Here is a 65,526-nt window from a genome sequence, read left to right on the forward strand (position 1 = left end):
TTTGGCTGTTTTGCAGGTCTAAGAAATTCTCAAACTTTTTCGAGTTGGCCAGGTTTGTGTTGGAACAAGACAAAAATCCTGAGATGTTTGTGTCAATCACATGGACAATTTGGTCTCGCCGGAACCAGCTTCGCACCAGCAACAAATCCTTTCCGTTAGCCCAGGTTGTCCCTTCAGCTAGGCAGATGCTCCATGAGTTTAAAGAGGCAAATGCAACAGCAACGTTGCAGTCTCTCCCTCCTCAACGGTCTCAGCCTAAATGGGAGCCTCCTCCTCCATCGCTCATCAAAATCAACTTTGACGGTGCGTTATTCAAAGATACAGAGGAAGCAGGATTGGGAGTTGTTGTACGTGATTCTCATGGAAAAGTACTCGCTTCCCTGGCAGAAAAGATCAAGCAGCCATCATCATCTGACGAAGTTGAAGCTCTTGCAGCTGTTCGAGCTATCGCCCTTGCTATGGACCTCAATCTACCCTCTTTTATTGTCGAGGGAGACTCTGAGGTGGTTATTTCAGCCTTAAGGAAAAAAGAGGACTCTTTCTCTTCTTTTGGCCATTTGATTTCTTCTGTTAAGCAATTTTTAGTTTATTGTAATTGCATTTCCTTTTCTCATACCCGTAGATCGGGGAACTCAGTTGCTCATTCTTTAGCCAAATTTGCAAAAACTATTGATGGTGTTTTAGTGTGGATGGAGGATGTTCCACCACTAGTTTTTGATGTACTTTTAGCTGACTTTGGCTAATTTCTTTATTAATACGATGAAGATGAATTCTCAAAAAAAAAAAAAAAACACAATTTTGAAATTATTTGGGAATGTTTTGTTTAAAATAAAATTTTAAGAGAACAATCAAGTTAGCCTAGTAAATCCTTTTTAAAAAATAAAAAATAAAAAAAAGATTGTAGATGTAAAACATGACTTAGAATAAGGCGAGGTTCTCAAAAAATTCAAATTGGTGCTAGTTTAAATAATTACTAATGTATAGCCTCGTGCATATGCATGGATACAATTAAAAACAATCACAATTATACAGTTCAAATTATATTCTTTTTTTAGAAGAGGTTTAAAGTATACATAATATTAATTTCCACTTTTTTTTAACTATACATTTCTAAAATATGTAATGGTTTCTCATTATATATATATATATATATATATATATAAAATTTAGAATTTAATTGGTTTTAGATTCTTTGATTTTTGCACTCAATAATTTACTTGCCATAAAAATTAAAATCTTAGATGGACATGTGACAGAAAATTAGACTCAAATTAAAATCCAATTTAGAATCTAATTGGATTTGGACTCTTCAATTTTTACCTTTAATAATTCACTTGGTACAAAATTTAAAATTAAATAGGATTAAATGAGACATATGGCGCAAAATTGAAAATTTAATTAAATTTTCTATGAGATTTGGCTATTAATAGATTGGTCAAATATTAGTAAGATCAGCATGTAATGAGCATAAAAGAGAAAGATATTAAAATGTAGTTGGAAATCTAAAAAGAAATTAAAAAAGAAGAAGAAGAAGAAGAAGAAAAATTTCATTCAAGATCCGATCCCGTAGTTTCAGGGTATGACAAATTAAATATTATTAATTCATGAGAGTCTAAAAAGTAACAAAACTATATGATTTGTTACTTATAAAACTACCTTCTTCTTTTTTTTTTTTTTTTTTGAATCTTTAAAAGTATACTATGATTATACCCAAAAAAAAAAAAAAAAAAAAAAAAACTGTACTATGATTTAGCCTGTTACCATTAAAATTTATAGGTTTAATTTATTGCTTTTGAAATTATATGATTTATTTTGTTACACTATTTCTACCTTTTATTAAAATAATTTTTTTTGTTAAACAATAATTATAAGTTTAGATTCTTTAGAACGAGAGTTAAGAGGGAAAAAGAAAAGGCTAAATAGAAGCGAAGGATACCTCAAGGTCCTCAACAGGTGAGAATAATGCCTGTTAGATCTTTACATAGATTCAACGCCATCATAGCCTCCTTTGGTCTTGAAAAATTGACATTCAGAGTGGTTACAATTACATTGGATTGTAGTAGCCGTAGGAGAGGGGGAGAGAGCCTTGGTGTGACTGGTGAATCCGATTTTGAAGAGACTAAGGCTGCATTTGGTTTGATGTAAATCAAATTTTGAGTGTAAAATGAATGCAAGGGAAAATGAATTCCCGTAAGGAAATTAAAATCTGGACGTTTGGGTGTGTAATGGAAAATAGTCCGAAAAACGATTTTCAGTGTTTGGTAACATTCTAAAAATGCTATTTTCCTACAAAATTTTCACATTTTCTCAGCCATTTTCACAACTTCCAAACAAATTTTATATCAGAAAATCCACCCCCACCCACACACTAGCATCCACGGAAAATCCACCACTATCCACACAAAACCCACTACCACACAACACAGAAACCACCAAAACGCCACCACCCACACCACCACCACAACAACAACAAAAAAATCAGAGATCAAAGAAAGAAAGCAGATTGGCGAAGAGATCGACCCAGAGGAGGAGATAGATTGGCGAGTGGCAAACTACGAGATCGGCCCAAGAAGAGGAGATGATCTGACCCAAAGGAGGATGAGGTGATCTAGAGGGCGATGATGATGGACTTTAGGTGGCGGCGACAATCAGACCTAGTTCAAAAATCAAAACAAAAATGAAAACTGAGAACTCGATGAAAGAGTGATTGCAAATTTAGGGAAAGGGAGAGGGACATCAAGAAAGAGAGAGATCGGTTATGGGTGGGTGTGTCATGGGCGACGAGACCGGTCAAGCGGCGGCAGGCTTCATGCAGCGCGATCTTGGCAGGACAATCTCGGCGGTGCGAACTCGACAGCGCGATCTCGCTGGCGAGTCTAGGGTTGGGGCGCGATCTAGCTCACTCTCTCTTCTCTCTCTCTCTCTCTCTCTCTCTCTCTCTCTCTCTCTCTCTCTCTCTTTGCGTGTCTGTGAGTCCAGAAATGATTTGAAGGTAAAACAGAAGAGTAATTCATTTTACGGGTCAAAGGGGCTTATTTTACAGTCAAATGAAATGCTTTTCCGGAAAATTCTATTTTCCATGCACAACCAAACACAAGGAAAGGTGTAAAAGGATTTCCTGAAATGGTTTGAAGCCAAAACAAATTCAGCCTAACTCATTTTTTTGATAACAAAGAGAGACTAACTCATAGTACATGGTGGCGTGTGGGTAATTTAAGGTTTATCAAAAAAAAAAAAAAAAAAAACTCAAAGCACATGGGCTAACTTATCTTCACATTTATTGAAGGTATACTTTGACTAAAAAAATATTTATTTTTGAGAGAGTTTCATCCTATGACATCGACTCTTAATAATAACTTTTTTATTATCAAACTAAAATACCAATCGGTTTTTAGTATAATGCTAGAGATTGAAACTTTTTTACAATTTTTTTTTTTAATAATCTATTGATATAGTGAGTAAAAAATTGATATTAATGATGGCAACAAATAATTTAAGCGTGCCATTAAATCTTCCATTTTTACCGGGTTAGGAAACAAATCAAAATCATCTATCTCACACTCTTTGTTCCACCCCATGCTCCATTAATCAAAATAAGCCACATGTTTCTTAATTCCTAATTTTAAGCTATTTTATTCAACTTACTTGAAATAAATTAGAAAGAAAAAACCCAGCGCATATTCTTCCCAAACCCTCTCACCACCAACCTTTGCCCAATGCTAATGTCATTGACATGAGTTCACTGGCGCCGTCAACTCTAGTCACAATCACTAGGTCCAAACAGATCTAAATTCAATTTGAATGCCCACAACCACCACCATCATTGTTGACTTTGCCTTGTCCCTTAATCACTCCCAGACCACCTCCTCTTACTTCTCATCTTTTTGTACGCCCCCAAGGAGCACAACCTAAACTCAAAGAAGATTTTGATTAGGTAAATAGAACATGATGTTGCTGCTGGTCCCAGGCCCTTATTCTTCTTAATTTTGATTTGAATGTTTGAAATTTCTAACTACGTTTATTCTTCTTAAGAAATATATTAGTTGGAAACCTTCTTCATGATGATTCAAAATTTTGAAATTTTGGAGTTGAACCATTGGGGAAGAATATAAGCGGGGAAGAATATAATCATCAGTATAAGAATAAGGGACCAAGACAAAGTCAACAATGACATGGTGGTGGGTATTCAAATTGATTGCAATTCTTCCTGAACTTGGTGGCAATACAGTGGCTATGATTGGAGTTGATAGTGTCGGCAAACTTATGTCAGTGGCGTTTGGCGGAGGTTGGTGGTGGGAGGTTTGGGGACGAATATGTGCTGGGTTTTTTCTTTCTTATTTATTTTAGGAAAAAAAAAAAAAACTTAAAATTAGAAATTAAGAGACATGTGGCTTATTTTGATTTGTGGAGCATGGGGTGGAATAGAAAATGTGAGACAGATGATTTGGACTCATAAGGAAACATACAGTAAAGAAGAAGGTAACATAAACAATTAATCTGACATGGAGTTGGCTGGTCATGTCACGTTAAACTAGTAGCAATATACGCGTATTTTAATGGCACGATCTATGTAGTAAACTAGTAATCCAAACAAGGCAGGTTTACAAGACTATTATTAAATGAGTAATGTAATTAAAGCATACGACGCATGCTCATCAATTGATACTGAGTTATTTATTTATTCATTTATGAGTAATGCTGTACTCACAAACTGTTTTATAATATTTTTACAAACTATTTTTTTTTTTTTAAAAAAAACAAACATACACATAAGGGAAAGAGAAATGAGTTCTAAAAAGAAATGCTTACTAGCTCTAATCTGGGTCACTACTAATATTACATTTTTACTTACCAATAATTATTTGAAAAATGCTTAAACCATATTAGCAATTTGTAAAAATGTTATAAAATAGTTTGTAGACATAACATTACTCTTTATTTATTTATTTTTTGGAGAGAATTGAAGCTGAGTTAAGTTAGCTAGTATGGTCTTCTCAAAACAAGATTTTTTTTTTTTTTTGAATAATGCTAGAAATACAAACTATTTTACAAAAAAATTTATAATTGTTTATGTGGTGAGTGATTATTGGTAAATGAAAAAGTGATATTAATAGTGGGTTTAGATGAAAACCAATAAGAGGTTTGACCACATCAATATTTTGTAAAAATGTTGTAAAATAGTTTCTAACTGTAACATTACTATTTTTTTTAGAGGAAAAAAAAAGTTAGCTAGTATGAGATTTGATTTTTGAGAGATGCTACGTCTACAACATTTTTACAACAAATCATAGGTGGTTAGTCGTTATTGGTTTAAATTTCAAACTAACGTTAAGATTAATTTTTTGCCCCAACAATAACAACTAGTAATAACTTGCGACTTAGGATTTGTTGTAAAAATGTTGTAGACATATCATTTCTCTTGATTTTTATTTGATTTGGAGGGTTTTATGGGATTTGCCAGCTATAGTATTTGAATTTTGAGTTGATTTTCCTTATTTATATTTCATATTAGTAATTTTATTCTATTCTATTCCTCCTTCATTAGCATTTCATTTAGACAAAATTAACAAACAAGGGCGTGGTCAATGACCACATTGTTCTTTCGTCTCCAAAAGCAAATCCATTTATTCTCTCTTCTTCACGAAGAACCTAATCTTTGCTATCTCTTATTAACAGGGGCGGAGCCACATAGTGGCTTGGGGGGGCCCCAGCCCCTGCAATTTTTTTTTTTTTTTTTCATTAGAGTAGGTAGAAAAAAAAAATTGGGCCCCCCCAATATTGGACAGCCGGCCCCCCCATGGCCCACTCTTAACTATTTTCCCAAGCCCAGCTCAAATATTCTCCCAAGCCCGGATTTAGTTTTAGGCCTTATCACCTTATGTACTCCAAATAAAACAAGTTGGCCCGCTCAAGTTCAAACACAAAAAACAAAACTTCACTTTCTCTTCATCTCATAAAATCCACCCACTGACCCACAGAATCCCTTTCTTTACTTTTGTTTTGTCTTCTTTGATACACTTTCATTTCCACTGATACCGTTGCCTACCTACCAGCCCCCAAAACTCTAGTCCTCTGTACTCACAGTTCGAAAAAAGAAAACAAAAAATCATGACCAATTTTTTCTTTCTTCATCAGCTTTAGTTTTGGAACTTGGTGACTAGTGAGTTTTCTTCTCTTTCTTAAGCATTAGACATTCATCTCTTTTTAGTGTCTTTTTTTTATTTTATTAACTATTTACACCTAAATATTCACATGCTCTTTATATTTTCATAGATTTTTAGAGAAATACATGATTGAAGGCATGGGGAGATTGTTTGTGATGAGTCTTGAAGGGAAGATCTAAAGTTGCAGGCAGTCAGGCAGAGGCAGTAGGCATTGCCACACGGGTGACCCATCTTTGCACTTTGTGAAGACAAAGTTTCTAAGGTAAAATTGTTTTGATTTATTACCTATTTTTGATTAGTTAGATATCATATGGCTGTGGATGTGGCTGTGGGTGTTGTTAAATTGTTTGGTTTATGTTGTGTACCAATACTTGTGTGTTTAATTTTTGTTTTTGTTTGAGGGCTTATTATTAATTAAAGTCGTATTAAAAATGGATTGTATGTTTAAATTATAGTGGAAATTTTGTTTTTTCTTGAGTATGAATAACATCCATATAACTAAGTAAAAATTTCTAATTAAAATTTTTATTTTTTAAACTTCTTTTCAGGTTAATTTTTGAGTCATATTCTTAAAGTTAAAAGAATTATGAGCAAACGAAAAACAATTGATGCATTTTTTAAGAAAAAAGATGTTAGCAATTCAAAAATTAGGACACCTGTGGCTGTAGAAACAAATGTTGATACTTTAATGCCTGATGAACACCCTAACCCCTCCAAATGTTCAAGAATTCAATCTGAAGAGATAGATCGTGATCCAGGATCACATAAACAAATATGTGAATTCTCTATCAACAAACAAGATGAAATTCAACGAGCTTATCTCAAAGAAGGTCCATATCAACCTAAAAATATAGACTATTCATACAACGATGATACTCATCGTCGTTGATTTCAACCTTCATGGTTCGAATCGGCCCCCCCATGTAAAAATTCCTGACTGCACCCCTGCTTATTAAGGTAATCAAGTAGATGGTCTCAATTCCAGGGATGTCAAGTGTTTGTACTAGGCATTTTGAGGAATTTTATATCTTTTTTTTTTTTTTTGTTGTATATTGTATTTGGGATTAGAAACAATTGAAAAGGGATGAGTTGATTGAAAAAACTTGCAGATATAGTTGTTTCAATCATAATTCTAAAGGCAAAATGATCAAGAGTTGAAAATCATAATAGTATGCTAATTAGTAATTATGAGTTCTTAGAACTTGCATTTGATTTCGATGTATCAATAATTAAAAATTATGCTGAGTTGGAGTTAAACGAAATAGTTAACATGCTGCTGTTGATTTTGAATATATATTTTTTTCTTTCCTCGGCTAGAAGGATAAAAAAGACATCAGCTGGATCAAAAAACATCCCCATTCACTCTTGAGATTTTGACCCATCAAGGGCTTGTACCATGGGTTGGACTTGGATCACATTTCTTGTGAGTCTTTTAGTCTCATCTGCTCATTTACGAGTAGCCGGCTATTTTTCGGCCTCTTGTCACCCATGAAAAAACTGGGTCAGTGGGCTCTTTTCTTGAGGATCGTTCACTATAGATTTGGGTCACAAGGCCCTTTAGGATCTTCCATGTTTCCGACCTATGATGTTAAATGCTTTCCTTATTATATTTGTATAAAAAATATTTTTATTTTCGACAATATTGTAATATTTTAATTGGCAATAATTGTTGTTTATTGCGCCAAAAGTTCTTATCATACGGATAATAAAATAACTGAAATAAAAATTTCTTTAGTCCCATAACATCAAAATTTTCAAATTTGTATTTAGAGAATATTACATTTTTAGCCCTTTAATTTAGGGAGTTTAACAAACTAAACTCTATAATTTCAAAAGTAACAAATTAAACCTTAAAAATTTTAAAAGTAATAAATTAAATATTGAGATTTTAAAAAGTAGTAAATTAAACTTGAAGGCATTATATTTGGAGTTTAATATAGGCTAAAAGTTTAATTTGTTACTCTTTGAAATCTTAAAATCTAATTGGTTACTTTCACAATTATAAGGATTTTTTTGGTTACTTTTTCAAAACTCATGGTTTAATTTTTTAATTAGTTTTAAAACTTATAGAGTTTATAATGAAAAAAACATATTTTTATTTATAATCCTGAAATGTTTTTCTTTTATTTGTATAATTAGATATAGATATTTTTTTGTAATTTTCTTTAGAAATAAAACCAAAATTTAAAAAAAATACTAAATATATAAAAATTAAATAATTGACTTTTGACAATATCTTATGAAATTATATTAAGTTCATAGAAAGATATCATTAAATTATATTGAGTTACTATAAGTATGAATTGTATCGAGTCCAAAGTGACACAACAAGACTTCCCCCAACAATATCCTTCCTTTAAAGGATGGAGGGGGTATATAGCGAAAGAAGCGTTGAAGGGTTCATCTTGAGTTACTGAAGAGTTGTCCAACATCATTGGTGATCGAATCAGAGAGGTTTTTACCGCTTTCTATTCTCCTTAGCACTCTCAAAGGAATCATCTTACTGCAACAAAGTGAGCTTAGGAATGAATTTGATGGAAATTTAGATATTTGTTTGCTTTGGAAGATTCTTCTTTCCTCTTAGGTGAAAGAGGGCAAAAATTTGTGGGAAAAAAAATTCCAAAGGGAGAAAGAATTCTAAAGGGAGAGAAGATTTTGTCCACCAAGCGGGACAAAGTGCAACTCCTACGCAATTGGAGGTTTTCACTTATCTCTTGGTATCTAGCCTACCAAGCCAATACGCAAAGGGTCGAAGTATGGAGCGTGCAAAGTTGATCTTGCACTTGTTGTGCGACCTGTTGGTCCAAAGCAATATATTGCTCAAAGTGACCTACCTAGAAACTGAGCTTGGGCTAGCCAATTTCGTATGACCTATGTTGATGCCCATTTTTGTGACACATTTTCTATAAGCCCAATTCAACCAAGCTCAACTGCCTTGTGGATCAAATTCATGTATTTTATTATATTTTATCCTTTTAAAGCATGGCTCAGGCCCATGCAACATATGGGAGAAATTGAGGAAATGTGGTTTGGAGGGTATGAGTTGGTTTCTTTTGAACCTTTTGTATAAGCCCAGCCCATGCATGCTACAAGTGGGTAAGGGATATTGGTAGCACCTTTGGCTTATGGAGGAGGTCTTGTACCTGAAATTTTCAACTCAAAGAGCTTTAAAACTCTGGCTGTCTGTGACCCAAAGTTTCTATCCTAAACCATTTTTGCCTTTAAAACGTAGTTTGCACTCATTAGCTAACTCCAATTACTAGGCCTCACTTAGGTGAGTATTCCAACAATCCAAAATAGTTGACAAAAGGCAGCCAATTAGAGCAAGCCCTTTTATTTCCCAAATCATGTTAAAAGCATGCCAAATTCTTCCTTAAACAAAAGCAACCCAAGCCAAGACACCAAATTAGTGTCATGGGTGATAAAAGCTTCTTCTACTACAAAAAAAACTAGTCATTAGCAATACCCTAAACTCAATATAAAACTCTTTCTTTAGCTCAAAAATCAGCCTACCACGTTTTATCCATAGAGCTGAAACTTTAGAGCAAAAACCTATTTACCTAGCTAATATTCACACAATTTTGAAGCTTGGTGGTGGAAATATAGGTACAGAGGAACCTTCCCTCTCTTCCTCACAACTTCTCTCAATTTCTAGATTGTGACTATGAATCAAAGTATTGAATATTGTTTTAGATTGTATCAAAGACCAAATCAATGTAATATTTGGTTTTTATCAAAGAGATGTACAATTTCAATTTCAAATCATGAAGAACATTGACGTATCTTTTCAATTCTCTTACTTTCTTATTTTTCATATTAAAATAAGTGGTGACTCCATTGTAAAACCCTTTGCCTAAGAGGGATAATAACATCAATGGAATCCCCATTGTCTCTTAAGAGGCAGTAAACACAACTCCAACCCATTCGCGTGGGCTAAGTGCCAAAACCCAGTAGAAAAAGTTTTGGGCAGGAGGCCTAGTCTTTCACACCAGTTAGCTTAACTGGGAAAGTCTCTTATCGTTGAATAAGAGATTTATAGTTCAATTCCTGCCTATATAGCAAAAATCAATTGATGTCTTGGCCTGAAGATGAAGAACAATTATTATGGAGTGAATGCCAAATTTTTGAAATACTATCTTATTTATAATTTTTTTTTAATCTCAAAAACTAAATTAGTAAACTCGTACAAGCATCAATATTCTTCACATTAGATACGGTAAGAAGATAGATAAAACAAATCAGGTAATAGGCATATGACATTTTAAAAAATTCTAGTAAATCGTTAAACACGTTGATACAGGCTTGTCTTGTGAATTAGGTAGGCATGTGTCTAATAATACATTCACACATAACTAGAATATTTTATCTCGCTTCCATCACTGAAATTGTGACATTATTTAAGGAGCAATTTTCTGACTCAATTATAGAATCCCTTAGCTCTCCTACAACTGTGTTGATAAAAAATGCAGGTTGTTTTGGAGGAGAGAGTTGAAGGGTTTCATTTGAAAGCATAGAAACAACATCTAGCATGGTAGGTCTATCTGTTGCTTGGTCTTGTACACATAAGAGACTGACATGGATACATCTCAATACTTCAGATATAGGACATGATTCATCTAGTATTGCAAGGTCTATTAGCTCTAGACCCTTACCTTCATTCCATAATTGCCATGCCTGATACAAGCAATTGTATACACAACATTAACTATAAAGTTCAAAATTCCATGTATAAGTTGTTAAGTGAGAAACTTACATATCCTATAAGGTTGAGTAGATCATGAGATTGATAGCGACTATTATTTTTCTTGCCACACACAATTTCTAATAATAGGACTCCAAAGCTGAATACATCAGTTTTGATTGAAATGACGCCATTCATTGCATACTCCGGGGACATATAACCGCTGATATAACATTGACCAATAAACTTAGTGTATGAAAAAGCGCGCGCACACACACACACACACAAATAAAATACTTACTACGTTCCGACAACTCTATTTGTGTTTTCCTCTGATCCTTTCAACCCAAATATTCTAGCCATACCAAAATCAGATATTTTTGGATTCAACTCCTCATCAAGCAAAATGTTGCTTGCTTTTAAGTCTCGATGAATTACTCTTAGTCTTGAATATTTGTGGAGATAAACAAGTCCTTGAGCAATGCCTTCAATGATGTTGAAGCGTTTTTTCCAATTTAATAAATACTTTTTAGTAGAATCTGACTCAAAATAGAAAATAATGTAATGGAAATGATAAGTATTGATTGACTCATAAGAAGAAAAAAATCATGTAAGCAAAATTTCGAAGCAATGAACATATGACCTATCAAAGAGAAAGAAGTCTAAGCTTTTGTTGGGCATATACTCATAGATTAATATTTTTTCTTCTTCTTGAACACAAAACCCAAAAAGCCTTACGAGATTAGTGTGTTGGAGTTTGGCAATGAGAACAGCTTCATTCTTGAACTCTACCAATCCCTGTCCAGAATTTCTTGAAAGTCTCTTTATTGCTATTTCTTGCCCATTAGATAATTTACCCTGAAAGTATATTGCGTTAGTAATATTTTACACAATATCTTTATTCAGTCTTTGCTAACATTATTTAATTTAATTTTCTGTCAAGATTCTATTGAGCCATTGAGCTCAGTTCAAGAGTTAATTTATTGATTGGATGAGTTGGATTAGCTAGGCTAGGTCTTATTTTCAACTTTCCTACAAAAATATAGAGAGAGAGATGTCAAGAACTAACCTTATAAACTAGTCCAAAACCACCCTCTCCTAACTTATTTTCACTTGAGAAATTACTTGTAGCAACAGGAATGCTTTCAAAGCTGAAGATTTGCAACTCATGATTTGCTTGCCCATCTTTATTTTGTTTATGTACCTTTTCAAATACAGTGGTAGGTCTTGCATTACCTCCAAGTTCTTGTATTAGCATATTTTGTTTCTTTTGTCTCTTTCCTGATTAACAAACATGCAAAATATAACTTGAAAATTTGTTGCTTTCATTAGTAGTATAGCTGAAACATTTATATTTGGAAAATCAATTACCTTTTGCTTTGGCTTTTTTGCATGCATAGCATATGAAGCACAAGGTGATAATAAATCCCCCAACTGGCACGATAATAGGCCATATCCACCACCTGTTTGCCTTGTAATCAACTGCTGCTTCAAGGAGAAACAATTTTTTAATGTTCTACTAGCAACAATATTTCTTTTCATTTTCTCTTTCTTATCATTACTATTCTTTGAGATACATGAACCACTTGTGCTTTAGAAATCAAACTAAGACCGATAAAATTTATCGCTTTGGCTTTGAGCTATAGGGGCTACAAATCTTTTGATGGGGTTAGGACCCTTTGTTCATAGTTTAAACTATTGATAACTTCAACCATTGAAACTCTTATTCAAATACATACTTAAAAACTCTAATTCCATAATAAGAAACTATATGGATCCTTCTATGACAGTTCTTTGTCAGAAGAATTTGTGTTATAAGAGTTTGAACAACATTAAATAAATTTTTTTGCATAATACTAATCGGATTTGTTCTTTTGTTCGTTTTATCACAACCCACTAGAGATAAAGCTTATGGCAATTATTCAACTAGTTAAGAAATCAATAATGCGTATTTATCTATTTTTACCATGTCGTCAACAAAATAATCCGTTAATTTAGTTGTATACATCAAGCAACCAAATTATCAATCCTATTAATACAAATTAAAGCCATGCATATATGAAATGTTCCTACTTTGTATAGAACATAGTAAAGTAGGTATTTATTTATAGATCTCTCGCTTATTGTATGAAATAAAAAATACTCTAAAAAATACATGTTTTCTATAATTAACAATTCTCACTTAGCTAAAGTCATAAGAGGGATGAAGGGGATATGTGACAGAGAATTAAGAACCGCAAATAGAAAAGCACTAAAACACATCAATCCAAAGTAGAGTTGTCACCACCACACACACTTAGTGCAACGGTTGCTCCACAAGTATAAGTACTTGTGGGGTGTGGGGGACGAGGGCCGTGATTTAAGCCTTTAGGAGGGAGCTTCGCATGCATATACACTAAGATTAGACTAGAGTAGAATTTCTATCTTGTTTTTTTTTTAAGAAAAAAATGTGGAGTTGTCAGAAATAAAAAAATTCATCAAGCCAAAGCAAGGCTAGCTACAAAAAATAAAAAACATGAATTGAATTAGGAATGTGCAAAAGGAGTAATAATAGAAAAGAAGGGGGAGAAGAAAAGTTAAAAATAGGGAAAGGAAGGGTTGGAGGAACTGTAATGGTAAGTAGGGTATTAATAATGGAAGAAGAAGAGCCTAAAAGTGAGAGAAAGGCTTGGAGAAAGGATAATGGTTAGATAAGAAATGATGTGGAGAAAAAGAGAGTGAAACAAGGAAGAGTAATGATTATGTAAAATTATATGAATGGATTGGTATAATTGCTTATGGTTTGATTTGTAAAGCTAGCAACTCAATAGTTTCCAATATTAAATAATTGGATTCGTAAAGATAATATTTTATTATTTCTTTGCATTTAATAATGTTTAAATGAAATTTTTTTTTTTTTTTTTGGGATAAAAAGGCGCAACAAGAGTTCGCAAAATTAAATGCAATACTTTTATTAGTATAGATTAATGTGATAAATTGAGCATGAGGTAGACTTACGAAGAAGCATGTATACTCTCCGTGCACCAGTAGGATGAACTGAAAAAGACGAGTCTGAGCCCCAAATTTCACAGCCAGCATCTTCATCCTCATTTGTAGATGCGTAAGCAAGACAAGAACAATTGTTCAAGCACTTGGCCTCACAATCCCTAACGGACAGGATGTCACTTTCATTAAACTTGAATCCATGTCTACTTTTGTACAAGAACCCATCGGAATAAGTATTATATTGAACAATAATCCTGCACTGAGGAAGCTTTTGCTCCGCACATCCTTCAGTTCCGTAATAAGGATCACAGCGGACTAGAGTTCCGCTGGAACCATTAAGGTTTCCCAAGTAATCTATAGTTAACCGTTGGGATGTTGTGATGTCTTTTCCCATAGAGTAAGTGAAGTATGTTTCATTCTCATTCGATACATAGTCAAAATTGGAGAGCCAATTTGGTAAGTTGAAATGGCTGTTGTTCAAAGCCTGACTAGTCCAATAGTTGTTCCCATGCCATAAGATGACTAATCGATCTGTATGTTTAGGATCCATGCCAAAGGTGAAGTCCCCTACCTTAGGTACCATAGAGCCGCTCCATGATCTTAGAGACCAAATATGTCCTGTTTTACGATTAACTCCAAGTTTCATTCCTGGCAGAAGTATGTCAGTAGGATAATCAAAGCTTTGCCACAATTGTCGCCCTGTACTCTGTTCACGCAGTACAAAATTACCATTTTCAAGTAGAGCAGCAGCAGTATCATTACTTGCTTGTCCAGAATATAACACAATAGAAAGCCCCCCATTGTATGAAATTTTCAAATTCCCGTAACCGTCAATAGTAAGACTTCCAGAATTGTTAAAGATTGGAGTGTCTCGATTGGCAATCCACACCACATTCTCATGTAGGGGTGCACGGTTGTCATTGTACCATATGCCTAAATAGTAATTGTTACGTACAAGGGGGAAGAATCCCAATCTAAAGTTTCCTTGACCTGAAACTAATTCAGTGATTTCATGTCCTTGCACTAATGTGTCTTGCTGGGAAGATGGCTCCAGGAAGAGTAGCAGACATAATAAACCGAGGATAAGTTTTTGAACTTTGCTTACCATGGTAGTCGTTGATTTTTTTTTTGTGAGCTATGGTAGAGGAAGGGATCAAATCATAAAGTGCAAATATGGTAGAACAAGCTCTTATGCAACCCCCTAAATTGAACAATAAATTCTATCAACACAAAATCCCGGGCTAAACTCCAATAACAATACAAATCTATTCGTCAAAACCCATTTAAAATATCTCAGAATTTGCAAAATTATATTATTTTAATAATAATTGTTTAAATCAACACAGTTTTGAAATTATTTATGAATATACAACATTTATTTTTTTAAATTGTGTTTTGAAAACGTGATTCTTATGAAGGGATCAGATCACATTTAAGTGCAAATATGGTACAACAATCTCTTATGCAACCACCTAAATTGAACAATAAAGTCTATCAACACAATGACAGTACAAATTTATTCATCAAAACCCATTTAAAATAACTCATAATATGTCTCATTAATTCACATTTACTTGGAGAAGCCAAAACTTTGAGTGAAGTAAAAATAAAAATGAAAGAAGTATGAAGTATCAATAATTCAACAATTTCACGGTTACAAAGTTTTAACAGATTTGCAAGTGATCATACAGAAACTAGCAAACTAGCTACTATGCATAACTCATATTCTTTTCTAGAATATAGAGGCACATGAACACTTGTTCTTTAAAAGCATATCCTAAGTAATCTACTAAGAGACGATCAGCACACTTAAAGTCTAAAAAATTAAAATAAACTTTAAAATTATGCATATATGTAATTTTGAATTGCAGCAATTAGAAACGTTTCAAAGAGGTTAAAATTGCGTTCTTCGTAAAATTTGCAAAATAGTATTATTTTAATAATATAATTGTTTAAATCAACAAAGTTTTGAAATTATTTGCAAATTTATATTATTATTATTATTTTTTATTTTTTTTTGTTTTTGTTTTGAAAACATGATTTTAAGTGCACAATCAAGTTAGCGTAAATTCTATTTTAAAAAACATATTTTGTTAATGTAATTATGTTTCCAAAATTTGATTTAGAAAAAAGGATAAATTCTTTAAAAAATTCAAATTTAAGCCAAGTTAAATTATTATAGGTCAAATATTAGTCAAATCAACATGAAATGAGCATAAAAGAGAAATATTTTAAAAAGTAGTTGGAAATCTAAAAAGAAAAAAAAGAAAGAAGAGAAATTTCATTTAAGACCCTATAATTTCAGTATATGACAAAATAAATCTTATAAGTTTAAAAGTAACAAATTAAATATTATAAGTTTTTTTGGTTAACTAAATGTTATAAGTTATAATTATAATTAACAAAAATGAATCCATGAGATTCTAAAAAGTAACAGAACTATATGATTTGTTATTTTTGAAACTATACTATGATTTAGCTTGTTACTATCTAAAATTGAAGGGTTTAATTTATTGCTTTTGAAATTATATGATTTTTTTTTACACACTATTTCTACCTTTTACTCAAAGAAAAGAATTGTTAGAAAACAAGGCAAAATATGAAGCAAAGGATAACCTCAACAGGTGAGATCAATAGTATCGTGCTTGTCAGATCTTTGCGCACATTCAACACCGTCAAAGCCAGTTAGCCACGTCAGTCAATCCGTTTAATTCCTCTGCAATTTTCAAGTTAAAGATCAACCATACTATTAGTTTATAATAAAAAAAAATAATAAACAGAGTGAAGAAAAGATTTTTTTTTTTTTTAGTTGAGATTCAGTTTGGTTACAATTACATTGGATTATATTGTAGCAGAAGTGAGACCCTTGAGGAAGTGTAGGAGAGGGAGAGAGAGCCTTGGTGTGACTTGGTGAATCTGATCTTGAAGAGAGACTAACTCATGCCTCATGGGCTAATTCTCATCTTCATATTTATAGAGAAGAGATGCTCTGACTAAGGATTCTCTCAACACGGAGAAGTCCTTATTTGTTTGCATATATGGGATAGCTCGCCAAACGCGTCATTAGATGTGCCCTTTTTACCGGGAAAAGGAAACATATATAATACCGAAGAAGAAGAAAGAAAGAAGAAAAGGTTCATAGCATGATAAACAATTATTCTGATATGGAGTTGGCTGGTCAAGTCATGTTAAACTAGTAGCAATATACGCGTATTTCAAGAAGAATCTATGAAGTAAATCTAGACAGGACAAAGTTTACAAGACTATTAAAGCATATGCGCATGCTCAGATATTGACAATGACATTTAACCAAAAAAAAAAAAAAAAAGATATTGACGATGACATTTAACCCAAAAAAAAAAAAAAAAAATATTAGGGGTGTGCAAAAAACCGACGAACCGAACAAACTGACCGAATCGTTGCCAAATTTTCGGTTTGGTTTCGGTTCGGTTCGGTTTCGGTTTCATTTTTTAAAAACCGAAATTTTCAGTTTTGGTTTCGGTGTTGGATTTTTTCATCCGAAACCGAACCGAACCGACCGAATATATATATATTTATGTAACTCTATTACGTATCTGATTAGTGGCTTAGTGGTATGCTATGTTGTAGTTTTGCTAGTGATCCCAGGTTCGAGCCTTCGCGTGGGGGCTTGTGTTTTTTTGCTATTTAATTTTTTAAAACCCTAGGGCATGAGATAAAGACGGAAATACCCCTCGCCTCTTTTATTCTTTTCTTTTCTTTTCTTAAGTTCAGCCGCCCCCTTCCTCAACTCTTTCTCTCAAATTTTTTTTCTGTCTTTCAAAGAGTTCAGCCCTCAGCCCCTCCTCTTCTCTCATCGCTCCATGCCTCCACATGCCGCCTCCACACATCGGCCTTCCTGCACCAACCTCCACGGCCTCCACACGCTGGTCTCCACACGCTGGGCTCCCAACGCCGGCTAATCTTTTCATATTCACGGTGACCCCCTCTCTCTCTTTAATTTCTCCATAGTTTCCTCTCTCTTTTTTATATTCTGCCATTTTGGGTTTGTTTAATATTGAATCAATGCTATTTTTTTCAATTTTTATGTGCAAAGAAAGTTAGGGTTTTGAAAAAACCCATGTGCTTGGTTGTTTATTTTTTCAATTTCTTCTCTCTTTTTTATATTCTGGGTTTGTATTTTTTCTTTGTTTGCTTTCTTAGAAAATAAATGTTAAGGAACCGAAACCGACCGAAAAACCAACCGAAACTGAAACAAACCGAAACCGACAGTTTTTCAACTATTTCGATCGGTTTCGGATGAGACTTCTAAAAACCGAAAATTTCGGTTTCGGTTGGCTAGATAAAAAAAAAACCGACCAAACCGAACCGATTACAGCCCTAAAAAATATTGACAATGATTGATTAATTCCATTAGGGCTTGTTTGGATTGAGAGCGGAAAGATGAGGAGTGGAGGAGAGGAGGAGAGTAAAATAAAATTGGTTGAAAATAAATTAATTTTAAGCCAACGTTACTCTACTCTATTTTACTCTGCTTTATTCATCCTTCCTCCCCTTCAATCCAAACAGGTCATTAGTTTTTTTATTTATTTTTTATTTTATTTTTAGGAATTCCATTAGTTGATTTTCCTTATTGGGTTTTACTAAAGTATGAATTAAGGACATACATTAATAAACCATTTTAGAAAACTATTTATGAAAAAAATAAAAATGTGACTAATTTATTTTTTTATAGTTTTGTCAATTTTGATTAATTCAATAGTATTGATGATGATTGATGAATTCCATTAGGTTTATTTATTTATTTATTATTATTTTTTATTTATGAATTCTATTAGTTGATTTTCCTTATTGGGTTTTACTAAAGTATGCACTAAGGACATACATTAGTAAATCATTTTAGGAAACTATTTATAGAAAAATAAAAATGTGACTAATTTTTTTTTTTTTTTTTTTATAGTTTTCTCAATTTTTCATAAAAAGTTTCCCAAAATAAATTATTAATCTATGTCTTAAGAGCATATATTTCATAAAAAAATATATAAAAAAAAATTGTCAAAAATTTATTTGCTTTATCATTTTCCTAAAAAATGTTTCTAAAAATAGTTCTTAAACTAATGCTTTAGGCATACATTAACATTTTCCTATTTATAATTCTTATTAGTAAATAATATTCTATTCCTAATTAGCATTTCATTAATCTATATCTATATATTACTAAAAGTTGAAGCGTAACGTTTAATACTGCTGTTCTCACATTGTGTCACATCAATTGCCACGTTATTTTTTTAATATTTTTTTTATAAATATAATTTGTCTTACAATTTTAAAATGGTTTTTTACAATTTTCAGTTCTATAAATGTAGCCCACTACTTATTTATTCACTTCCACTATCATCCTATAATAAATCCAGCCCACTGCTTATTTATTTACTTCCACTATCACCCTATAATAAATCTATATAATTAATTCAACCCATTTCTTATTTATTTATTTCCACTATCAAGCCCAACCCAAAACCTTTTCAATTCAGCTTTAGGGTTTTGTGGGAGCCTTTTCAACTTAAAAGGAAAAAAAAAAAAAAAAAAAAAAACAAACGTTGAAGCTATTCAAGCTTTAGGGTTTTTTTTTTTTTTTTTTAAATTTATTTATTTAAATTTTCCTATAATTGTTTTTAACATTTTTTTTTTAATATTTACCATTCTCCAACCTTTCTCTCTCTCTTACCATTTCATCTCTCCACTACTTCTTCAATCTTTGTTACTCCCTTACCTTTTCATCTCCCCACTACCTTCTACATTAATATCATTCTTCCTTTTTCCCTTCATCTTCCTTTATTTTTGTCTTTTCTTATTCACACTCTCTTGCTATAAATTTGTCACTATCTCTTCTATTCTATGCATAGTTTTCCCTCACCAAAAAAAAATGGTTCTCTCTCTCTCTCTAAATTTTTTGGTGGATTTTATTTATTTATTTTTCTTACATCTCTACTTTAGGTTGATAATTTTTTATATTATTTAAAACTATATTTTGGGTTAATGCGATTTAGTTTTGTTTTTTAAATTGTTGTTGTTGTTTTTTTTAATTATTATTTTATTATTATTTTTTTTTATTTTCTTTGATTGTTAAATGTTATCCTATTGTGTTCTAAAGAATTAAATATAACATATAAAAATATAATATTATTCTATTGCATAGCATGATTTGGATAATTTGGTATTTATTCTATTACATAGCATGATTTTTTATAGTGCTCAATTTAGATGTTAAACTATGAGACTTTACTAATTTTTGTTTATTTACTAATCCTTTGTGGTGGACAAAATACTTTTAATAGTTGTATTAGAAGTACTATATAATGCCATTCATTTAAAGAAAAGCAAAGGTTAGCCAAACGAAAATAATTGGATAGGAGACAAATTTTAACTTTTGCAATTTTATTTTAATTATTATTATTTTATAACAATGCCTGTATATAAATTTAATTCTTAGATTTTGCTAATAATTTTTTATTTAATAATATGTTTTGGGTGGCCAAAATTATAATTTCTACAAAGAAAATAACTTTAATAGATTATCAAAAACAAAATTTTATCCTAATATTGGTTCAATTAATCATTGTTAAGTTTTATTAATTTTTTTTAGTTTACATTTTTTTGGTGTTTTGGATTGTTCCTATATTACATTTATGATTGTTTCTATAATAAATAAAAATATAATTACGAAATACATTACTCATTATTAGATTAGTTTAAGTTGTAAATTTTTTTTTAATAAAACTACCATAAAAATAATTATCATGCGCAACGCGCGGGTTCGCGGCTAGTATTACTAAAAGCTGAAACGTAGTGTTTAATGCTGTTGCTCTCACGTTGCGCCACATCAGCTACTATGTCATTCTTTTTTTTCTTTTCTTTTTTATAATATAATTTGTCCTACAATTTTAAAATGGTTTTTACAATTTTTAGCCCCATAAATGCAGTTCACTACTTATTTATTTACTTTTACTATCATCCTACAAAAAAAAAAAAAAAAAAAAAAAAAAAACAAAACGTTGAAGCCTTTCAAGCTTTAGGGTTTTCTTTTTTTCTTTTCTTTTTTTTTTTCTTTCCAATTTTCTTATAATTGTTTTTAACACTTTTTTTTTTTTTAATATTTACACTTCTCCAATCTTTCTCTCTCCCCTACCATTTCATCTCCCCACTACTTCTTCAATCTTTCTCACTCCCTTATCTTTTCATCTCCCCACTACCCTCTACATTAATATCATTCTTCCTCTTTCCCTTCATCTTCCTTTATTTTTGTCTCTTCTTATTCACATCCTCTTATTATAAATTTGTTACTATCTCTTCTATTCTATGCATAGTTTTTCCCCACAAAAAAAAGGTTCCCTCTCTCTCTCTCTCTCTCTCTAAATTTTTTGGTGGATTTTTTTATTTTTCTTGCATCTCTACTTTAGGTTGATAATTTTTTATATTTTTTAAAACTCTATTTTGGGTTAATGCGATTTAGTTTTATTTTTTAAATTGTTGTTGTTGTTGTTGTTGTTGGTTTCTCTCTCTCTCTCTCTCTCTCTCTCTCTCTCTCTCTCTCTGATTGTTAAATGTTATCCTATTGCGTTCTAAAGAATTAAATATAGCATATAAAAATATAATATTATTCTATTACATAGTATGATTTGGATAATTTGGTATTTATTTTGTTACATAGCATGATTTTATAAAGTGCTCAATTTAGATGTTAAACTATGAGACTTTACTAATTTTTGTTTATTTTTTAATCCTTTGTGGTGGACAAAGTACTCTTAATAGTTGTATTAGAAGTACTTTATAATTCCATTTATTTAAAGAAAAGCAAAGGTTAGCCAAACGAAAATAATCGGATAGGTGACAAATTTTAACTTTTGCAACTTTATTATTATTATTATTATTTTATAACAATGCATGTATAGAAATTTAATTCTTAGATTTTGCTAATAATTGTTTATTTGATAATATGTTTTGGGCGGCCGAAATTATAATTTCTACAAAGAAAATAACCTTAATAGATTATCAAAAACAAAATTTTATCCTAATATTGATTCAATTAATCATTGTTAAGTTTTATTAATTTTTTTAGTTTACGTTTTTTTGGTGTTTTGGACTGTTCCTATATTACATTTATAATTGTTCCTATAATAAATAAAAATATAATTACGAAATACATTACTCATTATTAGATTAATTTAAATTGTAAAAAAAATTTAATAAAACCACAATAAAAATAATTATCATGCGCAATGCGGGGTTCGCGACTAGTTTAGATAATGTTCACAAACAAGGGCATGGTTGATGACCACATTGTTCCCGATCTCCAAAAGCAAATCCATTTATTATCTATTTCACGAAGAGACTAATCTTTGCTATGCCAGTTGCTTTGAAGGGGAGTCATTCTTGAATTTAACAATTCAAAACAAACTAATACTGCTGAAGAATCCAAAGCATGCTCTATCTCTTGATGTACCCATCTGTCATGCATATGCGTACAAGATGTTCATGCCTTCCTGTCTTTTATTAAGGTAATCAAGTAGATGGTCTCATTCCAGTAATGTTAAGGGTCTGTACTAGGCATTTTGAGGAATTGTATACCTTTTTGTTTGTTGTGTAATGTATTTGGGATTAGAAACAATTGAAAAGGGATATAGGTTGATTGAAAGCACTTGCATAAATAATTGTTTCAATCATAATTCTACAGGCAAAATGATCAAGAGTCGAAAAGCATAATACTCTAATTTTCGACTGAGTTGTAATATTTTTATTGTCCATAATAATAGTTTATTCTTTATCGTGCCAAGATTTCTTATCTTACACGATAATAAAATAATTGAAATCAATATTTCTTTAGTCCCAAAACAATGAAACATCAAAATTTTCATATTTGTATTTAGAGAATATTACATTTTTAACCCTACAATTAAGGGAGTGTAACAAACTAACTCTACAATTTCAAAAGTAACAAATTAAAACTAACAATTTTAAATGAAATAAATTAAATCTTGATATTTCAAAAAGTAATAAATTAAACTTGAAGACATTATATTTAGAGTAGAAGTGGCAATTTGTGTTCACGTGTTAATTAAGTTTGTACCGTGTTAACTCATGAATATTCGACTATGTGGATCAACATTAATCATACAAGTTTATTAAATGGATCAATATTCCTCGATACGGACACGACGTGTTTAGTAATCTATAGTTTACGTGTTGTTGCTGTGATGTCTTTATTAACAGAGTAATTGAAGTATGTTTCATTCTCATTCGATACATAGCTAAATAAATAGTGAAAAGTGTTGCGCCAATTTGATAAGTTTATATGGTTCTTGTTCAAAGCCTTACTAGTCCAATAGTTGTTCCCATGCCATAAGATGACTAATCGATCTGTATGGTTAGGATCCATGCCAGAGGTAAAGTCCCCTACCTTAGGTACCATCGTGCCTTTCCATGATTTTAGAGGCCAAGTATGTCCTGTTTTCAGCTTAACTCCAAGTTTCATTCCTGGTAGAAGTGTCAGTCGGATAATCAAAGCTTTGCCACAATTGTCGCCCTGAACTCTGTTCGCGCAGTACAAAATTTCCATTATCAAGTAGAACAGCAGCACTTGCATTACTTGCTTCTTGTCCGGAATTTAGTAATTAGTACAATAGAAAGACTCCAATTGTCTGAAATTTTCAAGTTCCCTTACTATCTATTGTCAGACTTCCAGAATGTTTAAAGATAGGATTGTCTCGATTAGCAACCCACACTAAAGTTTCCCTGAGCTGAAACTAATTCACCCCCATCATCAAAACCCATTTAAAATAACCCATAATCTGTCTCAATATAATTTCACATTTACTTGGAGAGTTGGAGTACTCAAAACTTTGAGTGAAGTGAAAATAAGAGGAAAAAAAAGTAATGAAGTATCATTAAATCGACAGTTTTAGAACTATAATGTTTTAACAGATTTGCAATTGATCATACCGAACTTAGCAAACTAATATGCAATACTCATACTATTATTTTATAGAATCTTGAGACACATGAACACTTGTTCATTAAATAGTGGATCAGCTCACTCTAACCAATTAAAGTGAACTTTAAAATCATGCATAAATGAAATTTTGAATTGCAGCAATTAGAAAACTAAAATAGAGTGCGTATATTCTTGGAAGAATTTGCAAATTATTATTATTTATATAATAATTCTTTAAATTGACCCAATTTTGAAATTTATTATTATTTTTAAATCTTGTTTTGGAAACACGATTTCAAGTGCACTTTCAAGTTAGATTAAATCCTATTTTTAAACAAAAATTTTGTTGATGAAATTGTGTTTCAAAAACATGATTTAAAAAAAAAAAAAAAAAAAGAGAGAGAAAAACTTCTAGTTGGTGCCAATTTAAATAGTTATCGGTCAAACATTTGTCAAATTAGCATGGAATGAGCATAAAAAAGAAAGATCCAGTCAAATTATAAAGTAGCTGGAAGCCTAAAAAGAAAAAAAAAAAGAAAAAAAAAAGAGAGAGATTTCAATCTATGAGATTCTAAAAAGTAACAAAATAAATTTTAATCCATTTAAGTGGATCAATAAAATTTATTTGTTACTTTTTTTTATTTATTAATGTTGATGGTTGGATAGTTACAAGTTACAACAGGAATGTGCCTACTAGTTGATTTACAAGATTTTTAGTGATTAATTTGTTACTTATAAAATTATATGATTTATCTGTTTACTTTTTAAAACATAAGGGTCTATTTTATTGATTTTGAAATTAGATGATTAATTTGTTATACACACTATTTCTACCTTTTGTTAAAAGAAAATCTAAAAATCAGTCACACTATTCAATTAAAAAAAAATTCACACGGTGAAAAATAATAGAAAGAATTAACATTCAGAGTGGTTAGAATTACATTGGATTGTAAAATTCTGGAATGTAGAACAAGTGAAACCCTTGACGAAGTGTGAGAGATGGAGAGAGAGCCTTGGTTTGACTGGGGAATCTGATTTTGAAGAGAGACTTTACTAAGAAAGTATGCTCTTAACATTTAGAGAAGGTATACTTTTGACTAAGAAAGTATGCTCCTATAACATGGAAAAGACCATATTTTGCATGCATCAGCTAGCCATTATGGTCTTCTCCATGTTATAAGAGCATACTTTCTTAGTCAAAAGTATACCTGAAGACCATATTTTAATTACATGATCAATGAAGCTATCGAAACAAGACAAAGCTACATGTCTATTAAATGAGTTATGATATTAAAGCAGACGCGCATATTGATATTTTATTTTGTGGGTTTTATGGGATTTGAACGCTAGTTTTTTTAATTATGAGTTGATTTTACTTGTTCATATTTCATATTAGTAATGATATTCCATTTCTCATTAGTATTTAATTTAGACAAATTTACAAACAAAGTACCATGGTTAATGACCAGATTGTTGATGTACCATCTGTCATCTTAGTGCAAGATGTGCATGCCTACCCGTCTCTTATTCAGGTAATCAAGGAGATGGTCTCAATTCCAGTAATGTTAAGGGTCTGTTCTAGGCATTTTGAGGAATTATATTTCTTGGAAGCTGATTGAGTATTAGCAACAGTGTGATTCCTGATGACATGGATTGGTACGTTAATAAGCATAAATTCTGGTTTCATTTGTTTCCGAGTGCATCTCTTTGAATTGAAGAATCATTCATGAGAGTAAGGGAAGACACAGCAATTAATGATGTGGATACATGAAGATTATTTGGTGGGGTCATCATTTGCTGATCATTAAGATGGATGGAATGAGTGGTTGGTAATGAAAAAAATAATATTAATTATGAAATGGCTAGGCTTGCGCTCGCGCTTTAGAGTTATGCAGCACTAATTAAGCAAACGGCTAGGCTGCCTGCTTTTGCACTATACTGCAGAAGGATTGTGACATTTTGTGCATGCAGCATTACTGATGCAACTGGGGCGTGATGATTTGTAAGTTTCTAAACTTCTCATACTTCTGAATCTGTATAAGGGGTCAGTTGAGTTGTTTGGGCTGTTGGGCAATATATACCGATGTGTTGGCAGAGATTACATTGCTGATTGCAGTTGGAAGACGCCAAGGCAGGGTTGTGTGTAATGCATCGTCTTGCTTGTTATGCAGCACGTGGATATTTCTAGGCCGCTGCAGAGGGAATGTGTATTCTATTTGTTGTGTACATTTAACCTTAACTCTGATTTTTTATGATTAATAATTGTATCTCATTGAGTGAAATCACTACCAAAGAGCCAAAATCTTGCAGTTGACGAGCATTTATTCATGCGTAGTCTGTTCCTCAAAATTTAAAATGTACCCCAAATTATTACTTTTGGCCCCCCTCCAAAAATATTTTCAAATTAACATTATTTTATTGTCTTGTGGGGGCATGGAAGCATGATGTAGAATGTGCTAGAATATTGAATAGCACCATACATGTTATTAATGATCTGTGACAGTTGATTGGAGTCTAAAGGTTTAGAGAACTACCATTTGGAAATTATTAAAATTAATTTGTTTGATTTGTCAATTAATGATTAAAATGGAGTGAAAAATTAAGACCACTAATTTTACATTAAGGACAAATTATCGTAAATTTATAATTCAGGAAATATCTAGTGTTGATGTCCTAAATTTTGAAAATCCTCAAACAAAATTTCAAAAAATCACCACCGATGAAATTGATATTAGTTTATTGCGACATGATCTTTAATTGCGCCAAAAAATATTAGATTGTAATGTTAATTAAGGTGATAAAATTTGAAATTTCCTCAAAAAATTTTTGGTTTATACTTCGGTCTCCCCTAAGCTCGAATCCTGGTTCCATCCTTGGTCTGTCCTATATTTTGTTAAAATTTTCTCATTAAAAAAAAAAAAAAATGCTGCAGAGTTTATAAGCAAAGATGCTAAATTGATCAAATGATGTGGAGTTCACTTCAAGCTATTAACAACAGCTAAAATCTCTGGGGACAATTCAGATAAGATCTATCTGTATTTCAATCGTATGATCTATGAAGTCAAATATACAGATTAATAGATTACATTACTATTAAGTGGCTTATGTAATTAAAGAAAACATGGATAGATTTGAAATGTCTGTTATGTTAAAAGAACGTTCCTCCACATCAGGTTGGAGGAAAATTCTATCTACTCTTTCATTGCCTAGATGTAAATTTCTATCTGGTCTTTAATTGTCTAGATATGTTGCTTGACAAAAGTACATCCTTTTCTTCCATATAAATGTTGATCTCTCTGAAAAATACAGCAACAGTGCTTCAACAATAATGACATATCATTCACGATATACATTGTTGTTAAGGCCTCGCCTATAGAATATTATTAGAGAGATTTCTACCACCAGAAGTTGAGCCTCTTCGGAAAGTACTTCCTAAATTGCATTCTACTTTTGAATGCTTCTATTGTTGAACAGGCATCTCAGAGCTATCTCATAAGAAGAGAATATAGCCCCATTCACCACAAAAGCCCGAGCAACTGTGGTTCCTAATCCTCGCCAAAGCATGTGGTATCCTTCATCTTTTACAATCCTGCCAAAGCAATCAACAATGCCAGTGTATTTCTGTGGAGATGAGAGTGATTGAGCCTGTAGTCTGGTCTTTACAACATCTAAGGGGTAGCATGAAACCCAACTGGCAACTCCTGCTAGACCTCCTGCAACCAACATTGTGTTGAGGCTTTCTTGGCCACTCTTTCTGCAGCCAGGGTGAAGCTGCTCACTCAAATACTCATATGTGTAGAAGTAGAAACCATGAGAAGGAGCATCCCTTAGCAAGGTTATGGTTAAACCTCGGTACATCCCCTTTATACCTTCTGTCCTGAAAATGCTTGTGGCAACACTAACTGGTCCTTTGTAAGGATCTGACTGATGTAGTTTTGTGTAGCTATTGTTCTGCAATTGAAGGCGGATTTTTACTAGTTCTACTGGAGTGAGAATTAGGCTCTGAAAAGCACCAGTACCAAATCCTCCTAGAACAACACCTTTGTAGGAAGGAGGATCTGTAGCTGAAACAGATGAGTCAAGTGCTTGAGAGAGGACAGCATAGATCTGGAAAACCATGGCATTCTGCAATGTACAAACCCTCAACATGACTTGAGTCAGTGTAAAGAATTGTTATATCAGTTTTGCAAAACCAAAAACCATTAAAAGGAATCATGTTTAGTTTATAACTATGTACATTAACACACAGACCTAAAACTGACTTGCCTGCGGCCTTTCATTTGAAAACCAAGAATGACTCCATTTTTTCTCTTTGGTTGTGCCCAAGATTAAAATGTAAATTGCATCAAAATATGATTATTAAAGTTTATACTTCTGGCTTACACTATCTCCTGGTATTATTAAAGCAGGCACTTTTATTGAATATTTGCTTCATACTTAGTGAACAATAGCTATTACTGTATATTTTCTCTTACAATTAATGTCATGATTTGGTCTTAGTGACATGGTTTGGTAAAACCCAACTTCAAGAATCAAGTGAAAATCTTATTTTTAACTAAAAAAATAAAAATCAATATAAGTTGATAATCAAAGATGTCAAAAATAATATACATTAACACACAGACCTAAAACTCACATGCCTGCAGCCTTACATTTGAAAACCAAGAATGACTCTTTTATTTTTTTTGGTTGTTTCCAAGATTAAAATGTAAGTTGCATCATATTTTAATTTTCTTTAAACCCAAAAGCAAAGTAAAAAAAAAAAAAAAAATACAAAATTTTCTTTCTGAGTGGTCAAGTAGTCTCAAGTTTTCCAACAGAATGAGCCATGAAAAATTCACAACAATGTCATGCTTCTTTTACCACTAGTGATTATACTCAGGAAATCAGTCGGTTTAACTAAATGACACATTGAAACAAAAATTCCAAACACCTTGTAGACATTAAACTTTTACCCACCGTAAGACCTAGACCAAAGAACGAACAAGTCCAACCCCTTTTGGAACAAAATAAACAATAATATCAACAGCCTCAACAACCATTGAATCTCACTACTGGCAGCTCATCACCATCCAACTAAAATTTCAAGATCATGCTCGAACGCTCAATAATTCATAACTCATTGAGCAATAGACCATTTCACTTTTTTCAAGCAATGCCCAAAACATAAACCATCGACCAAACATTGGAAATCCCAAAAAAATCAAAACGCAACAATCCAAAGCACCAATTCAAACCCCAAAACGTCTAATTCATAACCATGGAGTTTCACTTTGTACATTTAAAAGGCCAAAATTCGCAAAAATTTCTCACATTGATGTCCAAGACCAAGGTGCCGATCGGTAACTTCATATTGAGACACTAGTGGCGATTGGCACTTACTCTTTGAAATTCATTCTTTTTCACAGACCTATATCCAATTTCTCTGTACACAACTCTAGGCATTACTATCATGTAAAATCCACACATTTGCTCAAAGTAAAATGGACACACAATTTTTTTTCAAAAAAGGAAAAAAAGAAAAGAAAAGCCGAATGGTTGCTTCGAAGCCAGATGTATTAGGCCCATGAAATAATTTAAAAAAAAAAAAAAAAAAAAGTGTGTTGGGCCCAAAGACTATTTTCAAAAATCACCATCTTTCCAACTAGAGTATTAGACCTGTGATTTAATTTTTCCCAAAAAAAAAAAAAATCATCTTTCGATCTAGGGGAATTGCCCTACCATGTCTCAAAAAAAAAAAAAAAAAAATCTGCACAAGAGGCATAATAGAGCTCTCCAACTTTTTTTTTTTCTTTTTTTCCTCAACTTCTTTAGGTTAAACTCAAATCATCTCCAAACCTAGATATAAGGTATCAGGGCGCTTTTTCAGCAAAACCCCATTTTCTACTCTCTTTTTATCATCCTCAAAATTTGCTTGATCATTAAAAAAAAAAAAAAAAAAAATCCCAACTACAAGAAATTCAAAAAAAATTTTAGAAAGCCCAATAAACTTAATTTTTTCCCTCTAACCAACTAGGGGCAATGGGCCCTTAACTTGCTTAAATTTTTTTTTTTTCATTTGAGCATTGTCTCACTTTCTGCTGGTTTTCCAATTATAAAATTTTTTGTAAAAATTTTATTAAAAAAAAATTAGCATTCCTTCAAAATTAGGAAGACTTTTCTTTCATTCAGAATTCAAAACTTTCTTCTCAACTATCACTTTTTCAAATCTAGCATGGAGAATTTCTTCGACAAAAGTTTTTGCAAATCATGTTCTTTATATTCTTGCCAATTAACTTGCACAAAAAAGGGATTAATTTCATTTGATCCATCGGAGGATCCTTGCTCATCACGTGGGGAAAAAAAAAAAAAATTAAAAAAAAATCCTACAAGGCAGTTAAGGAAAGACCACTCATTAAAATATCTTAAATCCTTTTACCCTCAAATCAAAATGTTAAAATATCTGCCTCTGTGAAATATCATCTCAGAAGATTTATCTATCACAAATACTATTAACTTTTCAATTTTGATTTTGATTTATCTATCACAATAAGATCACCACCAGCCATTTCCTAAAAACCGATCTACAGATTGAGTAGAATGGATGCCTAACACATTTAAGTTGACACACTTAAGCTATTTTATTATTATGGTCTGGCTTTGCCACAAGTATAGATGAAAACTAGATAAAATTTAGTTTAAAGGATTTTTTTTTTTTTTTTTTTGGTTTTTTGAGAGGAATCGTCAATCCTACTTTGATTTATAAATATATTTCTGCTTTGATGTAATAAATATATTTCTAATCTTTTTACTTGCAATTGTTTTCCTCTTTCTCATTAGTAAATTGCTATTTCTATGGCTGCTAACAAGTTATAACATTGATTTGGATATTGTCATTTGCTTATGTATTGATAATTTAGTGCTTAATAGTCATTAGATTTTATAATTAATTTGTGTAAGTTTTTTTTTTTTTTTAATATAAAAAAATAAGTTAGACCAAAATTTTTTCTCTAACTTGAATTAACCCACTAAAAAATCATTCTATTCTCAAATCAAAAGAAAATAGAAAAATTCATACTCTCATACAATTATCTTTATTGAATTTATTGAATTGTATGTATTGATAAATAAAGTCCATTTAATTCTCAATCTACATATCTCAAAATCCTAGCAACAATTTAGTCTATTCTATAGAGATTTGGACTATACTTTATAAACAGCTAATACCAATATTGGTCATTATTAATGGGGAATAGTTTCAATAATTTTCTTTTAACATATATCTTCAATATTGGTGATTTTTCACTTTTTGTTTTACAAAAAGTAGAATCTTACAACTCTTAATTTGATATTCGAGATTCTTTTAACAAGCTTGACAACCATGGGTGGGACCTGTTTAAAGCCTCATAAACGATTGCACAAGAGCACTCATTAACAAAATCATACTTAATTTATCTATGAATTTGATGAAAGGATTTTTATATTATGGGTCTGTCTGGATACAGCTTATTTTGCTGAAAACAGAAAACTGAAAACACTGTAGCAAAATAATTTTTAAATATGTAAATAGTACCATGAGACCCAATTTTAATATATATTTTTAATAAAGTAGTTGTGGGTCCTGTAAACAGTATGTCAACAGTGCATGAACAGTGTACTTTGTCTCCTAAAAATTGAAATGCGTGCCAAAAAAAATGCAAAACGTCAGATACAGGAAAATAATTTCTATACTATGTTATGCTTTTGACTGAATAAAGACATTTGTGTTAAGCTAAGGGGCTTTTTGGTTGGCGTGTTTCCGTGACTTAATTCTCAGTTTCTATAACTCATAACTCAAAAATGGTAGGACCTATAGCAAAAAGGTTATTTGGAAAGTCCATAACTCTGTTTCCATCACTCAATTATCTGATTTTCCATTACTCATAACTCAATGACAATATTGTAATTAAACACATATAGGGGACCAACAAATAGTACTCAGCCGCAACTTTTGACCACCTTTTGACACATATAGGGGAGCCACAAATAGTACTCAACCGCAACTTTTGACCACCTTTTGACTTTTTTTTTTCCTTTCTTCTTTGGGTTGGCTGTTTTTTTTTTTTTTTTTTTTTTTTTTTTTTTTCACTAGGTTTGGTGAGTTTGGGTACTAAAGAAGGAAAAAAAAATTGCACCGAGTGACAGGTATGGAGCCCACAAATAGTGTGAAAAATATTGAGTAATGAAAAGTGAGTGATGGTGCCAAACAAATATGGTATTTTAGAGTGATGAGTGATGAGTGATGAAAATGGAGTGACAAAAAAAAAAACCAAACAAGGCCTAAAACTTTCTAGCTACGTCATCGGTAGGCTTTTATTCTTTCTTTCAGTCTAGGGCGCTTTTAGGGAAAAGAATAGGGATGTGCTATTCCTTGTTTGACGCAAAAAGTTTACCCCATATGCTGATTCCAAAATAGATACCATCTTTACATAGAAATTAGAATCCCCCATCATGTGGCCCAACGGTGAAGGAGTTCAAATAATCACTATCGTCCAAGAAATTCTTGTATTTTGTTTTACCAAAGAGAAAATCTAGATAAAAAGAAACAATGAAAGAACTACGGAGGCTACATACAAAGTAGTCAGAATCCAGATCGTATATAATATCGGCCAGAGGATTTCATTTACTGGATCATAAGATCAGATATTCTACTTCCCATAAAAATATATAATGAAAAATTATTTGTACTGATAATATATGTTACTAATAAAAGATACTAACTACTTAAAATTACCAATATATGAATAAATGAGAAAGTTTAAATTTCAAACTTATTACAAGTTCCAAGTTTTAACACCAAAAATAGACATAAAGTTCCAAATTCATTGGTTACAAAAGAAAGTCATCCCAATTCCAAAGTTACAAAGAAATTGCAAATTGTATTAAGATAATGAGAAGTGCCAAGCCCTTCAAAACCCATTACAACTTAATTAATAAAGTTGGACGATCTCATTATAGAAAGAAATAATTACAAGTAATTATAATAACTTTAATGGATGTCGTTTATGTTGCATACAAGCTATACGAACAATCCTAAACTGATTCAAATTGATTCTTTGGAGTAGAATCGTAAGAATTGTATAGAGTACGATTGTAGAATATCAAATATGATAAATATGGCTAGTTTTTCCAGTCTGATTCTTGATAGTGATCAAATGGTAATCAAATGAATTTCACTACTATCAGTTAAATAATGTAGCAAAACTAATATCAGTATCGTAAACGAACACAACTAAAGCACATCACTAAATTAATTTTGAATAAAATAATAACAGTAAAAATTAGTTCCAAATAACACCCATAACCAAAATTAAAATCCAAGAAATCCTTGGACCTAAACAAGGTTGTTAAGCTATATTTGGTTGGGGAAACTTAATTGTCTAGATCTGATAAGATTTAATATCTCAAATGAAAATGAGTATATATTACCAACCCCCCATGTGAAGACCTTAAATTTACAGAATCAGTACACTCTAAAAAACCAGGACATGCAAAATCATACATACATTGTGATCAATTTGGATGTGATAAAATTAAAATCGAACTAACATATGTACTGAGTATAAACATGACCTGAAAGGTGACCGAAGCCAATGGTGCAGCCATGCCTTTGTAGAGGGCAGCAGGCCCTCCCGTGGCCACGACATTGCGAAGGATGCTAAAGGCAGAACTGGCCTTCGACGACTGTTGTTGCCAGATACGGATGGTGTCAAGCGGATAACCAGTGATTACACCACCAATACCTCCAAAGCCTCCAGCCACAAATTCTCTACCCCAACTGCTTGCAAGAAACTCTGGCCAGAAATTCATTGTACCCTTCTTATTTTTTTCTATCTGTGGATGACCAAGTGATCATATTCTTATGTTAATGTTAACCCAATTGAGAATCTATTTGTAGTAAAAGATTTGAGAAACTATTCTTATGTCAATGTTTGTTTTTATTTATTTATTTATCATTTTTTTATATATATGCGCATGAAACATAGCTATAAATATGATTTTATTTTTCAGTGGATGACCAAGTGATTATATTAGCAGTAAAACATTCGAGAATATATTCTTATCTCAATCTTAGTCTTTTTTCCCATGAAAAAAAAAAAAAAATTGATGTACATGTCATGAAATATAACTATAAATATGATTTTGTATTTACAGTGGATGACCAACTGATTTTTATTCCTTGTGTATATATATTTTGTGCATATAGATTTTTGAGATAAATTTTGAGAATAATATTCTAATGTAATATTACTCTTTTTTAATTTGGAATAAATTTTGATGCACATGTAAGTATGCAGGGATGGAACTACCCTTGGACTTGGAGGTCAATGGCCCTCCCTAATTTTTTTTTTTAATATTATTATATATATGTGTGTATTAATTTTAATAATTTTGTTCTATAAAATTACATTTTATTTCCCTTTAACAATATTATTGATTCTTTTAAGAGTAATACTATACTCACAAACTTTTTTATAACATTTTTACAAACCGTTTTGGTACCAAATTCTTATTAGTTTGCATATGGGCACACCATTCACATAATTTTTTTTAATTACTAGTAACCACTTATCACATTAGTAATTTATAAAAAACTTGTAGCTCTAGTATTTTCCTCATTTTAGTGACCATAAAAAAAATTTATAGATCTAAAATCTAAAATAAAATATACAACCAAATATAAATAGCTCAACAATAAAAATTACCAGTAAAAATAAAAACAAAATTAAGCTGAATTAACTAATGTTATCCAAAATAAATAACCTTGTCCTCAAAAAAATTCTAAACAAAAATAATTTTGTTCTTACCCACATCAAAAAAAAAAAAAAATAAATAAATAAATCTCAGTAGTTAAGTAGCAAAATCAAAGATTGAAACCATTACACAACCAATAGTAAACCCCCTTAACTCAAAGTTCTGGCTCCATCTATGTAATATAATTATAAATATGATTGTTATAATTATAAATACGATTATTTTCTATTTTGAAAAAATGATGATTAACGCTCTGTTTGTTTCGATGTAAAATATTTTTAGGGAAATATTTTTCATATTTTACCGTGTTTGTGATGGTGGCTGTGTTGTGAGTTTGAGTGGTTAGTAGAGTAGTGGTGGTTGAGTTTGTGCTAATATGATGGTGATTTGGGTAGTCGATAGATTGGTGATGTGTTGGTTTTTGCTGATTTGGTGGTGGTTATTTGGATTTGATTGATTGTGAGATTAGGATTTTTTTTTTTTTTTTGTTTCATTTTACTACAAAACAAACATTTGCAAATAATTTTTTCAAATATTTTCTTGTCATTTTCATGTAAGGAACCGAATACGGTAAAACAAAAATGTTTTTAATAAAATATTTACTTTGAGATAAATGGAGCGTAAATGATTTTAATCGTAATTAAAAATTTTGAGAATGTTGTGCCCTCTACCCCCCTCCCCCGGTTGATATAAATTTTAATGCACATGTAATATAATTTTAAATATGATTATACTTTTTCAGTGGATGACCAACCAAGTTAGAGACTTGTGCGTGGAGAAAAAGAACAAGAGATAAAGAGTTCTCGTGTGCATCTTTGACTGTCATATTCTGATAGAAGATCTAGAGAAAGTAATGAGCATATGAGAGAGAGAGAGAGAGAGATTCAAAAAAATGTCAAAAATATCGTTAATTTAATTAGATAATTTTCATTGTTAAAAAATAAAAAATGGGGTTAAAATTGTAATTTAACAAAATTTAAAAACAAAAACAAAAAAAACTACGAGAGAAACTTTTTTTTTAAAAATTAACACACTCTCTATTTAAATATATCTCATGCACGTTTGATAAATTTTTTTCATAAAAAGTAGTACATACTAAACACAGCTCCTTTATTCCAAACCTTAAATTTTAGTTTCTTAAAAATTCCTTCATGTATAACCTCATTAATATTAAATAAATTTAAATTGAAAAATTACATTAAACTCAAAAAATTACATTAAACTCAAAATAAATAAATAAAATCTTATCACATGTAAACAAAAAAAAATAAAATGCGAACACTAGAGAGGAAAAAATTATGATCCAACCATACTCGGCAAAAAAAAAATAAAAAAAAAAGAGGAAAAGAAAAGAAAAGAAAAGAAAAAGGAAAAAAGAAAAAGTATGATCTAACACGTACCATCAGATCAGATCAGATTCGGCCAGCTTTCAGGAGAAGAGGAACAAAACAAAGATGAAGACCAAAGAAGCCATTTGGCGGGGGCCACGGGTAAAATAAAAGGAGAATACGAGGAAAATAATAAGCGTGTTTTTGTTTGTGGAAAGGAAAGTTGGGAAGAAAACATGTATTTCCACTCTTCGGTAATCAGGAGAAAATTAAAAGAAAATTGGTGGGTTCCTAATCCTTTATACCCGGCCCACCAAAATCAAATGTATGTGGAATGAAAATTACGGTAAAATGTGGGTTTGCCCAAAAAATTAAGTCTAAAAGCATAATGATATGTTTATAAGATTTTCATAATATATTGTACATGATTCATTGTTATTGATTTAATTTGAATTTATCATCAGCGTCATTTTTTTACTTATTAGTAATAATTTTTCAATAAAAACTTATTATAAAAATATTATGGACTAGTATTACTCTTACTCAAGTGTCCAATCTCTCTACTTCAACTACACATTCACTAAATTTCTATTTTTGTAGTACTCACGCCACATCAGCTGCATTTTTTTATCACTTTTTTTAAAACCTTTTTTGCATTTTTTTCCCCCATTCTTATTAGTTATAAAATGATTAAAAAAAATTACTTCTTAATAGTGAGATAAGGATAAATTTCTATTAACTATCTTTTCTATCATCTAATTTTTTTTTTCAACCAAACAAAATAAATTTATATTAATTCTCTATTATTCCACTTTTTTATCCTCTCAGCTAAACACACATGGTGAAAAACCTTCTTTTTATTTTTTATTTTTTTTAATTCTCTCACTTTTCATTTTCTGACTGTTTCTATCTTTCAACTTTTCTATTTTTCTAACCAAATAATAATAATTATCTCACCCTAAGAGTAACAAATAGAGAAGATTGCCATATTCTTTGCTTTTGGTGTGATGTGTCAATAAAAGAATAAAAAAGCAAGAGAGTGAGAAGGACTTGAATGGAAGACCAATGGAGAGAGAGAGTGTGAATGGATGATGGAAATGGAATATGAAAAAAAGAAATAAATAATCATATGTGTCTAGTGGAGGACTAACGGTCATTCATTATCTCTTTTATTAATATTAAAAATATAAAATAATAATAATAATAAGCCAAAGGCAAATCATCCTGGAGAAGCTTTGAAAAATGTAGTTTTTCTTTTTTCCCTTTGTTTTAAGTGTCTGCTCACTTCCAAACTTCAGACTCACATTTTGGTACATGTTGGTGACCTTTCGATCTCTGATTCGAGCATTCTCAGTGTTGTTGGAAAGGTCAAGTCGACTACTTTCCAATGATTCTAAGTTTGGGTAGTTTTGGTTGAGTATCGAAAAAGCCAGAACAAAAAAAAAAAAAAAAATCAGTTTCTTTACTGATTTATTATTATTATTTCACGATATCTCGCTGATCTTGTATTCGATTGTGGCCCATGAACGATTGTTAAAAAGGCAATTTCACCCTCATTGCAATGGTAGTTGATTGATTCCAATCGAACAATTGGATCTCTCATTAACTCAAAGCTTGTCTAGGTTAATCAGGCTTTAACCCGATCAAAGTGGTAAAAGACAATTCATTAAACAAACTTAGGAACTACAAGAGGTTCAAGGCATAGCTCGTTAGAATACATTCCTCAAAAACATTAGTAACGTTCACAGGCGAACTATCGAAAGAGATAAACTCTAAACCCTGACTAGAGCTCATCCATCAGGTACGTGAGACACCCAATTGCATTAGCATGTGACACTTCAGACATATACTCAAACTTCTCATCATTTGAACTCAAACGTAACTGTGAAGACAATTTGAAATAGGTAGTAAGCGGTGTACAAACAGGTTTTTCATCAAGTATGCTAAACATCTCTAACACACTCTTAAAATATCCTTTATGGGATAACTATAATTACTAGCTCCTTTATCACGGTGAATTTCTATCCCAAGCTTCAAGATCTTTCATGTTAAATTCACTGCTCAACAAGGACTTCAATTTAACAACTTCTTGCTTACTCTATGTAACCAGGGACGGACCCAAGTGGGGCGCAAAGCCCCCCCCCCACCCCCCCCCCAACCTCAACCCCAACCCCCCTCGGGTCCTTTTTTTTTTTTTTAAGTTATAATATTTTTAGTTTTTGTAGTTAGGCTCCATTCCAAAACCTTAGACTTCCTTGTTCCACAATAAACCTAATTAGCCTCATCCAAATAGCAACTATCTAACCCAAAAACTTAACAAAAATAATAAAAATATTAACAATGGTAATCATATTTTAGAAAAAAAAAATTACCACCAAAGAACCAAATAATTAGTTGTTATTGGAGAAGCTAAAACTAAATTTTTTACAACTACAATAAACTAGTATAAAGTATTTATTACCAGTTTACAGTAGCAAGTTGTTAATAATAAAATACAATATTTTATTAAGATTATATCTCTCTTTCAATTAAAAAACTCAAATTCTCTCTTCCTTTGTTATTTTAATGAATTTTTTATATTCTTTTAAATGAAGTTATATATATAAAAAAAAATATATATATATATATATATATATAACATTTGATATTGGGTGTATTGTAAAGTGAGATGGTAAAATAGATAAAATAATTTTTTAAGATGCTAAAAGTTAAAATTTTTAACACCATCAATGTGAATACTCTAACTTAAAAAAAAAAAAAAAAAAAAAAAAAAAAATTCTAGCTAGGCTAGTATTAAAAAAAGAATTTATTTTGTTTTTGTTTGTCTTTGTAGGTAAACGATTGCATCTTAATATATTTAAAAACAATGATTTTGAGTATTTATAATATTTTGATACTATATAAATGCCTATTTGGATGATTTTTTTTTCTTTATACTCTGGTCCCGCTAGCTTGAAATCCTAGGTCCGTCTTTTGTCGTGATCTTAATCAGAATATACCCAAACTCTTGGATGCAGGACCATTTCTTGACTCGAAGTCATCGTTTGTTGCACTCCAAAAAGGCATGGGCACTTGTTGCCCAACTGATTCATCTGCAATACACATTACCCAATATGCTGCAACATCAAAGAACTCTTTCAATAACATGGCACAATAGAAAGATGAGAATGTCAAATTACCTCAAAGAACGATTAGTAAAAGCAATTAGATATACAAAATAAAAGCAAGAAAACCTTGACACTAGAAACTTTAGGTTTCTTGTTACAATGAACCTACTTTACTTTTCACCAATTAAATAAAGTGACTAAAACATGCTTTTTGATGCAAAGAAAGTGTCCTTGTAATGACACACAAATAACAAGCCAGGTTTCCTAAAAGTCCTACCAATTATAAACCTATAATGCCCCAGTTTGATAATAATGTGAAAATCTGGACCTATCATCAAGAGCTAGTCGTTGAACAACAAAGCAAATTGGCACAACCCCTAACTCTGAATGTCTAATCAATGTCAACTTCAATTGTTTTGGTCAGACCATTAAACTTAAAAAGCAATAGCATGCACTTCATTTAAGCATTAGTCTAGAATAACTACTTGCTTAGGTTTGTAACACTCTGTATAGCAAAAAATAGATTCACAGTATCTGGACTTGACAGAATGTTATGCAGAATGAGTTGCACATATACAACAACCCAAATAAACATCCTAAATTGAGAAGAATGAGGTTCATATCAGTGAAAATAACAAGTCCAGCCTCACAGATCTCACTTTTTGAGAGAATAAGGTACAAAAAATGGAGGAAAACTCCTGATTCATTTTTAAATACTCATAATCCAGTAACATATAAAAACCTGTCACACCACTTGGTAATTGTCTGCAACTGTGTTCTTTGAGCAAACTTGGGAGGGGCTCCACCTTTGATAGGGATGACATTCAAAACCTTCAGGTCACTGAATGTATTAGTAGCTGAGAATTGCACAGAATAACTACTAATTAATCTAATCCTTACTCTCTCTTTAAGCAAGTGGGTAGGGCTGCCTAATTCAAAATTGGGAAATGTTAATGGATTCCTAAAGGCACTGGTTTAAAAACTATTTTAAATAAATTTTCTTTCAATGGAGAAAAAATTAATTGTTTTGACTGTTTTTTATATTTCTCATAAAAATATTATCAAAACTTTTCTAAAATTGTTTGTTGATAGGAATTCAAAAATAAATGATTTAGTCACTAAACCATATGCTCTTGAAAATGAAATTACCATATTTAGCAAATGGTTTAGGGACCAAATGAGTTATTTTTGGACTTAGTTGACATTAGTCCAAACCTCAGGAGTGCTTACTATATTTTAACCAATAAATTTTAAAAATCTTTGTGTACTATGGGTAACAAAAAGGATGGGGTTTTGATTTTCACATATCCACTTTTTAATGTCTCTTTTTTTCACTTCTATTTTTATGTATTAAAATGTGGACATCCTAGTGTCCATTGTGAAAATGCGTGTGAAATATTAGATATAAATACTAAAGTATGAAATCAACCACCAAACATAGATTTATAAAGGTAAAAGTTTTTTTTTTTTTTTTTCACTTATGTGAGAGAGAGAGAGAGAGAGAGAGAGAGATGATCTCCTGAACAAAATAGGACAATGTAATCTCAGTATTAAATATGGGATCTATAAGCTTTCCAGACAAACAGAGAAAGATGCAGAGAGAGTGAGAGTAAAGGTTTAAGTGAAATTTTTTCACCAGTGTGAGATATTGCATATTAGTAATGATATCCTTTCCACATTAGCATTTCATTTAAACAAATTCACAAAGCTAGTGGCATGGCTAATGACGACATTGTTCCTAATCTTCAATAGCAAATCCATTTATCTGCTTCACGAAGAACCAAATCTTCATTAAGGTGGTACTAGTCCAGGTACTCCGTGCTTTGAGTGGGAGTAATTCTTGAAGTTACCAATTCAAAACACGCTATAAGATTGCTGAAGAATCTAAAGCATGCTCTTTCTTGATGTACCAGCAGTCATCTGAGTGCAAGATGTGCATGTCAACCTGTATATTATTGAGGTAATTAATCGAGCAGATGGCCTTCATTCCAGTAACGTAAAGGGTCTTTACTAGGCATTTTTGAGGAATTGTATATCTTGGAAGCTGATTTTGAGTATTAGCAACAGTGTGATTCTTGATGACATGAATGAGTACATTAATAAGCATCATTATAAGTCCAGAGCCAAAAAATTTTATATATTTTTTCACAACTGTTGAGATGACAAATTGTTAATGGTTGATGATAAAATGATGTCAGTAGTGACCAGATGAGAGCTAATAAAATTTTGCCTGCTCATCTGTTATGCAAATTGTGTTGAAAATTGTTGGGTATCTTACAATGGATGCCAACTCAATGGGAGATATTTGTTTTTGAGTGCATCAATTTGAAGAGGCATTCATGAGAGTAGGGAAGACACAGCATTGCTGTCGACACATGAAGATTTGTTTGGTGGGGTCATCATTTGCTGATTCTTGAGATGAATGGAATGTGTGGTTGCTAATGAAAAGACAATAATATTGATAATGACATGGCTAGGCTGGCGCATTAGAATTACGCAGCACAAATCAAGCATTGCTAGGCAGCCTGGTTTTGCACCATATGCAAAAGGATTGTGACATCCAGTGCATGCAGTATTCCGGGTGCAACTGGGGGTGTGATTATTTGCACGGTTCTGAACTTCTCATACTTTTGAATCTGTATAAGTGGGTTGGTTGAGTTGTTATGGCTGTTGGGCACCATAACAATACCAATATGTAATTAAAACTCTATTCAAATTTCATAACCATGTAATTAAAGCAAACACAGATAGTCATTTGAAATGTCTAGTTGGTTTAAAAGAAATTTCCTTCTGTCTAGTCTTTCATTGCGTAGATGCTTTGCTTTACAGAAGCACATCCATTTATTCTACATTGCAATTTTTCAGTTTAAATGTTGGTTATCTCTTAAAAGTACATAAAGCATTGCTTCAACAATGATGATGTATCTATCATACAAGATTTACATTGTTGTAATGGCCTTTGCCAAAAGAGATATTACCAGAGAGAGACTGCCATAAGTTGAGCCTCTTTGCTGGAAAGTACTTCCTAAATTGCATTCTCCGTTTGAATGCTTCCATTGTTGAATAGGCACCTCAGAGCTATCTCATAAGAAGAGAATATAGCCCCATTCACCACAAATGCCCTAGCAACAGCAGTTCCTAATCCTCGCCAAAGCACATGATATCCTTCGTCTTTGACAATCCTGCGGAAGCAATCAACAATGCCAGTATATTGCTGTAGAGATGAGAGTGATTGTGCCTGTAGTCTGGTCTTTACAACATCTAAAGGGTAGCAGGAAACCCAGCTGGCAACTCCTGCTAGCCCTCCTGCTACTAACATTGTGTTGAGGCTTTCTTGGCCACTCTTTCTACAGCCAGGGTGAAGCTGCTCCCTCATATACTCATATGTGTAGAAGTAGAAGCCATGAGCAGGTGCATCCCTTAGCAATGTTATGGTTAAACCTCGGTACATTCCCTTTAAACCTTCTGTTTTGAATATGTTTTTCACAACACTCACAGGTCCTTTGTAAGGATCTGCCTGATGTAGTTTTGTGTAGCTATTGTTCTGCAATTGAAGCCGGATTTTTACTAGTTCTACTGGAGTGAGAATTAGGCTCTGAACAGCACCAGTACCAAATCCTCCTAGAGCAACGCCTTGGTAGGAAGGAGGATCCTTAGCTGAAACAGATGAGTCAAATGCCCGAGAGAGGACAGCATAGATCTGGAAAACCATAGCATTCTGCAATGTACAAATTGTCAATATGACTTGAGTCAGTGCCAAGAATTGTTATATCAGTTTTGCAAGACCAAAATCCATCACAAGGAACCCAAATTTATATTGTAAATACATACATTTACACTAACACACTGACCTAAAAGCCACATGCCTAGAGACTTACATTTGAAAACCAAGAATGACTCCATTTTTTCTTTTTAGTAGTATCCAAGATTAAAATGTATGCTGTATCAAATTTTGATTTAAAACTCCATACATTCACACTATCTGGTATTATTAAAGCAAGCACCATCATTGAATATTTGCATTGTACTAGGTGAACAATACCTATGACTGTACAATAAGTAACAGCTATTAAGCGTGCAAAAAGCATTATGCTTAGTTAAAAAGGTGCTCAGCAAAGGTCCTATTCGGGAGGCGGTATCTCATGCGCCAGTTACCTGCATATCTCTCTCACATTGTGTGGGTCTCTAGGTGAATGGGGCCCACATAATGTGGAAGAAATGTTACATGTAGTTAACAATAAGATAATTTTTCCCTATGAGTTGGGCTCACACAAGGATAGAAATGAACAATTCTCAAGGAGGCCAATACTTAATTTATCTATTAAATTTATGCAAGGATTTTTATTTTATGTTATGCTTCTGACAGTATAAAGACATTCATGTTAAGCTAAAACCTTTGCTGGAAGGCGTTTCTTCTTTATTTCTGTCATGGGCGCTTATAGGGAATAGAATAAGGATGTCCTATTCCTTGTTAAGCCCCATAAATTTGACACAGAAAGTTCACCCATATGCCGATACCAAAAGAGATACCACCTTAAACTAGGAATCCCCCATCATGTGGACCAAAGGTGAGGAACTTCAAATAATCACTATCCTCCAAGGAATTCTTTTGTCTTTTGTTTTACCATGGACCAAAATTTTGAATGAAAGGACCACTTATATCACATGGTTGATATTAGTGAGCTATCTGCAGAATTATCAAATACAATAAGGAGTTCTCTGTTTTTTCCAGCCTGATTCCTGATTCCTGATTCCTGATAGTGATGCAACTGGTAATAAAATGAATTTCACTTCTAATAATTCAAGCATATTCCAAAATCCAACATCCCCAAGGGCTAAGATTTTGCCAGCACAGCAGTAAATATTTAATTTGAATAAAATGATATTAGTAAAAATTAGTTCCAAATAACACCCAAAACCAAAATTAAAATCCAAGAAATCCTTAGAGCCAAACAAGATTGATAAGCTATACTTGGTTGGGGAAACTTCAATGTCTAGATCTAATAGGATTTCTAACACCTCAAATCAAACTGACTATAAGCAATCCTCCATGTGATGTGATTACCAATGAAATCTAAGATATCATGACATGCAAGATCATACAAACCTTGTGATCAAAATTAAAAAAATTGGAATATATAAACAGAGTAAAAATATGACCTGAAAGGTGACAGAAGCTAATGGTGCAGCCATGCCTCTGTAGAGAGCAGAAGGGCCTTCTGTGGCCATCACATTGCGCAGGATGCTGATGGCCGAACCTGCTTTCGAAGACTGCTGTTGCCGGACTCGGAGAGTGTCAAGCGGATAACCAGAGATTATACCAGCAATACCTCCAAAGCCACCAGCCACAAATTCTCTACCCCAACTGTTTGCAAGAAGCTCTGGCCAGAAATCCATTGTACCCTTTTTATTTTTCTCAGTAGATGACCAAAGTGATTTTATTCAACAAAGAAACACCTTTTACGTTTGAAATCTCAGTTAAAACAATAACCCACTTCTCCTTTTGCCTTCTTTATATGTTGCACAAGCCCAAGAAATCTATTATTGTAATCCCTTTTCTTCGTATGGACCAAACTTTGTAATCAGTGTTTGTGTAACAATCTCTTTTTCTTTTAAAGGATTGCAATTCAAGACATACCCAATTGCTAAAAATCCTAGAAATTACCTTATCTGGTCCTTCTATCCTATCAAAATACAAAAAAGCTTTATTTTTGGTATTGGTTTGGTACTTCCCTCTGCTTACCAAAACCTTTCTAACTTATTCAACTGCAAAAAAAATAGCAGAATCCCATAAACTAATCTTTCTCAAATTCCAAATCTCAAAATAGAATATACTCCAACTCCTTTCTATTTCTCTTCTTTCTCAATCCTTTTATAGCAAAGAGAGAGAGAAAGAAAGAGAACATAGACAACAAAGTTACTCAAAAAGAGAGAGCGCACAAAAAACACCCAAAGGCCAAGCCTAAAACTCTCTCGGCCACAAGGTAATGTGTTTGGTCAATCTCTCTCTCTCTCTCTCTGTTTTTTTTTGGCAAGTAAGGCTTTTTGGTTTCAACAAATGGAGAACTAAAACAAAACACATCCCATCGGGTGCTCTTATTGTTGTCGTTGTTGTGTTGGCAATGTTGCGTTCTCTTCTCTGGGGAAAAGAAGCAGCCAACTTCTTAGGTGAAATGGGAGGGTGACAAGTGGACCACTAAATACTGTAAACGTTGGCCACCCCTTGTCGTGTTGGTGCTTTAAGCCTAGTGTAGTTTTAACTTCGTGGTGTTAATCCTCCTTTCTCATTTTCCTGAATTAAAAACAAAACACCTTTTTTTTCTTCCATGAAATTAGATCCACCAAATCCACAGGTCGTTTTCAACGTGGAAAGGGATGCAAGAGAACATGCACATACCCGTTTGATTGACTGATTGATCATTTGCTAAGAGGAAAACAACGATGATGGCACATTTCTTTTTTCTTTTTTTTTTCTTTTGGTATAAATTTTGATGCAAATAGTACTGGTTAATGAATGCCTCAACGTCATGGACAAAGTATTTTTTATTTTTTTTGTGCGGGTGCTTTAGGCCTAGTGTAGTGTTAACCATCTTTTTTTATTTTTATGAATCAGAAAAACAAAACACCTTTTTATGATGATGGCACACTACACTACACTACACTACACTGATTGATGCAAGAGGATATGGAAAGTGATGCAAGAGTATATTTGAATATGCACATGTTTGACAGATTGATAATTTGTTTGGAGGTAAACTGCTATGATGATGGCACACTACACTCAAGTAAAATATTTGAAAATCTCTTCTTATTTTAGTCTCTCTTTTTTCTTTTGGTATAAATTTTGATAAAATGTAACATAACAAAGTCCGCTTATCAAATGTTTTTAAGGATATGGACACAATTTTCATTCAAACTTATTAAGAGAAAATCTTTTTCAACTCCATAGGTAATAGTTTATAAAATTATTTACATATATTAGTAATAAAAAAAATCTCATAATATTCATTAAAAAGGTTATACAACTAAAATTTCATATGAATTGTATTTTTAACAGCCACATAATAAGTTGGAATAAAATTTCTTCAAATCAGTTTAAAAGTATACTTTTTTTTTTTTTTGTAAGGGTTTTGGTTGATTATAGGAAATTTTATGCAGTCAAGCTACTTTTTATGTATAGTCAATGTCAATTTTAGTCCCAAAAAAAAAAAAAAAAAATTATACTTGTAAGCAATACTTTTCTATTTTCCAATATATATGAGACCCAATCAATGCTTTCGTATAAAATGTCCAAAGGCATCCATCAATCAATACCATATAATTAATGAGTTTTGTTAACATCATATGATTAATGAGTCTTGTTAACATGTGCATATAGATTGAGTCTTATAAAATAATTGATTTTTTTTTCTTTTTCTTTTATAGGGACTTCTTGAAACTCTCAATCTAAATGACATTTATTTACTAGTTTAGTTTTTGTTACTTTTTTCCCAATTCAGGTGGTACTCTTTTAAAGTCTCTCTAACCAGTGGATTGGAACAACCCTTAACAAAAGCAATGATTATAAGAATGGAAAGAGAATTGAAAAGGAATGGCATGGATAAATAAAAATTTATCCTAAGAATATTCAAGACACCCTAACTTGTGTCATCACTCTTATCAATCAAATTTTTGTTTGATCCTAAGTTCATTCTTAATAGGATTATTATGAGAAACCACCACTTCGAAATATTTTATCTATTAACAGGACCAATAGAATTAAGTTACTGAAGGCAACATGTGTTTGTTATGGTCTTACTAGATCACCAAACTTCCTCCAAAATAATAGAGTTCTTAAGCAAAGTTGTTCTCGTCATAAATTGCCTGTCTATATCAATCTGGTTTGGAGAGACAATGGTCAGTGGAGGCACGATAGGACGGTACAGATTGTGTCATTATTGGTATGGTGAGTGGGCTCAGTTACAAAAAGATACACATTACACGTTTCTTTAAACAGGAGTGACATCACCTCTTTTTTGCTCTAGAGTTTGCATTGGGCCCGTAATCTAAATTTCGCCCACCTACTTTGACTTGGCCATTCAGAGTGTTCCACATCAATATAGTCACGTGGAGAGAAGAGAAACACTGCATCATGAAAAGCTTCTCCCCGTGATTGATTTTTAACTTTCCTAGTAAAATTATTACGGTTCCGGCCGTTGATGTGTGCCGTTAGAACGTTCATTAATCAACCATTTTTAAAAGAATCACCCACAATAATTTTAGGGATAAAATGGTCTTATGTTCTTTTCACCCTAATTATATAATTTTATGTCTCATTTTCAAACTAATCAGAGAAATATCCATATTTTGTAATTCGATTTTGAGGACTTATAGTGGCATTTTGTAATTCAATTTCATGGAGCTCGAGTTACAAAACGTCACTATAAATCCTTAAAAACGTCACTATAAGACTTAACTCGATTTTGAGAAAGTTGAGTTTCAAAATAGGGATATTTTCCTAATTAGTTTGAGAAGGGAAGTATAAGACTATATAATTTGGGTGAAAATGACATAAGATAATTTTGTCCTAATTTTAGTATAACAACTTTTACTGTACAGTTTTTTTTGGACGAGAGGCAGTCACAATTTATCCCGTAAAATAATAAGAAAAATGCAAATATGCTTACTGTAAATTCTCCATAAACTCCTACTCCCCTTTCACTTCGGAGTTTGAGGAAGGTGACTAAGTTTATGAGCGAATTAGGGAGGAATAGAGGGTTTGAACCAATGAGTTTTGTTTTATGAGGAATGATTCCAATCCCAATTAATTATTACTTTTTGGGGTTATTTATACTGTACACTTATATATATATATATATATATTAAATGATGATGCACTAATCTATCTGAAAGAATAGTACATAGATAAAACAAACAAACATTATTTTTGCCCCCACTTCTTTTGATTTGATTAGGTTCATATTCTATAATCTATACACTTTTAAAAAAAAAAAAAAATTTATTAAAAAATTTAATATTTGAAAGTGGAGTGATTTGAGTCTTAGATAAATCTATTGAAAAACTACAAAATTGTTCACACCTATACACTACTTGTAATGATGAATTTATTATTTTGTACCAAAGATTTCCCTTTAAATGTATATTTCCCTTTTTCCTATGATGATTAGTATAGGGTTTATGAAGAGGCTTTTGGCGTTGATTAAATTGAACATAATGGTTAGGGTTGGCTCAATGCTCCGTGGGGTCTAAAATGGCAATTTAAATAGGGATATTTTCTTATATTTAAATTACATAGTATTTATTTAACTTTTGGTATTATTATTTTTTCATTTAAAACTATTTTTATTACTTTTTGAGATACAAAATTAGTAATTAAGTTTTTTTTATTCAATTGATAATATGGTTAATTAACTTTTGTGCCAATCAATTTTAAATAAGATTTTATAAAAAAAAAAAAAAATTCTACACACAAATATAACATGAATTGTTAATAATATTTTTTCACATTTCTCCTTTGTTTTCTTTGAAGTTTTTCATGCTCAAATGTAAAGTTTTTTTTTAGCAGGCATTTTAAAGAAATGACACCTACACTATAAAATTATAATATAACTAAAATAAAATAACTTTTAAAGTGTGAAACAATAAACCCAGTTTATCAAAATACTAGTATAGCTTCACTTAACATTAGAATCAACAATAATCTCAAACTTCACAAGTAAAGTAAAGATGGGTTAACTTAAAAATCAAATTAATAGTACAAATTTTCACTTCGATTATATATAAAAATAAGATATAAAGAATAAATTAAACTTATTTACCTTAGGGGTAAAAGGGAAAAAGAATGGGTTTGATGGTGACTTTTTGAAAAGAGATACTTCTAGAGAGACAAAGCAAGAAAGAAAAACAATAGGGTTTCCCCTTTTAATAAGATGTTGACAACTTTCTCCGCAAAAAAGTGATAAATGTGAAATACATTTTATTTTGAGTTACTATATATAAAAGTATGATATATATGATCAAAATTATGGAACCTTTTTATATTTGGGGCCTAAGGCAATTGCCTAAATGGCCTTAATGGTAGAGCTGAGCCGAGCCTGATAATTGTAGGCCCAACCGACCATAAACAAGCACTAATTTTTTTTTTTTAAAGAATAAACAAGCACTATTGGATTGGAGGGAACGTTTCATCTTTGAAACAACAATCATTTAGGTGGGGTAGGCCCCATTCCATGTCTAATTTATGGTGGGAATGGAATGAAGAAAGTTCAATAAACACACTCCAGATAGACATAGCACAAATGAGACCATTGAACATAAACTATAGAACTTCTGTTGATTTGTTTTTTGGGTGACTCACCAACTGACCCAATGGTGATCATTGATAAAACGGTAAAATTAAATTCTTTTCTTTTCTTGTTTACAAACAAATCAAAGTTATTCGATTTAGTTGTTACTGACTTCTCTTTTTAGTGTTTACCCTTTGCATATGTATGTGTTCTACATGTGTGTGTGCCTGAAGGCTAGATGAGCAAGATGAGGCAGATTGATTTGGTAAAGTTTTGTTATTTTAAGATTTGAGGACTGAAGATCAATTGGTAAAATTGGAGTCATTTGAAAGCCCTCCATCTAAGGATTTTATTTAAGAACCAACCAATAAACTACCCTACAATTTGTTGTTTAATGTTGGAAGCAAAAATATATATTAATATTATATATTTCAACAAATAAAGTTTTTTTTCTTCAAAAAAAATTTGTTAAGTACAACAACGAGAATAATAGATTTTAACATTGCACCATCTCCATTGAAAACATCATAAATTACCAACTAGCATACTGTGGGGTTAAAGAATTTGACAACCCCGGCCCACCTCATACTAAGCCTAAGGCCCACGCCGAGGAGGAAGGAATGGTCGAGGACGAATAAAGAAAGCCCAAGTGGCCCAGAAACATCGCCGAGGACAATTCTGTCCTCGGCCAACCCAGATCCTAGTAGGGAAGAACGGCCCGCCATCAACGGCAGCCTCCCAGAGCGTCCCAAGAAAAAGGACAAGTACTGTAGGACAGCCACGGGAACATGGTGTAGGAACAGTTCAAGGAGAAACTGTCACCTCCGCATTAAATGCCCACAACTAACGTTTTGGCCACATTAATGAGGAAATGACCCCTGAACAGTGCGGTCTTGGTTGCTGCAACTCACTGAAGGTTTGGGAAGGTGGCTGATGGGACAGGCACTCGAGTAGTGACTTGCATGATCAACAAATGGAGGGCCAAAATTGATTGAAGGGGGATATATAATGTGAGAAATCCTCCAGGAAAAAGGGAGAGAAAAAAAAAGAGAATACGGTAGCAATTTGCATGATCTTAAAAACCTTTGTAACCTAGCACTGAAGAAATAATAAGAACACCGAGTTCCTCGGACGAAATGCCTGAGGACAGAATTTCATACTTTAGTCCATATCCTTGTTATTCAATTCATTCATAACCATGTCTAGTTGTTGTAATCCTCACTAAGACCTAGTTCTTAAACCCACTCTCTATAAATTTATTGTATTGGGCTAGTTGGGCTCGAGTCCACTCATCTAGTAGCAGAAGTGCTCAATCCTAGTCCTTACAATTGGCGCTGTCTATGGGAAGAACTTGTGTATTAGTAAGAGCAACAATCAAGCATGGTAGGATCAGACCCTCATAAAGCAGGCTCCCATCAGCCTGAACCGGCTAGATCCCAACAACAGGGTAACTTTCCTAACTCTAAGTGTGATCGAAATGAAGAGAATGGAAGGTTTCGAGGGGGAAGTGTGCACACCACTCAAACGAGCAAAAGTTATTCTCGTTTGGGCAATCACATGCTCCAGAGACAAAATATCAACCGAGCCATGCAACCAGAAGAAGTTAGGAGTCATGTATCCTAGAGACAGAATGATAAGCAAGCCATGCAGCGAGAGATAGACGATTTGAAGAGAAAGCTGCGCCATGCACAACGAAGGCGATCTCATTCTAGGCCTAACATACCCTCCGATGATGAAAGTGATGATGACTATAGGCAAAGATCGAGAACTCCCCCAAGCGAGACCTTTTCTCACGAAGAAGAGCACTATCGAAGGCGTAAACATAAAAGCCCATCTCCTAGGGGCTTGGGAAACGATGTCATGAGCAGGGCACTGGATCAACCCTCCAAGTCACCTTTCACACGCCACATAGAAGGGGCTACAATTCCTCGACGATTCCAGCAGCCAACCTTTGCCATTTACAACGGCAAAACAGACCCCGTGGAGCATGTAAGCCAGTTTAACCAAAAGATGGTTGTCCATTCTAAAAATGAGGCACTGATGTGCAAGGTTTTCCTGTCTAGCTTAGGACCAGTGGCGATGAGGTGGTTCAATGGCTTAAAGACGAATTCCATAGATTCATATAGGCAGCTAACCCAAGCTTTTGTCTCCCGTTTCGTTACAAACAGCAAAGCTCTTCGGCCTTTGAGTGCTTTATTGTCGTTATCCATGCATGATGGAGAAACTCTAAAGGCCTACTCAGACAGATATTGGGAGACATATAATGAAAGGGACGACAATTTTGACGATGTTACCCTAAGTATGCGCCAATTGATGGATTAGATCGATAAGTATAAACGAGTGGAGGAAGACCGGCTGCAAGGTAGGGGAAAAAGAAGGTTATCCCTCAGGAGATGAGGGATTTCAGGTCGGACCGATATAACAGCACTGCCCGATGAGAGATTTCGTAGGGCAATCTGGAGTAACCAACACACAGACTGTCAATACTGTATTCCGAGAACCAATACATCGGGTGTTGGAGAAAATCAAGAACGAGCCATACTTTAAGTGGCCGAATAAGATGGCGAGAGAGTCCACGAGGCGCAATCAGAACTTTTATTGCCAATACCACTAGGACCACGGGCATACTACGGAGAATTGTAGGAACCTTTGGAACTATCTAGACCAGATGGTCCAAGAAGGAAAGCTAAAACACCTTCTGCATCATCCCAGTAGTCACCAAGGCCAAACCCATCAGGAATCCCAGAGAGATACTACCCTAAGGCCACCCATAGGGACGATCAATGTAATCTTAGCCGCGCTAGGGAAAACAGGCACGCGCCCTTCACGAGTGCTATCTGTGGCTCGGCGACCTGTCGAGGAATCCAGCTAGAGTCAAAGAGGGCCAGAATGAATTTTCATCCAATCTTGAGTTTTTCGGAAGAAGACGAGATCGGAACCATCCAGCCTCACGACAATGCGCTGTTGATCACTCTCAGAATCGGGGACTACGATGTGAAAAGAGTGATGGTGGATGGTGGCAGTGGGGCCGAGGTTATGTACCCCAGCCTCTGCAAGGGGCTGGGGTTAAAACTGGAAGATTTGATGCCCTATAACTTTCCTCTGATGAGCTTCGACGGAAAGCTTGTCATTCCAAAGGGCATGATTAGGCTACCCATCCAAACTGGCCCAGAGATAGTGGAGGTGAATTTTATCGTGGTGGATACCTACTCTCCCTATACAGCCATCGTCGATAGGCCCTGACTCCATACTTTAAGGGCTGTTGCTTCCTCATTGCATCAGAAGGTGAAATTCCCATCAGGGGACCAAATTCTCAAAATCCGTGGTTGCCAATCCATGGCAAGGCAGTATGTGGTGGTTGCCATCTCACATCGGCTTGATGCGGAGTCCTCGGCCTCTGCTGAAAATAATTTATAGCAATCAAGGGTCCCGGTTTCACCTCCTGATACAACTGCCGAGGAGGCGAAATGTGAAGATCTAGAGGAGGTGGTTATTGGTGATGACCCAGAGAAGTTCTTTCGGGTAGGGGCTCAGCTGCCTCTTTAGGAGAAGGAGGAGTTGATTGAGTTTCTCAAAAGAAATATTGACGTATTTGTATGGGATGCTTGCGATGCTCCTAGGATTGATCCAACCTTCATCTGTCACCATCTCAATGTCAACCCATCCATCACTCCTAAGAAGTAGCCACCTCGTTGCCCATCAAGAGAGCACGCCGATGCGATTAGGGATGAAGTGGTGAAGTTTAAGCGTGCAGGGGCTATCAAAGAGGTTTTTTACCCCGAATAGTTGGCCAACACTGTGGTGGTCAAGAAGAAAAGTGGAAAATGGTGGGTTTGTGTGGACTTCACGGACCTAAATAAAGTATACCCAAAAGACCCGTTCCCCATACCTCGGATAGACCAGCTGGTGGATGCAACAGCAGGCCATGCTCGGATGAGCTTCTTAGATGCCTTTCAAGGCTATCATCAAATACCACTAGCCCTGGAGGATCAAGAGAAGATAGCCTTCATGACACCAATTGGGAACTACCATTACAAGATAATGTCGTTCGGTCTGAAGAACGTAGGGTCCACTTATCAAAGGATGACGACAAGAATGTTCAAGCTGCAGTTAGGCAAGAGCATCGAAATCTATGTCGATGATATGATGGTGAAGAGTAAAGTGGTGTCCGAGCATTTAGGAGACCTCAGCAGCACCTTTGGTGTCTTAAGGAAGCACAAGCTGTGCCTAAATGCTTCCAAATGCTCATTTGGCATGGGATCAGGCAAGTTTTTGGGCTACATGGTTACTTATAGGGGAATTAAGGTTAACCCTGACCAGATCAAGGCTATAAATGATCTAAAACCACCGCAAAATGCCAGGGAGGTCTAAAAGCTTACTGGGATGATCGCAACCCTGAATCGATTCATTTCCAGGTCGGCGGATAGATGTAAACCATTCTATCTCTTGATCAACAAGTGGAAAGGATTTGAGTGGTCTGAGAACTGCATTGTGGCCTTCCAGCAACTTAAGGAATACCTATCCCGGCCACCTATCATGTCCAGACCTAAGGCCAATGAAGTCCTATACGCATATATTGCTGTGGCCCCTCATGCTGTGAGCTTGGTGCTAATACGGGATGACAATGGCCTTCAAAAGCCAGTCTATTACGTGAGCAAGTCGCTGCATGAAGCTGAAGTTAGATACTTACCCCTGGAGAAAGCCATACTGGTTGTGGTCTATGCTACATGAAAACTTCCCCATTATTTCCAAGCCCACATAGTGGTTGTTCTAACCCAACTACCTTTGACGTCCATACTTCGGACCACTGATTACACTAGAAGGATTGCCATATGGAGCACAATTCTGGAAGCTTTTGAAATCAAGTACATGCCTCGAATCTCCATAAAGGGCCAGGTCTTAGCTGACTTGGTGGCTGAATTTGCCAAACCACCAGTAGAAATAGTAGCAAAGGAGTGCTACATGGATGGAAAATCGGTTGGAGTAATCTCTACGCCAGGGCCCCCATGTTGGAAGGTGTACGTTGATGGCGCAGCAAATCAAAGGGGGTCCAGAGTGGGGCTAGTCCTAATATCTCCTAAGAGACTATCATAGAGAAATCCCTGAGAATTGGGTTCTCGGCCACGAACAACGAAGCCGAATACGAGGCATTGTTACAAGGAATGGCCATGGTGTAGAAGATGAGAGGAAAAGCAGTAGAGATGTTCTCGGACTCGAGACTAGTAGTGGGCCAGGTAAAGGGCGAGTTGGAAGCTAGAGATGTGAGGATGCAAGAGTACTTAAGCCAGGTCAAACGCTTGCAGTTAGGCTTCGATCTTTTTAGCCTGTCACACGTCTCTCGAAGTGGAAACACCCATACAGATTCATTGGCCACTCTTGCTACCTCCTCGGCAGGGGGTCTGCCTCGAATTATTCTTGTCGAGCATCAGGATAGAGCAAATGAGGTTGCAAAAGGCATGATCCATATCCATGAGGTTAGAGTGGATCCTAGCTGGATGGACCCTATAATGAGGTTCCTCAAAGATGATATCCTGCTCGAGGAGAAGTCAGAGGCTAAAAAAATACGAAGAAATGCTCCTCGGTTTTGGTTGTCCGAGGATCACAAATTGTATTCACCCAGAAGCATCAGAGTTATTACTTGAAGAGTTGCACGAAAGGATTTGTGGGAGTCACATAAGAGGAAGATCTCTGTCGCACCAAGCCATTACCTAGGGATATTGGTGGTCGGGGATGCAGAAGGAAGCCCTGGAATACATTAAGAAAGTGTGACTAGTGCTAAAGGTTTGCCCCAAATATTCATCAGCCAGGAGGGGTCCTCAACCCTTTGTCTAGTCCATGGCCGTTCGCCCACTAGGGCTTAGATATTGTAGGCCCTTTCCCCAAGGCAGCAAGGAATAAGAGATATTTGTTGGTAGGCACAGATTACTTCACCAAATGGGTCGAAATTGAGCCATTGGCCAACATCAGAGATGTGGATGTTAAGAAATTCATCTGGAGAAACATTGTTACACGATTCGGGGTCCCTCGTACCCTCATTTCAGATAACGGACTCCAATTTGACAGCAAAACCTTCAGAAGATACTGTTGCGAACTGGGGATCACTAACAGGTACTCAACTCCAGCTTATCCTCAAGGAAATGGACAGGCCGAGGCTGTCAACAAGGTCATAGTCAATGCGCTTAAGAAGAGACTGGATGACGCCAAGAGAAGATGGGTAGAAGAGCTGCTGCACATCTTATGGACTTATCGGACTACACGACGGTCAATAGGGGAGACACCTTTTGCCATGACCTATGAGGCCAAGGCTGTTATCCCTTTAGAGGCAAGCTTCCCAACGCTAAGGACGAACTCCTTCACCCCAGACAGTAATGATGAACTACTGGGGAAGAACCTCGATCTGATCGATGAACGAAGAGAAAATGTAGTGATCCAGTTGGCCTATTACCACCAGAAGCTCAAGCAGGGATATGATGCCAATGTGAAGCTTAGATCGCTAGCACCAGGGGACTTAGTGTTGAGGAAAGTTGTGGGCGCTGCCAAGAACCCAGCCTGGGGAAAGCTTGGACCCAACTGGGAAGGACCATACCGAATTACTTCAGTGGCAGGAGTAGATGCATACTACTTAGAAGACTTAGATGAAAAAGCTGTACCTCGTCCATGGAATGTAAATAACCTGAGAAGGTATTATTATTAATAAAAGCATTTCTCTAATTCAAATTTTCAGTCCATTATGTTTATATGTCTTTTATCTTGGCAACCATCTAAGTACTAGACAGAACCAAGGTCTTGTATGGTCCTCGGACTCAAACCTATGGGAAAACTAGTTATTTCAAGAAAAATCTAAGTACTAGACAGAATCAAGGTCTTGCATGGTCCTCGGACTCAAACCTATAGGGAAACTAGCTACTTCAAGAAAGATCTAAGTACTAGACAGAACCAAGGTCTTGCATGGTCCTCGGACTCAAACCTATGGGGAAACTAGCTACTTCAAGAAAGATCTAAGTACTAGACAGAACCAAGGTCTTGCATGGTCCTCGGACTCAAACCTATGGAGAAACTAGCTACTTCAAGAAAAATCTAAGTACTAGACAGAACCAAGGTCTTGCATGGTCCTCGGACTCAAACCTATGTGGAAACTAGTTACTTCAAGATTCATAAAAGTTGCGAATATGGCCTAAATATACGCTCGGTACCTTGGATCATCTACTCGGCCCCCATCTCCTAAAGATGTAAGCAAACGCAAACTAAGCGTCTCCTTAATGCCGGTGAGGCAGAATTTAAAGGTCTAATTTCAAATATGATATGTACATGGCCATTCTTACCCATTAGGATAACTAATTCATGAGACACAAGGTTCACAGTAATAACAATAGCAATAATAACAATAAACACATAATGTACAAAAAAGAAAAAAAAAAAGAAAAAAAAAGAAGAACTTATACAAAAGTTAGCTGGGTTGCCTATTTCTTCAACTTTATCTTGACTCCTTCCTTGGGGAGTTGAGCAGGAGTGACCTTAGGACCCTTGGAGCCCTTGCTCGGGGGAACAGTTTGAAGGGGCTGAACCGAGAGAGCTGGCTCCTCAGAATGAAGGGCCTGAGCATCAGCTGTAGACTCTACAATCTTCTGGGGCGCTTCAGGGTTCAAGTTCTCATGTGTTTTTGTTGCCCCAAGAAGCTCACCCTCCTCGGCTGGCTCATTATAAGCAGTTATGGCCAGAGCAACCTCAGCCTCCTCAGGAGCAACCTCAGCCTCGGAGCTGGCAGGGGCAGTTTCGTGGATGGTCGGAGGGTAGTATACATTCTCCACCTTCCACAGATCGGATGAAGCCTCAACCCCAGCTTGTTTAAGGGCTTCATTCCAAACTTGGGAACAGTAGAGCCTGCATACTCCAGGTACTTGAGCATTGAGAATGGCCTGGGTCTCAGCCACTTCCAAGTCACAAGCCTTCTCCTCGGCTTTCTCCTTGGAGCTCTCAGCCTCCGTCCTGGCGAATTCCGCCTTTGCCTTAGCCCTCAAAGCCTCATCCTTGGCCCACTTAGCAACGTTCTTAGCCCCCTCTGCCTCGGCCAGTTTCTTCTTCAAATCGGTGATTTGCTCCTTGGCAATCTTCAACTGATCCTCGGCATCGAGCAAGCGCCTCGTCTGGTCCTCGACTTGTTTTTGAGCGCCAGCTAGGCCTGCTTCAGCACTATCTCGGGCCCTCGTCATCTCCTTTAGCTCCTCCCTCGCTTTCAAGAGATCAGCCTCAGAGTTTTTAAGGGTCCGCGTAGCGTCCAAGCACTTGTCACGCTCGAGCTCCAGGGACCTGCTCTGCTCCTTGGCATCCTCTTCTAGCCTATAAGTGGCCTGGATAGCCTGCCAATTGAAACAAGCACATGGCAAGTTGGAAACCAAGGAACGAAAACCAACGGAGTCACAAGTGTTAGAAGTCTTACCATGCCCAAATACCTCTTAATGCTGAGAAAGACCTCCTGCCTCCTCAGATTCCCCAGCTCGGCCATGTCAGAGGGAAGTAGTAGGAACCTCTCCAACGCATCAGCCACATATGTGCCTTCACCCCCTCGGAAGTCCTTGAGGGAGGCGTTGTCCATCAATGGCTCCCCATAAAGCATTGGGGCAAGAAGCCAGGCCTGGGGCTCAGACTTAGTGGCGACCTCCTTATCTTGGCCCTAGTGCCCGGTTTTTAATTGTTTTGAAGCTCGTAAGGCTTCATCTTCCTCCCGAGAGGAGTGAGATCTCCCTCCATCCATGGGCTCCTTGCCTTTGGAAGCCCTCTTCCTTTTCGGATCGATGGGCTCGGGCCGAAGAGGCAAGGTCGGTTGGGAAGAAGGAGGAAGTTTGGACCGAGGAGACGATGTCTGTGATTGGGTGGAAGATGACTTGGTCTGAGCAGGCTGAGACTGGGGTGGAGGAGGAAGTTTGGATTGTGGCTTCCCCGGCGCGTCCTTCCTCGGTTGGCCCTTAATCAAGTTGAACAAGCTGGTTGGAGGCTTTCTCTTAAAACTTATCTCAGCCTGAGAAGAAGTCTCTATTGATAGGAGATCCGCTTCAGTTAAATCGGGGTCGCCCAAGTCACCAGAAGGATCCTCGGATTGATTAACTTGGTCGAATGCACCAAATTCGTCCTCGAACAGACCCAAATCGCCCTCGGCCTCCGTTGCTTGGTGGGATGAAGAAGGGCCTGTCAAGGGGATGCCTTTTGGGACAGGAGATCTTTTGGGAAGCAAAAACCCGTGTTCTGCTACGATGATTTTGTGAAGCCGAGGAGCGTTAGCTCTAATCACGTGCTTCGGGGCGGGGAATGATTTCTGGATGGGATCGTACCCTAAGATCTTGTGAGTGGCCCTGACTTGGTTGTCAGCTTCGTTTACAAAAACCTCCGCCTTGAGAATAATTTCTAAATCTCCTCGGTTGACCAAGTGAAAGTGTCATTCAAAAGCGTGTGGATCTGCAAAAAGAAAACTTATTCATATTAGTAACAGAACAATGTAAATTATGATGGCACAAAAGATTAGCCCTTTCCTACTCTCGATACCCCACCTGGTTCCCCCTCCTCTGTTGGGTAATGAAGGCCGTCGTGCCACTCCCCGGACACAATGAGAAAGTCCTTATTTAACCCTTTACTGGTCTCGGGGAGGCACTAAATAAGCCGAACCTTATCGTCCCTCGTCTTCATATAGTAGGATTTACCCTTCAGGTGTTGGAGGTTGTAGCACCGGTTTACATCGTGATGGGTTAACCTCAACCCCATTTTCTCGTTTAAAGCGTCCATACAACCTAGGATCCTAAACACTTTGGCAGCACACTGGGTGGGAGCTAATCGAAAATGCCTAAGGTAATCCCTCATCACTAGCCCCATAGGGATTCTCACGCCACTTTCTATAAAGGCGATTAGGGGAATCACTACTTCACCCTTTTGCCTCCTAAAATGCCACTCCCCTTCTTCACAGTACCTCAAACCTACATTAGGGGGTATCCTATAATCGGCGATGAATTTTTCCATCGCCTCTTTGGACTCAACCAACTTTTTTAATTTACCCATCCCTAGAAACAGCTAAAAAGACTCAGGGAAGGACGAAAGAAGGAGAGGAGTAAGAGGAAAAGAAACTTAGAAGAGAGAAAGCGCGAGTTAGAGAGAGAAGAAAATTTACAGAAATGAGGAAAAGCTCCTCGGACGGGCTTTTTATGCTGGAAAGAGACGTGAGTTTGGCTGGAGATTTGTCTGAACTCAGGATATGGGCGCAAGAACTCTTGAGTGCAAAAGTAAAGAGACAAATCGGTTCAAATGGGTATCTATACCTCCAATTAAAAATAACCATGCGGGTTTTCCCGCCCATAAAGTTAAAGAAATCTCCACCGCTAGATTATCATCACATCGTTGAATGTGGGGAGTACAAAGTCGCCAAAATTTAATAAGGGCGTACTTCGTATATCGAAGCACCAGGGACAAGCCTTGGACAAGCGAAGAGGCTCTGGCACTGACAGAGGACAAGACTTGACAAGCCATGATAAAGGCCTGAGGACACCAAAATCCCCCTCTCCGTCTAAGGAGCCGAACAGTAGGATTTTGAGAGGCTATTATGGGGTCAAAGAATATGACAACCCCGGCCCACCTCATACTAAGCCCAAGGCCCATGCCGAGGAGGAAGGAATGGCCGAGGACGAATAAAGAAAGCCCAAGTGGCCCAGAAACATCACCGAGGACAATTCTGTCCTTGGCCAACCCAGATCCTAGTAGGGAAGAACGGCCCGCCATCAACGGCAGCCTCCGAGAGTGTCCCAAGAAAAAGGACAAGTACTGTAGGACAGCCACGAGAACATGGTGTAGGAACAGTTCAAGGAGAAACTGTCACCTTTGCATTAAATGCCCACAACTAACGTTCTGGCCACATTAATGAGGAAATGACCCTTGAACAGTGCGGTCTTGGTTGCTGCAACTCACTGAAGGTTTGGGAAGGTGGCTGATGGGACAGACACTCGAGTAGTGACCTGCATGATCAACAGATGGAGGGCCAAAATCGACTGGAGGGGGATATATAATGTGAGAAATCCTCCAGGAAAAAGGGAGAGAAAAAAAAAAAGAGAATACGGTAGCAATTTGCATAATCTTAAAAACCTTTGTAACCTAGTACTGAAGAAATAATAAGAACACCGAGTTCCTCGGACGAAATGCCCGAGGACAGAATTTCATACTTTAGTCCATATCCTTGTTATTCAATCCATTCATAACCGTGTCTAGTTGTTGTAATCCTCACTAAGACCTAGTTTTTAAACCTACTCTCTATAAATTTATTGTATTGGGCTAGTTGGGCTCGAGTCCACTCATCTAGTAGCAGAAGTGCTCAATCCCAGTCCTTACACATACATCAATAAATTAAATAAAGTTTCATTTTCATTTTTATCATAACAATATATTTATAGTTTTACATTGTATGATTTTATTTTAGTTAGTCTTCACTCAAAATAAAAAATATATTTTGTTTGAAATTATTTGTTTGTTCATGTAATCATGCCATGTTCTGGAAGGATTGAAAATTTGAAATTGGGTTAGAACCGTGTGAAATTTTCTAGAAATAGTAAACATACCTAAAGAGGAAGAAAGAAACTTCATATTATTCATGATGATTGTTCCGACACAGTTCCAAGACCCTCTAAAAGTAGAAGCTAGCGGCCTGAATAGCGGTAGCAAAAATAACAAAACTAGGGTACAAAACATGTTATTTGTGAAAGATGCGTAAACATTACTTTCCTACTTTAGAAAAACAGCCTTGATCCACATTAGGCTATCAAACATATCGTTGGTGAAACTAAATTAATTTTTGAAGGTGGTCTAGGTAGGGCGGTAAACAAGCCAAGTTTTGTTAAATATTGAACGTTCAAGCTTGGCTCAACAACAAATATAAAATGTTCTAACTTGGCTTCAGGTTGAATCAAGTCTATAAACTATGTTTGAGTTTGAGCTAGTCAAATAATCCAAAGGCTTGAGCTTGTCAAGGTATAATCTACACTATCTATAAGAGGATTCCCCTCTTTGATTTGGATTTTTTTTTTCCAAGTTCAGAAATACCCTCTCTAGTAAACAATGAATTTTCCTATAATTATTTTAAGATTAGGGTCAATAACATCATATTATTTTCCAAAAAAATCTCTTTATTGAACTGAACTTTTATGTGATTTAAAAAATACCTTCTTAAATAAACAGTGACTTCTCTTACAAATACGGGCAACAATGTCAAATAACAAATTTATAGCACACGTACATCTATTATGTTTTGAATTCAAAAATAGAATTCCTTCCTTCATCTTATTTCTTTTTCATCCAAATAAAACACCTCCACTTAAAAATCAAAAAACACCTGTTACCTATTTATTTTTCCTTCACATAGATCATTTTTACTCCTACTATTTAGGCGTATTTTTTCCTTTTTCATCCAACTAAAACACTTCCATTTTTTTAAACACCTCTTAGCCACATACAGTTACTACTCGTTTAAAAAGGAATTACTTATCCTTATCTCAATCTTTTCTCTATATCACTTTTATTATTATTGTAGAGGTCCCGCTACATCACTTTCAAATACATGTTCAAAAAATAAATTACTACATAAATCTATTTCATTCACAAACAAATAAATTTCATCACACACATAGGAATTTCAACGATTGGATAATGCAATAACCCTGAATTAGTATATATGAAAAGTTTTATCTCTATGCAATTGTGAGAAAAATAAAATTTTCATGCTACATCTTATCACTCCCCTAGGAATTTTGGTGATTGGAAAATGCAAATACCCCGAATTAGCATACATGAAAAGTTTTGTCATTTAGAAATAATAAATAGAACAACCTCTAAGCAAGCGCAATGCACGCGCTTAAAGGCTAGTAATAATATAAGTACATTATCCAGTCCATCTGATTTAGACATGTGAACTCAATTCCTAATTAATTAAAGGTTTAGTGAGACATTAGTTTAATTTTCAAACCCATATCAATCTTATTACTAAACCCAAAGCCAGCCTAAGCTCATCTTGCCTTTTATCAAACCCTATCATTCAAGAGCCTGTTCACAAACAATTTTTATTTTATTTTTTTGCATGGGCTCCACTTGTTTGTTAAACAAGCCTTAAATTGAGGCTCAATATTAACTCATTTATAAACAAATAAACATGAATAAGCTTTTTATTGGATCAAGCTTGAATTGTTTATTAACTTGATCGACTTACAACCCTAGGTCTAGAAAAGAAACTTTAAACTTTAGGCCCATCTTTGATAGGCCACAAAAGATGAGCCGCTACTCATGATTCATAACATTCGACCCATCCAGTTGCCCTAAAAAGGCTGAAACCCTTTGGCGGGTTAAATGAAGAGAGAGAGAGAGAGAGAGAGAGAGAGAGAGAGAAGCACAAGCAAGTAGCAACAAATTCTATAATTGTTTTTCTTTGCAAGAAATTACCAAGTTGCAAGAATTAAGCGTATTAATGGGTTAGGCTTGCCTGAATGGTCTCACTAATTTTCTTATATTCTGCTTGGCTCTTGAGAAAATTGAGGATGACAAAGAAAATAACTCTTTTTTTCTGTTTTGTTTAGTATTATGTTGATTTGGTTATTAGAAACTGAACATTGACACAATTAAACGGCATAGTTTCTTGTTTAGATTAAATTTAATGTGGGTTTTTGTTTTCTCTGGATGTGGTTAAACCCAAGATTCAAAATTGGACCTTTGCTTTTTCTCATCTACTATATTTCTTGCCAAACAAGCAAAGCTGGCCACTGGGGTTTCGGTTTTAGCTCACGTAATAAATTAAAGAAATAATGTTGCGGTATGGAGTATAGGGGCTTAATGGATAGTTGGTTGAGACATGTATATAAGAAGGTCTTGGTGTTATTGGAGACATGTTATTTTTAGAGTAAAGCAACAATTGGCCTATTGTATCTCCACTAGATTTGCACATATTACACCAATCTACAATGCTCTTCCCTCGCTTTCTCAAATTATTTACTGTCGACATTTTTCTAAGAGCTGCCGTCTATAAGAAGAATGCATTTAGGAGCATACATCAAACTTCCAATTGCTCGTTAACTTTCATCACATCTATCCTCGACTATACTTGAAAGATAGAATACAATACCTTAAAAAAATCCATCGATTATGATTCTTAATCTTGAAAAAACTTTAATGAAGTGTGAATTATATTGTTTGCCCCCTTCTCGTGACCAACATAGAGTCAAGGCAATGGAAGCATCTTTATTCTCAGTTAACAAACACAAATCAGGAAATGTATCGTTCAAAGCCAGCTCTCTGCCCACAATTTGCCAAAGACTAGTATTTATGCCATCTCCTACTACAAACGTAACATAATTGGAAAAAATGTCCCATTCATTTCTATTGCTTTTCCATAAACTTGATCCATGAGACTCACAAATTGAAGCTTATTCTCCTTTCCTTGAATATCACTATATTGATATCTTTTAGAGTATTATCAGTCTCTACATACGATCCCTCTTCTTCCTATAATGCCACAACCACAAAACTATAATTAAGTTCATCACCTACCCTACCCAGTGAGAAATCCCTCTGCAGATTTTCTTGTCTATTAGTCATTGCTTATTGTTAGAAAACCATTTTAAGCACTTGGAAACTCTTAACCTACTGATTGTGTGCTTAAAATATCATTTTTTATTATGAATGAGAGACTTGTTGATTGCTTAAATGGGCATGATGTCCACAGTTAGTCTTTTCATCGCCTAGTGTTTGAACTTTCAAAGTATTTCTCTAGGGCATGTTTGAACTGAATATTGAAAAAAGGACCAAAATAGAATCGGAAAGAAACGAAGGAAGAGAGAGAGAGAGAGAGAGAGAGAGAGGAACGATATCTATGAAGTTTGTCATGACTTTTTGCTCTTTTATGATTTTACTGTCATAGCTTATTCCATGTTTAGTAGTTCTGCCACTTAGTTGAGACCTTATCTCTCTATCTCTTGTCACCGGAGATTTATTGTAGTAGGGGATGTCTAGTTATATGCTCATATTGGAAGGATTGAGAAACTTTGAAAAATTTGTGCGAGCATGGTAAATAAATTGTTTGGATGTGGTATGAAGATAGTGTCTAAGGCAATTTGTTTGTATCATGAAAATTTGAACACCATTACAAGTATTTAGACCCTTGCTCTAGCTGGAAGAAAATAAATGAATATTCAAATTGTTAAGGTAAGTTGAGGGGATACACTGAACTTTTCAGCGATCATGTTGAGCACCAAAGTAAACTCGTACATTTGATACTCTTTTTACGTGGAAAGAATTAGAATACGATTAAGTAGCTGATAGTTTTATTGTTTTGGTTGCACATTAGCCTCAAATTTATAAATAATTGCTCATCCTCTATTTCATGTGGCAGGAATGGGCAATGCCCAAGCCTGGTTAAGAAGATGAGGAGGAGGAAGAACAGAAAGAGAAAGAAGAGGGATGTTAGGACATATGTGAATCATGTTAGGAATATATGTTAATATTTTATGTAATTGGCTAATCTTTTGACAAAACGCACTTTACTTATATTTGGGTAAATTTAGAATTTGTTTAATACTTCAAGGAATAAGGTTTCAAGTTCAAGTGTTAAAGTCATGCAAGACTGTCCAAGAAACAAGTGAAGAAGTGTTGGATTTTAAATCTCAACAGCTAGTATCTATCGAGATTTAAAAGCTGCTAAAACCCAACACTCGACAGCTAACTCGTTAAATAAGCTATCTATCGAGGTTTACTAAAAATAGATTTTCAGCTCTAATTTTCATCCAATCTATGTGTATATGTTTGGGCTTTCTTTTCTCATAATCCTAAACATATATAAGGATTATTTTAAAGACCGTCAAAGGTTGCGCGAGTGTAAAGCAAAGTTGCGTTCATGCAAATTGTGACCGGAGACAAAATTTTCCCTAGTTCATCTTTCTCTTGAAGAAGTTGCTGTGTTTGTACACCTTAGGGTTTTGTGACCAATGAGTTTCGTAATCTTCATCGTGTGATGAACTGAAGAACTTTGTAGCCAATATCTTTCTCAAGTTGGTAAGTAAATCGTGTACTGGGATCTGTGTATCGAATTAATTAGTCACGTACTGGGAGCCGTGCATTAAAAGGAGAGATTGTCACTACAAAACAAGTCTAATTGGGTATTGGGGGTAAAGATTCAACTGTAGGTTGGTATAAGGTACTGTGATTCCTTTACTTATAACTAATTA

At 34.4% G+C, this 65,526-nt stretch overlaps 4 protein-coding genes across 4 annotated transcripts; 1 reads left to right on the forward strand and 3 right to left on the reverse strand.

The window, feature by feature from the left end:
• Positions 1-10,526: 10,526 nt before the first annotated feature.
• Positions 10,527-14,938, reverse strand: LOC115990180 (G-type lectin S-receptor-like serine/threonine-protein kinase CES101). The gene is made up of 6 exons (XM_031114031.1): positions 13,843-14,938; positions 11,915-12,126; positions 11,486-11,703; positions 11,147-11,377; positions 10,918-11,068; positions 10,527-10,838 (listed from the first exon to the last, which is right to left on the reverse strand). Exons 1-6 carry the CDS (start codon positions 14,936-14,938, stop codon positions 10,527-10,529), a joined length of 2,220 nt encoding a protein of 739 aa, XP_030969891.1.
• A 12,306-nt stretch (positions 14,939-27,244) lies between these two features.
• Positions 27,245-33,628, reverse strand: LOC115992311 (mitochondrial arginine transporter BAC2-like). The gene is made up of 2 exons (XM_031116464.1): positions 33,392-33,628; positions 27,245-27,925 (listed from the first exon to the last, which is right to left on the reverse strand). The coding sequence occupies exons 1-2, from the start codon at positions 33,626-33,628 to the stop codon at positions 27,245-27,247; spliced, it is 918 nt and encodes a 305-aa protein (XP_030972324.1).
• Positions 33,629-41,758: 8,130 nt separating this feature from the next.
• Positions 41,759-45,193, reverse strand: LOC115992310 (mitochondrial arginine transporter BAC2-like). Its single transcript, XM_031116463.1, has 2 exons — positions 44,169-45,193; positions 41,759-42,726 (listed from the first exon to the last, which is right to left on the reverse strand). Exons 1-2 carry the CDS (start codon positions 44,403-44,405, stop codon positions 42,034-42,036), a joined length of 930 nt encoding a protein of 309 aa, XP_030972323.1. The 5' UTR covers positions 44,406-45,193; the 3' UTR covers positions 41,759-42,033.
• A 6,990-nt stretch (positions 45,194-52,183) lies between these two features.
• Positions 52,184-52,537, forward strand: LOC115990181. Its single transcript, XM_031114033.1, has one exon. The coding sequence runs from the start codon at positions 52,184-52,186 to the stop codon at positions 52,535-52,537; it is 354 nt and encodes a 117-aa protein (XP_030969893.1).
• Positions 52,538-65,526: the final 12,989 nt, after the last annotated feature.

This window comes from Quercus lobata, chromosome 5 (assembly GCF_001633185.2).
Source record: "Quercus lobata isolate SW786 chromosome 5, ValleyOak3.0 Primary Assembly, whole genome shotgun sequence".
Classification (NCBI taxonomy): Eukaryota; Viridiplantae; Streptophyta; class Magnoliopsida; order Fagales; family Fagaceae; genus Quercus; species Quercus lobata.

What these genes read in the sequence shown, in the direction of transcription:
- LOC115990180 (XM_031114031.1), bottom strand. Translation starts at nt 14,938, where the DNA reads ATGGTAAGCAAAGTTCAAAAACTTATCCTCGGTTTATTATGTCTGCTA. An exon ending in GAGAGTATACATGCTTCTTC is followed by an intron (nt 12,127 to 13,842) that starts GTAAGTCTACCT and finishes TTTGTTAATCAG; the next exon opens with GAAAGAGACAAAAGAAACAA. An exon ending in TACTCAACCTTATAGGATAT is followed by an intron (nt 10,839 to 10,917) that starts GTAAGTTTCTCA and finishes TGCTTGTATCAG; the next exon opens with GCATGGCAATTATGGAATGA.
- LOC115992311 (XM_031116464.1), bottom strand. Translation starts at nt 33,628, where the DNA reads ATGAATTTCTGGCCAGAGTTTCTTGCAAGCAGTTGGGGTAGAGAATTT. An exon ending in TGGCTTCGGTCACCTTTCAG is followed by an intron (nt 27,926 to 33,391) that starts GTCATGTTTATA and finishes TGTACATTGCAG; the next exon opens with AATGCCATGGTTTTCCAGAT.
- LOC115992310 (XM_031116463.1), bottom strand. Translation starts at nt 44,405, where the DNA reads ATGGATTTCTGGCCAGAGCTTCTTGCAAACAGTTGGGGTAGAGAATTT. An exon ending in TAGCTTCTGTCACCTTTCAG is followed by an intron (nt 42,727 to 44,168) that starts GTCATATTTTTA and finishes TGTACATTGCAG; the next exon opens with AATGCTATGGTTTTCCAGAT.
- LOC115990181 (XM_031114033.1), top strand. Translation starts at nt 52,184, where the DNA reads ATGAATTTTCATCCAATCTTGAGTTTTTCGGAAGAAGACGAGATCGGA.